At 45.4% G+C, this 70,327-nt stretch overlaps 5 protein-coding genes across 7 annotated transcripts in view; 3 read left to right on the top strand and 2 right to left on the bottom strand.

Moving 5' to 3' along the window:
* gse1b (Gse1 coiled-coil protein b) overlaps nt 1-10,837 on the top strand; it is a 46,425-nt gene extending 35,588 nt beyond the window's left edge. For both annotated transcript variants that reach the window (XM_083691105.1, XM_083691104.1), the window contains exons 7-16: nt 233-597; nt 974-1,304; nt 3,082-3,674; nt 4,014-4,126; nt 4,325-4,592; nt 5,838-5,951; nt 6,258-6,638; nt 6,879-7,256; nt 7,947-8,050; nt 8,368-10,837. In XM_083691105.1, coding sequence (XP_083547231.1) covers nt 233-597; nt 974-1,304; nt 3,082-3,674; nt 4,014-4,126; nt 4,325-4,592; nt 5,838-5,951; nt 6,258-6,638; nt 6,879-7,256; nt 7,947-8,050; nt 8,368-8,508 — 2,788 coding nt within the window. In that variant the 3' untranslated portion in view covers nt 8,509-10,837. The remainder of the gene's footprint in view (nt 1-232; nt 598-973; nt 1,305-3,081; nt 3,675-4,013; nt 4,127-4,324; nt 4,593-5,837; nt 5,952-6,257; nt 6,639-6,878; nt 7,257-7,946; nt 8,051-8,367) is intronic.
* A 6,469-nt stretch (nt 10,838-17,306) lies between these two features.
* gins2 (GINS complex subunit 2) lies at nt 17,307-19,742 on the bottom strand. Its single transcript, XM_083690969.1, has 5 exons — nt 19,605-19,742; nt 19,346-19,460; nt 18,948-19,047; nt 18,629-18,755; nt 17,307-18,291 (listed from the first exon to the last, which is right to left on the bottom strand). Exons 1-5 carry the CDS (start codon nt 19,692-19,694, stop codon nt 18,163-18,165), a joined length of 561 nt encoding a protein of 186 aa, XP_083547095.1. The 5' UTR covers nt 19,695-19,742; the 3' UTR covers nt 17,307-18,162.
* Nucleotides 19,743-20,161: 419 nt separating this feature from the next.
* Nucleotides 20,162-22,572, bottom strand: emc8 (ER membrane protein complex subunit 8). The gene is made up of 5 exons (XM_083691578.1): nt 22,134-22,572; nt 21,939-22,015; nt 21,763-21,832; nt 21,547-21,641; nt 20,162-21,166 (listed from the first exon to the last, which is right to left on the bottom strand). Exons 1-5 carry the CDS (start codon nt 22,344-22,346, stop codon nt 21,007-21,009), a joined length of 615 nt encoding a protein of 204 aa, XP_083547704.1. The 5' UTR covers nt 22,347-22,572; the 3' UTR covers nt 20,162-21,006.
* A 361-nt stretch (nt 22,573-22,933) lies between these two features.
* Nucleotides 22,934-25,132, top strand: cox4i1 (cytochrome c oxidase subunit 4I1). Of its 2 annotated transcripts, none has more exons than XM_083691040.1 (5): nt 22,934-22,974; nt 23,621-23,697; nt 23,916-24,080; nt 24,419-24,550; nt 24,835-25,132. In XM_083691040.1, exons 2-5 carry the CDS (start codon nt 23,622-23,624, stop codon nt 24,969-24,971), a joined length of 510 nt encoding a protein of 169 aa, XP_083547166.1. In that variant the 5' UTR covers nt 22,934-22,974; nt 23,621; the 3' UTR covers nt 24,972-25,132. The 2 variants fall into 2 exon arrangements, with proteins under 2 accessions (XP_083547166.1, XP_083547167.1); XM_083691041.1 differs by lacking the exon at nt 22,934-22,974 and adding an exon at nt 23,112-23,133.
* Nucleotides 25,133-30,047: 4,915 nt separating this feature from the next.
* Nucleotides 30,048-48,841, top strand: irf8 (interferon regulatory factor 8). The gene is made up of 14 exons (XM_083691123.1): nt 30,048-30,364; nt 31,294-31,327; nt 32,661-32,743; nt 33,357-33,406; nt 37,089-37,163; nt 37,444-37,615; nt 44,933-45,109; nt 45,646-45,829; nt 46,085-46,179; nt 46,438-46,546; nt 47,119-47,166; nt 47,410-47,805; nt 48,056-48,171; nt 48,337-48,841. Exons 1-14 carry the CDS (start codon nt 30,344-30,346, stop codon nt 48,526-48,528), a joined length of 1,752 nt encoding a protein of 583 aa, XP_083547249.1. The 5' UTR covers nt 30,048-30,343; the 3' UTR covers nt 48,529-48,841.
* Nucleotides 48,842-70,327: the final 21,486 nt, after the last annotated feature.

Raw genomic sequence — 70,327 nt, 5'->3', positions numbered from 1 at the left:
TCTCCCTACCTCTCTTGCTCTCTCTCACACACACACACACACACACAGACAAGCACACTTTCATACAAACTAGTACAACTTATATACCTTTGTCTTTCAAACTGTTTACAACTGTCCTTCTCGGAGTGTGTGTTGATGATTATTCCACGCTGTGCCTGTGTCTGTCCTTCTCTCTTCCTTTCCTTTTTCCTCCCTCTCTCTTTCCCTCCTTCCCGGCCCTCCTCCCCTGCAGGCTCCAGATGGAGGACGAGCTGCGCCAGCGGGAGCGGGAGCGCGAACGGGAGCGGGAGCGCGAGAAAGAGAGGGAGCGCGAGGTGGAGAGAGAGAAAGAGAGGGAGAGAGAGAGGGAGCGCGAGAGGGAGAGGGAGAAGGAGCTGGAGCGGGAGAGGGAGAGGGAGAGAGAGAGGGAGAGGGAGAGAGAGAAGGAGCGAGAGAGGGAGAGGGAGTTGGAGAGGCAGAAGGAGAGAGCCCAGAGGGAGAAGGAGCTCCAGGTGTCCAAGGCGATGGAGAGTCACTACCTGGCAGAGCTCCACGCCATGAGGGGGCAGGAGAGGGAGGAGAGGGCCAAGCCTGAGAGACTCACCCCCAACCGGCCTGGTACGACCTCAACACACACTCCCTCTGGAGCCTCTACTAGTACACACGCACACACACACACACACACACACACACACACACACTGTAGCCTCTACTAGTACACACATCCCACATACATACATACACACGCACACACACACACCCACACACACTGTAGCCTCTACTAGTACACACGTCACACACACACAGACTGTCGTCTCTACTAGTACACAAACACATTCACACACACACACACCTCTACACACCTCACCACCACTCCCACTCCCTCTACACACACATCACACTATCACTGTTGTCCAATAATCAAACAGACTCCTTTAGTGCTATAATCCAAGTGTGAATCAGAGCACTAACCCAGGTCCTCTTCCCTCCTCAGACAAAACCAAAGAGCCCATCCTTCAAGCACCTAAACCAATCCCACCAGGCCTCCACTCCTCCCTGGGCCAATCACATCACTCCGTTCCCGGCCTTGTCTCCGCCCACGGCCTCTACCTAGGGCCCGGCGGAATGGGTCCGGGACTGACGGCTGCCATGATGCTCCAGCGGACCAATGAGGAGGAGCGCTGGTTGGCGCGGCAACGTAAGATGCGTCAGGAGAAAGAGGACCGTCAGTACCAGGTGTCAGAGTTCCGCCAGCAGGTGCTGGAGCAACACCTGGACCTGGGACGGCCCGGAGAGGGAGCAGAGCTACGGACAGACACACACAGGTGAGACACACACACACACACATACACACAGTTGAGACACACACACACACACATACACACAGGTGAGACACACACACATACACACAGGTGAGACACACACACATACACACACATATAGGTGAGACACACACACACACACACACACATACATACACACACTCACACACACACACACACACACACACACACATACACACACTCACACACATACACACACACACACACACTGATTTAGGAGTGCAGACAGATTTTCTAAACATAGACTCCCTCATCTCCCTAGTGAAGTTTGTGGGCTCTGTGAGATCTGTTGGATTGGAGTAGCATGTCTATGTACACACACACACACACACACAGTCTCTCTCTCTCTCTCTCTCCCTGTGATGTGTGTGCTGGCTGTGATTGTGTCACTTTGCTCCTAACGGGGACAGTTGTACTTGTGCCCGTCACTGAGGCTGGCAGGCTTTAGAAGTGTCTTTAGGCAGGATGGGGAGGGAGATAAACGCAGTCAGAATGATCACTTCCTTTCTATTTCAGTCGCTTAAGACCTGACAGGCCTGTCACACTGTCACACACACACAGAGGTGTGCTGATCAAAGGGTGATGGGACAGGGGGGCGATGATGATGCCATTGATTTAGGCAGCAAATGAGGGTCCTAGTAGTCACTGATGGTGATCGTCTCATCTGTTGGGGATGTGCACTTTAGATCAGGCAGCGAGGGGGGCAGCTAAGATACGGCAAAGCTAATTCTGAGTTTATCCTCTCCACCTTGCACAGCATAAGCCCTCTGGTCCTCCTTTGGTGTGTGTGTGTGTGTGTGTGGGGGGGGGGGGGGGGGGGTGCGTGTGTGCGCACGGTTCTCGTGTGTGTGTGTGTGTGTGTGTGTGTGTGTGTGTGTGTGTGTGTGTGTGTGTGTGTGTGTGTGTGCGAGCTTCTGGCTAGCGTTTCAGTAGTGGGGTCAGGCTTAATGAGTGGGGTTAATACAGGTCTGGTAGTGCAGGGGGAGATACACACAGGACTGCTATCAGTAATCCTGCTGTATAATCACGCTGCTACTGTGGGCTGGGTCCTCGGAGCCTGCAGGCTGCAGATTGCCGATAACACACACACACACACACACACACACACACACACACCACAGGGTGCATAGATAATCTGATTGGGAAGGGGGAGTGTGCCAGGTTTGGTTTGAAAGAGAGCCTGGGCAATGTTGTCTGTACGTCTGTCTGTCCATCTGTCTGTCTCTGTTTGTTTGTGTCTATCTTCTTCCCATCTGTCTACCTATCCACCTTCCCCTCTCTCCCTGTCAGTTAGCGCTCTCTCTCTCTCTCCCCCTCTCTCTGCTCTCTCTCTCTCTGCCTCTCCCTCCATCTGCCTGACGCTTTTCTTTCTACCTGCCTAACTGTCTGTCATTCCTCTGTCTGTATGTCTCTATGTCTGTCTGTCTGTCTGTGTGTCTGTCTGTCAGGTGAATCTGTGTCATTTCATCCTCTCTCTCTCTCTCTCTCTCTCTCTCAGTCCTGTGTGTTTGAAGGGACTGCTAGATCAAAGCAGTAGCAGGCTGACAGTAGGAGTGGAGGAGCCTGTGTTCTGTGACCACGTCCTCTTCGATGCTCTGGGCTACTCTGCCTGGGCCTGATAAGACTGCTACAGAGACACAGCTAGACAGGCGTGTGTGTGTGTGTGTGTGTGTGTGTGTGTGTGTGTGTGTGTGTGTGTGTGTGTGTGTGTCTCGCTCTCTCAACTCAGTCCTGTCTTCCTCTCCCTCCCTCCGCACAGATCCATACCAAATCACCACGAGCCAGGGAGCCGAGACCTCCACCCTCACCTGGGCGCCCCACCCCCCCTCATCTCCCCCAAGCCCCCCCAGCCGCCCCGTGACCACCCCCCTCCCCCTCCCACCACCCTCTGGAACCCCGCCTCCCTCATCGACACCACCTCCGACTCCCGCCGGAACCACGACCCCCCGCTCATGGGCCACTACGATCTCAGCCGCCTCCCCCCGGTTCTCCCCAAACTAGAGGACATAGGTCGGAGGAGGGACGGGGGGCTGGAGAAGTTCCCCCCTCACAGAGGGCCCCCGGGCCAGCCCGAGCCCAGCACCTTCCTGGCCGAGCTGGAGAAATCCACCCAGACCTTCTTCAGTCAGCAGAGGGCGTCGCTGTCCCTGCCCAGTCAGTACGGGGAGCTGGGGGGAGGTCTGAAGAGCAGCGGGGGTCTGAGGAGCCTGCAGGGGCCTGGGAGGCAGAGCCAGGGGTCCGGGATGGGGCCAGACACAGCCCTGGTGTTTGATGAGTTCCTCCAGCAGCACCGCAGGCCCGTCAGTAAGCTGGACCTGGAGGAGAGGAGGAGGAGAGAGGCCAGGGAGAAAGGTGTGGACTGACACTACGCGTAAACCTCATCAGAGTTCTCATCGATATGCCAGTTATTGAACTGTTTTTAGATGTCATGGGTTTTAGGTAAACATGGTAGTTGTGGTATTTTGTGAAACTGTTTGCAACCTTACAAATGTAAACATGTTATGGTTAGTGAAACTAAATCGCCCTGGCTGAACATGAAGTGAAACTTGAGACGTGTGTGTGTGTGTGTGTGTGTGTGTGTGTGTGTGTGTGTGTGTGTGTGTGTGTGTGTGTGTGTGTGTGTGTGTGTGTGTGTGTAGTAGTGGTGGTGGTGTGTATATCAGTACTCACTCCTCTCTCTGGCCGTTCCAGGTTACTACTATGAGCTGGACGACTCCTATGATGAGAGTGATGAAGAGGAGGTGAGAGCTCACCTGAGGAGGGTCGCTGAGCAGCCCCCTCTAAAACTGGACGACTCCACTGAGGTACGAGACCACACACACACGCGCATATGCATGCACACACACACATGCACGCGCAAACAAACACACACACACACACACACATGCATGCATGCACAGAAACACACACACACACACACACACACAGACACACACACACACACACACACACACATCCTGTTTCCTGATGGTGTGACTCCTCTTCCTGTTCTTCCTGTGTAGAAAGTGGACTTCCTGTGTATGTTTGGGCTGACTACGGTGGCCCGGCGGGAGGACCTGCTGCAGCAGAAGAGGAGGAAGAGGAGGAGGATGCTGAGGGAGCGCAGCCCGTCGCCCCCGGCCGTCCTGGCCAAGCGCAGCCCCCCTCCCCCGCCCCCCCTCAGCACCCGCTTCACCCCTGAGGACATGGACAGAGCCCCGGAACTGGAGGACAAGAAACGCTTCCTCACCATGTTCAGCCTGTCCCACGTCACCATACAGCAGAGGAGAGGTAACGCACCCTACACCCTACATCCTAATCCCTACACCGTACATCCTAATCCCTACACCCTACATCCTACACCCTACATCCTAATCCCTACACCCTACATCCTAATCCCTACACCCTATATCCTAATCCCTACACCCTACACCCTACATACTAATCCCTACACCCTACATCCTTATCCCTACACCCTACATCCTAATCCCTACACCCTACACACTAATCCCTTCACCCTACATCCTTATCCCTACACCCTACATCCTAATCCCTACACCCTACATCCTAACCCCTAACCCCTACTCACCATGTTCAGCCTGTCCCACATCACTGTTCAGCAGAGGAGAGGTAACATAACCAATAACAACACCCTACACCCTGTACCCTATACCCTACACCCTGTACCCTACACCCTTAGTCCTACACCCTACACCCTGTACCCTATACCCTACACCCTTAGTCCTACACCCTGTACCCTCCACCCATAGTCCTACACCCTACACTCTACACCCTACACCCTACACCCTTAGTCCTACACCCTAGCCTCAGAGAGTTACATTCAGTTCCAAATTCAGCATGCAGTTGAGCAGGTCTGTCAGAGCTCGTCAGAGCCCCTTACCCTGAACCTTCACCCCTGAACCCTTAACCCTTGAACCCTTAACCCCTGACTCTGCTCCCTATGTCCTCCTGCCTCCCAGTACATCCTCATTACCATGTTCAGTCTACCTCAGAGACATCTGTTCAGGAGTCTCCAGCCACTGTACATGAATATATGCCATATATTACACAGGTGTTAACATCCATTATATATGACTGAGAGGGATGGCAGCTGGAGCGATTCTAAACACATATGCACGCGTGGGCGCGCGGGCGCGCGGACAGACACACACACACACACACACACACACACACACTCCTCTGGTGAGGCGGAGAGTGGCAGCGGCAGGCTTACTGTGATCCTTTTCTAATCCTCTGGATTGACCGCATGTTGCCTGCAGATGGCAGCGTGCTGCCTCCTACACTCACAGGAGAAGCTCAGCCTCTCTCTCTCTCTCTCACATACACACACACACACACACACATTCTCCGTTAGGAGACACAGTGCTGTGCTGTTGGCGTTTAGGCTTAGCAGGGAGGAACTACAGATGTGGGTGTGATGTTAATGTACTCTCTCTTTCTGTCCCTCTCTCTCTCTCTCTCTCTCTCTCTCTCTCTCTCTCTCTTCCTCTCTCTCTCTCTCTCTCTCTCTCTCAGATAATGAGAGAGTGGTAGAACTGCTTCAGGCCATTAAACAGAAGAGCGTAACCTTGGATACTATCAGACACGCCCCCCACCCCCTGTGTAAGAGCCCTCCAGCACATAACTCGGGTAAGAGGACACACACACACACACACACACACACACACACACACAGGTGATGCACATTTGCCTTTCTCTCCCTGCTGTTGGTAATTAGTGTAACAGAAACAGATGTGTGGGTAACATTGATGTTTGTGTGATTAACTAAATAGTTATGGGGGATTTCCTAATAAGTTATGGTGATTTGTATTGCTGTGTAGATGGTTGTTTTATGGTGGTTGTGGTGATACTCTACTAGGACTATGTTTCTGTGTTCATGGGGATCTGTGCGCTGGCTTGTTTTTTTTATTGATCGTAACGTGTCTATCATTACAGATCCCGCCTCAGCCCAGCCCTCCAGCGAATCAGACGACCAGCTCAGTGCCAGGGCACCCAGCCCCCCCCACCCTCGCCCAGCCTCCCCCATCGCCCCCTCAGGCCAGCCCAAAGTCCCCGCCGAAGCACTGAGACCAAAGGACCCTCCTCCTCCCCCGGCCCCCTACCCAGACATGGGCCGTGGGCTCAGTGAGGGTCCCCTCTCCAAGAGGAGCTCCAGCCTGCTGAACAGCCTGCGGCCCCCCCTGCAGCCTAAAGACGGCCACCACAGCCAGAACGGCCGGACCAAGCCCTGGGAGAGCTTCACAGCGGAGGAGTTCGCCCAGCAGTTCCACGAGTCTGTGTTGCAGTCTACCCAGAAGGCCCTGCAAAAGCACAAAGGTAGCTTGGACAGAAGGATACACTGTTACCTGTGTCCTAGTAGTCATACATAGTTGATGAGTGACGGTGGGGATATGATTAAGGAGGTGTTATAATGATGTATAGAGGTGTTATAATATTTTCTCTCTCTCTCTCTCTCTCTCACTCCCCCCCCCTCCCTCTCTCTCTCTCTCTCCCTCTCTCCCTCTCTCTCTCTCTCTCTCTCTCTCTCTCCCTCTCTCCCTCTCTCCCTCTCTCTAGGTGGAGCCACGGTGATCTCAGAGCCCTCTCACCTACAGGACTCCTCAGTTCACTACAACATTCCGGAGCTGCAGAGCACTCCTAGCCGGCCGCCCCTGCCTCACACACACCCTCATGCGCACACACACCCTCACACACACACACACTCCATCCCTCACCCACATACACACCCGCACCCACACCCGCACCCGCACCCCCAGCCCAACGGACAACACTTCCCTCTGCCCCCCCACCGGGAGCCCCCTGGAGCAAGGGAAGAGCTGTCTGGCCCAGAGGACTCGGAGGAGGAAGAGGAGGATGAGGAAGAGGAGGAGGCACCTGCACCCAGGTGGCAGGGGATCGAAGCTATTTTTGAAGCCTATCAGGAATACATTGAAGGTAAGCAGAGAGAGAGAAAATCGTGGCTTTGTTTGTGGTTTCAAAGGGTCTCAGGCTACGAGAACTAGCATGTTCTCAACACCCAACATCCCTTTTCTCTTCATTCAGTGTTCCAAACTAAGGTGTTGTGAGTCGTAGCCATGTCCATCGATGTGTTTCCATTTCAATTTTAATCAAAGGAGGGAATGGACTTGAAACACAGTCGGGCCTGACCTTGGTGATTGCATGTTATTGCATATTCCCTCCCTCTGTCCCCCAAGAAGTCATTATTTTGTCACACACTCACACTGGCATACAAATGTTATTTTTCCCTTCATTCTCTCTCTCTCTCTCTCTCTCTCTCTCTCACACACACACACACATGCGCACACGCTCACACACATACACACATGTACACCCTTGCACACACACACACGCTCACACACACACACACACACACACACACTGTCTCTCTGTAATGAGGCTGTGTGTGCTGCTTGCCTATGGCGGTGTGAGCTGCTGTAGCTGTGCCTGTAACTCAGCTGTCTGCGCTGCTCTCTGGTGATTAGCACATGGGGGAGACGACAATTGTTAGCTTGGATGCTAATGAGAACCCAGGTCATCCCCCTCAGGCTCACACTCTGTTCTTTCTCTTCCCTCCCTCCCTCGTCTTTACCCCCCCCCCCCCCCCCCCCCTCCGTGGTTCCCCAGAGCAAGGTGTGGAGAGGCAGGTGTTGCAGAGCCAGTGTCGAAAGCTGGAGGCTCAGCATTACAACCTCAGTCTGACCGCCGAGCAGCTTTCTCATAACATGGGGGTGAGACTCAACACTCTGGTCTTTTCTACTCTCATCTATATCTAGATGTTAATCGGCGGAGGGGGGAAATCGGAAGACGGGCTCATTGGAATGCATAGAACGGAACCAGGAACGGGATCAAACACACAGTGGAGGCCGGTGGAGGGAGACATCCATTCCATGCGTTGCGATGAGCCCGTCCTCCAATTTCTACCCACAACAGCCTCCCATGAGGTCCATGTATACTGGTGGTATGAGGTGTATGCCTTGGTATGTGTGTACACTGTTTAGCTCTCTTCCTGACTCCCCCCCCCCCCTCCTCCTCCTCCTCTCTGTAGGAGCTCATGTCTCAGAGGCAGAAGCTGGCGGTGGAGAGGGAGAAGCTGCAGGCGGAGCTGGAGCACTTCAGGAAGTGCCTGACGCTGCCTCAGACACACTGGTCCAGGGGGGGGCACTACAAGGGCTACCCCCCCAGGTGACACCCCTACTGACCCCGCCCACAGGCCCTGGCCACCGGCCCCAAGGCCCCCAGGCCCCTGGCCCCCCCCTGCTCACACACACAGACACACAGAGTTTATTTTTTAATGACCCGGCCCGGACCCGGGTGGCTCCGCAGGAGAGAGGGGTGGGTGGATGGGTCAGCAGGGCCACTCAGTGAAGGGCAGGCTGGGGAAGCTGCCAGCCAGCCAGGGACAAACGCCAGGAGCCAGCGGCTTCTGCCAACCTCGGGGTCACAGGGAGCGATGAGCAGGGGCACGCAAGGGGCGGAACTCCAGGACGGCATGGTCAAAACACATTCACAGACTGACATACACATGCACACACACACACACACACACACACACACAGACACACACACACACACACACACACCCAACATGCCCTTCTGCAGCTACCAATTACCCTCTGACGTGGCTGCCCCAGCATCATCCGCTGTGCTCCTCACAGCCACACCCACACAGACAATCCTGCAAATGAGGGAGCAGCTCCTCCCTGGAGAGGTGTGGTCAAGTGACAGCACACCATCAACTACCAATCAAATGCCCCCACCTCTGGCCAATTGGACTGACTCTCCCAGTATCTCTCCTGGCGGCCACACCAGCTTTCAAACTGGAAATGCACTTAAAGAAGAAATCCTGAAGAACTACCTGGTGGTACTGTGTTACAACAAAGAACTGTGTTCAAATTAGGGAAGAACTTACAAAATGCACATTTTGGAAAGAATAAAGGAAACGTTTTATTTCGAAATAGAAAATTTGAGAATAAGAATTTTAAAAAAGGTGCTTCTGCCTTGTATTGTACATAATATGAAGACTAAAAAAGAATTTTGTATGTTTTTATTACTTTAATCATTGTTCTTTTAAAAGAAAAAAAAAAGCCTGCCATTTTTTTTTTTACATGTTAATGCTTTTTTGGGCGGGAAAAGAAAGCCTTGCTTTTAGTGTTTGTACTGCTGCTGGCCAGGACAGCCCTCTTCTGAGGTGTGGAACCAAGGTGAACAGAGAGAGAGAACAGGCTACACTCCTCTCCTCTCCCCCGGCCCTCTGTGCAGCCGTAGCAGCAGCCTGAGACCCAGCCACAGCCCCCCCTCCTCTGGCCTCCAAGCCCAGCTAGGCTCACTGAGAGGGGGGGAAGACCCAACTCCAGACCCCAGGCCCCTAAAAGCCCACAGTTAGAACACCAACCACAGACCCCCCTCCCGTCAGGCCTAGAAGAGCCCCTCACTCTCTCTCTCTCTCTCTCTCTCTCTCTCTCTTTTTGTTGTCCATGTTGGTCAAGAACGGCATGTTTCACCTCACCCTGTGTGAGTAGTTACCCCAGCTATGGCAGGGGGGGGTGGGGGGGGGGGCAGTGAGTGACAGCTACAGGTTGATATCAAATTAGTTTCTCTCTCTCTCTCTCTCTCTCTCTCTCTCTCTCTCACACACACTCACACACACACACACACACTCTCTCTCTCTCTCACTCTCACTCTCACTCTCTCACTCACAGTCCAAGTGGGATGGGAGTTCAGTAGAACTGTTATTTGCTTGCTTTGCTGTCACAGCTGAATGCAGGGAACATGAGTGGTGTGACATGAGCAGCCAGCTGTACACACTGATAACCAGGCCTAGAGCATGAGGGACGCAACCCCACACATATGACATTTGCTGTGCACACATCATACATGCAGACTCATGGCGATGTGACAATGCACTTGGAATGATATCTGGCGAGAGTCCTCTCCTTTGTGGTTGCCATAAAAGGAAACAGTGCCAAAATGACACTTCCCTCATTTTTTTTTTTTTTTTTTACAGATAATCATGTAGCGAATTGAAATGGCCAACCCTCCTCCAAACTCAATGTATTTGTACGTTGACCAAGTTCACTTTCGTGTCAAATCCATGGAGGTTCTTTCCTCTGAATTTTTCCACTTGAAGGACCTCAGATCCAAAGTCATTGAGAGGTTCTCAGTTGCCAAGTTTGAATCACATTTGTGTCACTCAAAACACACTCGGTCAAGAAAACTCGAGCAGCCCGCCCTGCACTGTGCATCTCTTATTTATACTGTGTGTGTCTGTGTGCACGCCTGCATCCGCCTCCACCTCACTGCTGGCCATAGCCCTGTCCCCCAGTATCTCTGTCCCCTGTCCTGTCCCCCTGCCAGTCTCCCTGTCCCCCAGTCTTTTTGCCCTGTCTCCCTGTCCCCCTGCCAGTCTCCCTGTCCCCCTGTCCTGTCTCCCTGTCCCCCTGCCAGTCTCCCTGTCCCCCAGTCTCTTTGCCTTGTCTCCCTGTCCCCCGGTCTTCCTGTCCCCCTGTCCTGTCTCCCTGTCCCCCTGCCAGTCTCCCTGTCCCCCAGTCTCTTTGCCTTGTCTCCCTGTCCCCCAGTCTCTTTGCCCTCTCCCTGTCCCCCTGTCCTGTCTCCCTGTCCCCCTGCCAGTCTCCCTGTCCCCCAGTCTCTTTGCCCTGTCTCCCTGTCCCCCAGTCTCCCTGTCCCCCAGTCTCTTTGCCTTGTCTCCCTGTCCCCCGGTCTCCCTGTCCCCCTGTCCTGTCTCCCTGCCAGTCTCCCTGTCCCCCAGTCTCTTTGCCCTGTCTCCCTGTCCCCCAGTCTCCCTGTCCCCCTGTCCTGTCTCCCTGCCAGTCTCCCTGTCCCCCAGTCTCTTTGCCCTGTCTCCCTGTCCCCCAGTCTCCCTGTCCCCCTGTCCTGTCTCCCTGCCAGTCTCCCTGTCCCCCAGTCTCTTTGTCCTGTCTCCCTGTCCCCCAGTCTCCCTGTCCCCCAGTCTCTTTGCCCTGTCTCCCTGTCCTGTCTCCCTGTCCCTCTGCCTGTTCTCTGAGAGTGTCTCAGCATTTAGTCTCAGGCTGTAGCTCTGCGCTGAGCTCTACCTTTAGCCTTATGCTTGCATCTCTGGTAGCATAGATCGCAATGCAGTGTGGGTATTGTAGTGCTGTCACTCCAATTTTATAGGTCTTTGATTTTGTGTTTGAAAGAGAGCATGTTTGAACTCCACTGAAGATGTAGTCAAATGTGGGATGGGGGAGTGGGTTTGGGGGAGGGGTGGGGTGGCTGCAGGTCTGGCCTCTACACCCCCCTTCACTCCACACCAACTGGTGTCAGAGGAAGACGAACACCTAGTTGAGGAGGGAGTCATGTTTACAGACCAGAGCAGAGCTAGGAGCACAGCCTGTCAGTCAGATACAGGAAGCACTACCACTGAGTTTAGCGGCCAATGAGCTAGTGGGAGGATAAATAAGCCCCTCCCCCAGCCTCCCTACCACCAACTCACGCACGCACACGCAATAGCCCCCTTACTCAATGGAGGATGTCTAGATGCTGTGAAATCCTGTTTTTAATGTACTTGTTTGAATTCATTGTAATGTAATATATTCTTTGTTGAATGTAGTAATTAGGTATTTATGAATATATTGCTGTAATTTCAGACAAAAAATAAAATAAAATATTTCAAAAATGCACTTGCAAATGTTAATTTGTAATTGTTGGTAGCATTGTTTTTCCACTGGAAAACAAGATTCATTGCATCAGTTTTCCACAATATGCTAACTGAGAGGGAGAGGGTTTTCCACATGTACAATCAAATACCAGTACTGTGTCAGCCTACTGTCTGCTCTCGGTAAAACGTTACTGATTACTCTTGCCATGGCCCGGCCCCACCAGCAGATGGCACTGTTGCGAGAATTAAGCATCACCCTGTCATATACTTTTATCTTCATATCCTACTGTTAGCAAATCGAATACATTTATTTTTAATCTTTGGTTAATTAAACATTCAGGCTGTGATTTAGTTTATTTTCCTTTAGTATGGAAGCTCAGAAATGTGTGAAATTTGCAGTTTTTCACAGCTGGCTAGCTCAGTGCTACTGTTCAACTCCAGGCACTTTGTCTTTCTCTGGTTGCAGCACATTTTTGAACCACTAGGGACCGTGGGGCCGGTGGAGCTCGGCCCCTTGAGCGGAGAGGCATACTTTGAGCATGCGCATAACCTTTTTTCCCCCACTCCCCTGTTCTGGTCCCACCACCATATATGGTAATGAGGCCATGCTCAAAGTCTGCCTCTCTGTTGAGTCAAAGACAAGTTCAAGGGGTAGAGCTCCACCAGCCCCACGGTACCTAGTGGTTCAAAAAGGTACTGCATCCAGAGAAAGATCAAATCTGACATCACAACCACAAATATCACCGGTCATCATGAATGAATCATGAATTTACTCATCATTCGCTTTAGCACTTTGACTTTGGAGGAATTATTATTTTATTTTTTTAAATAAGTAATTGAGGAAAAATTAAGCGTCCAGAGGCACACAAGCATATGGATTTAAGAAGAAAACATTGCAGAGGAAAGCATGGCTAATAGCTAGTGTATCCGAGACGGCAAGAACAAACTTTTTTGCTATCCGTGCCTTCTTTTTGGTGGCGAGAGCATTTGGTCCAAATCGGGATTCAAGCACTAAAGCATTTATCGGAAAGGCTTTCCAAACATGAGTGTTGTGGATCACATGTGGACAGTTAAATGAAACTGGGTTTAATGGGGAACGCCATGATCAGCTCGACAGCGTATACCGATTTAACATTGATGAGCGCCATAACCAAGAAACCGAGGAGAAGAGGTACGTGTTGGGTAAAATAATTGCTAGCATTAAGTTGTGTCGTAAAACCGAATCGGCCCAACGTGGACACGATTATCTGAACCGTGGCATATTCAGGTGCATCTTTGAGACAATGTGTGATGTATTTAAGGTATTTATTTATATATTTAATGTATGTATTTATGCCCGTATTTAAGGGAACATCCGCAATTATACAAAACGAACTACGCTGTTACATAGCCAGCTTATTGATGAGCTACACTGACTTCTTTATTGTTTGGGTGTCTGTCGCATCTTTACTATTGTTTTTTCCGTGGGGTCTGCTGCGTGCAAATTGGACTGGCAAAAGTAGTTACATAGAAAGTGGTCGTAGCTAAATAGAAGGCTAACATGTTGGAAATAGAAGCTGCATGATTGCGCCCACGAGAAAGAGTTCAACATAATTTCTTAATCTTACAATATATTTCGCTAATAGGCTATGTATTGATGTGTGCTATATCCAACTGCGTTCGTGACAGGTGATGTGTTTTGTTTGACTGTGGTTCCAGTGGCATGCATCTGAGCGTTTTTGACAGTGGCCCCACCAAAATGTGTTGGGGTTAAAAACGCCACTGATGGCATGACTTGACAGGGTGTTGAACACAATGCTATCTCCAAGCCATCAGTGCGACCTCTATGCATATTTTGCATGCCATAACCAAATATTGTATGTGACCTTTTGATTCAACAAGACAGATAGCTCATGAGTGCTCCAGCTACACAGCACTGATGCTTAGCTCTGTTCTGAGAGTTATAGTGCGTTTTGCTAAAAGAAATGTGGTGTTTTGACGTGTTGAGTGAACGTGTTAACTGTTTTGAAAAATTTAGCTGATTCAAGAAATGTGCTCAAGCTGTTTTTATTATGGACCTAGAATAGGCTATGTAGTGTGTGAACGTGTTCTTTATTTGAAGGAGAAGACAAACTACTTCTTACTTTTAGCTATTTATTTATATGTCAGAATTCTAGACTTGTACAAGGACCACAAGAAAATCAGTCAGCAAGCTGTTAATCTGTAACCAACCTTCCAAAAATGGATGCATTCAAACAGTCAAACAAAGCATTTACAGTATACAAAATGATTGTGATTGGCTATTTGGTTGGGGAGGAACCATGGTTTAGACTTGGCATCCCTTGTTGTTCACGGGCTGGTCACACCATTTATCCCATCTGCGGAGTCAGCACCCTGTAAGAGATAAGATACCTACTCTGGTATGTCCTCCCTAGCCTGGTATTATTCCACTATAGCTCTATACTATACTATAACTCTTGTGTAAGCGTGTGTTGCAACATCTTTCTTGATGACCTGGTTTAACCTCTCCATGTATTAATCCAACGTACTATGGGACTAATGCTTGATTCATATCATTTATCAACAGGCCATCACATTAGCAAATTTAGCACACTGCAGTAATGTATTTTTATTATAGCAAAAATAAACTGTTTTTATAAAAATAATTTCTAACACTTCTCAATCAAGAGTTAATGATTACCAAACAAATGTTCCCTGCATCAGATGATTAAAAAAACATATTAATTCAATTGATTTGCATATAGAATATCAAATACAATTATTTTAATCACCCTAAATAATGAACTGAATAGCTTTATTTACTCGTCTGCTATTGAGCATTATAATGCAACTGTTTTTATAAAAATAATTTCTAACAGTAGACCCAAGCATCACCTTATATGTCGAAACAATGTAATTACATAATCAATAATTATACAATAATATTTTCAAATATCATAGTATTGTGTGTATCAAAATAAAGTGGTTTATATTCTATTATCTCTCTCTAAACCATACATTTACATGTTTTATGCTAATATGCACTTTCACTGACCCCTAGTGTAAAGTGAGGTGACTTTTGCAGTACATTGAGATTGAGGTTAAATTTACAAGTACTCCAAACCACAGACCTGAGAACACAGCAATCACCTTTAAGCAGCTGTGAGTTTAAATTCTGTACACATGTCTCTGTTGGGTTTAGATGGCATGAGTATGCTAAGCTAGCTGTCAGAACAATAGCTCCAAAATATCACATTGTGCTTTTGCATGTATTTGGAAATATACATGCAGCTAAATCTGTCAAAGCAGGATGTTATTCTGTTACTAGATAGGCCTAACTGACTGTTTTTCTGGATCTAGTCTAGATTTGCTGAAACCCAGTCTCAAAGTCCTATCTACGTCCAATTTGAGTGGCCTGATTTGTGTAACAAGTTTGAATGTGTCCCTCTCACTCTTTATCAGGGAGGTACAGTCAGTTTGGGTTTCAAAGTCAAATAAAATGTAACTATCTTTATAAGCAGCAAATTTCGTTCAAACTTTGCACTGTACAATAACATCTATAGTATAAAAACGGTAATAAAGGACAACAAAATTGTTAAATACAAAATAAAGTGCTGCAGGGACTAATGCATGCAATAAAAAATAAGTTTATAATATAGTAAATTAATAAAATAATAGTAAAGAGATGAAGAAAAGGAATAAAATAGAATAAGGCCATTCAGAGGTTTATAAACCAATAAAATAAGGCCTGCTCAATGTCCTGTGAAGGCTTTTGCATTACATCTCAGGGTTTCTTGCTCTCTTCCTCTGTTCCCCTCCTTTCACTTCCCTTCTATAATGCCTGACAGCTCGAGCTGCATTAACCAGATCAGGAATAACCTGATCATTAGTACCTTTAAAGGGAAACCTTTCTTTACTTTTAACCAGGTCCTCAAATTCATCATCTGTCAACTTTTCATTGAACAACTTAATCAAAATTCCTCTTGCGACTTGATACCATCCTTGTTTTTTCTCTCCTGTGTACTCCACTTCACCGTGCGTGTATGCACTTGTTGCCCAAACGTAAGGATTAAAATGTGATTGGGAAGACATCAGTTTAGGTTTGCTCCTTAGTGGAACAGTGGTTATAATGGGGTTGTCTTTAGCAAAGACTGCTTTAAAGTTTTCCCTACCCTTAAGCTTTCTAACTTTTTTTTTCTAAGTTTTGTGGACTCTAACCCTAACCCATTTTTTGCCCTTTCCCTTTTTCCTTGAAACTCTCTGGTATTGTGTTTTTCCCCTCTGGGAGTAAAACACAGAAGTTGGGCTCTGGATAGTATGTGCCCAGAGGAAAGTGTTTTGCTGTCAGTATTCTCACTTCTCTGTCAACCTGGCTTGTATACTTGTAGTCGCCCTCTGGAAACTCATAGCCTGTTGACATCAAGGTTGGTGGGATGCCAGAGTGACTGTTTGCATGCTGTCTGACTATCTCAAAATAAGAGCTGTAGACTTGGTTAAAATCTTTAGTATTTGTTTGTCTTCCCGAATGGCAGAGTGGGTGGATCTCTGAAGCTCTGTGTCTAGTTCCTCTCTGGGTCAATGAAGGTTCTTAGCTAAATTAAACTAGGATCCTGCTCCTTATATAGCATGTGAGGAGGGAGGTTACATGAATTCTAGAGAATTCTAGATGTGGGAGGGGCGTTAAAAGTATTTACATAAATAACAAGTTCCATTTCCAAATGGCTGTAGGTTGGAGCGCAGCTCGTACATGCAGTTGAGAGACTCCAGCAGGAACGCACACTTAGGGCTCTAATCAAAAATCAATTGTAAAGCTAACAGGCATTGGTCTGTGGAAGAGGAGAACAGGGCAAGAGAATTACAGATGTAATGCAAAGGAGGTTGGGGTTGTAGGAATCAACTTTTTCTCTTGAAATAAAGAACCTGAGACAGACACCAATGTTACAATGATTTTGATCAATCAAATGAATAATTTCTTATCATTCATAGAAGATTCAAGTAAGAATCAAATAGAACATTAATAACCAAGAAAAACTTGCAAGGAGAGAGCAACAACGTACCCTAGGTGAAAAGAATAGTTGATTACCGGAAGCCTCGGCTACACGTTTCGGTGTCAAGCCTTTCTTAGCAGCAGAGTGTCTCAATAACATCAGATAATAAATAGAGAAGCAACACACAAAGCCATGTTGTGACTTGTTGCTAGGCGAACTACAGTAGTTATACTCGACAGCTGTCTCAACCTCTTCTGGGCAAACAATGCAACATACGCTGGTTCACTAACCTCCAGTCTATCTTTGTTGCAAGTGATACAATGTTACCAGTACAATGAAGTGATCTTCTGTCCAAATCATCCCAACAAAATCTTTCGAAAAAAATTTTTTTATTGAGAAAAGCATATTGTAAAATGTGACAATGTTACAACCCTCCAACTTCATTGAGTGGGTTAGGGTTAGTACATTGTACAAAGTACATTGTTGAATCCATGACATGTAGTTGTTCATCTTCCTTGAACCATACTATCAAAAGCAGGTTGTGGATGACATCATCATACATGACAGCCAGTTTTTTTTTTAACAAAACAAGACAGATCAGTGCTACATGTATATTCTTTTTTGCATATTGAGTATGACAAGCCAAGTGTAGCTTGCCTTAACCCAATACTAATCCAATACATAGATATGAGAAAAAACAAGCCATGGAATCATATTTACATGAGCCAGCCAGTCCAAAGTCAGCATCAAACAAGAACAAGTTTACATGACCTGCCTGCTCATAATGAGTGCCCCAGCTACATGACTTTGCTATGGGCCAGGTTTAGTAAGCATTTTTCCCAGTATGGTCATAGGGGGATTAAACATAACACACAGCATAAACATGAAACAATCTTCATTTACATGTCCATATGCCTATATTCTAAGGGGCTTTACACACGACAGGGCCGACCCAAACCATACTGGCTGATAAATATTCCTTTCACACTATACTTTCCAGCACTTAAAGCAACTACGGTGGATATGTAACCAGGCCTGCCCAGTATATCTTAGCTCAGTTCGGCTCTGTAGTGTGACTTGGAGATAACTGCTCTGTTGTTTAACAGGACAAAACATTATGTGCTAACATTTGCTCAGTATATCTGGTCCTAATCCTGCTCCAGCTCGGTTCATCAGGACAGCAGGGGAAGGGGTAAAGCTTGGGCCCAGATGTGGGCCACATAGATGGAGGGGGTGGTCAGTAATCTTGGGCCTTGCCCCTGCTGGAGCCCGGCTGTAGGTTGGAGCGCAGCTTGTACATGCAGTTGAGAGAGTCCAGCAGGAACGCACGCGTCGTGTTTATCTCCATCAGAGTCAGGTTGTCCAGCTAGAGGGGGGGAAAAGGAGAGGACAGAGAGAGCCAATGGACAAAGATAAATATGTTATCCTGTGAGCACGCAAAAGAGCTCTCTTACACAGAGCATCCATATAAACAAGTCCAAACTGTGATCAGTCATCTATCAAGAAATAATTGTCTTCAGTCACAATGTCACTTCAACCATCTTATTCTATAATGGTATTATATCAGAATAATGTATATTGACAATGATATAGACTCTCTTGACATACTCATTGGGAGGCAGGACCATTATTGCTTTAGGACCACACCCTTAGTAAAATCTATTGTGCAGCCCCAGCCCCCCCGTGATCTGATGTATAGTAACCTTAGCATGAGCCTCCTGCTGGCTGATGAAGCTGTCTGCGGAGAGGCGCAGCTTGGCAATGCGCGTGTCCCAGATGTCCTTCACCAGTGTCCGGATCTCATCTGCCTTAGGAATGTTATCAGACGCGCTGCAGAGGCACAGGCACGACATCTAAACATCTCCCCACATGTCTGGTGTTTTAGATCTACATCTAAAATAGTCTGAAGTGGCTAATCTAACCCTGGTCTAGACACTCAGTTGGTCACGTAATACACACCCTCTAACTCCACAGGCGGTGCTACTGTACAAAGTAGAGTAAGTGTAAGGTGTTGATACTCACTGGTTTAGCAGCAGTTTGGTCAACTCCATGTAGTAAGGACTGGGGGCGGGAGTGAAGGTATCTTCCTTACGCTCCAGCTCTCTGATCTCCTCCAGTTTATCTGTACACAATTGAAAAGTGAGACAAGTTAATCTCCCACTGTAATATTTAGAGATCAGGTTTGTGCTGTTCAATTAGTCTCGTCCCCTAAATAGCATTGCTTGTTGCCGCTGTAGCTAAATCTGATCAAGCCAGACCAGACTACTCCTCAAAAAGGTAGCTAGGGGAGCCGTATGGAGCAACACTCTTCCATATAAAAAGGTATTTTTTGATGAGACTGTAGAAAACATTACGCTAAATATTACAGCGCATAGATAAATCCTCATAGAGACAGAGATGGCTAGATTCCCTTTACTCACCCACATCCATCCACTCCGGAGGTACGATTCTGCATTTCTGTCGCTGTTTCAGATTGAGAGCCAACCATACAGGCACGTCAACTGGTAACCCAGGGTTAAACGGACCAAGGTCGCCCTGATGATGAGAACAAATCTTAGAAAAAGTCTTAATTCGACTTCTCTGTCTAGATATCTCGTAAACTATGGCGTGTTGTATTCCTGCTTGCTAACGCTGGTTGGAAAGTTGGTGACAGACACACACGTGAGCAAGCCAACTCACCCCGATCAAGTAGATTTTGTCGAGACTAAAATTCGGGATAATCTTCACCTTCTCCTTCTCTGCAAGGAATTCGACTTCAGCAGGATCCATTGTATCCTTATTTTTTAAATGATGTCTGCAGAGCTAGGACAAACAGTTCCCGCGTAATATTCATCAGCGATGTAGTGTCACTGGAACGCGGAAGTCCCTCCTCCTCTCTACTAAAGAAGGATACAGTGCAGTCGCCACTAGGGGGCGTCATTTACCTACAGAACACATTCCTCAGAGAAGCCTAGCTCGCCCCATCCCCTCAGATCAGACAGGACAGGTGGTCTGCTGGTAGGAAAGATGGGGGGAGGGTTGCAGGTTACTGAGAACTGCCCCATGAATGTTCTTCTCGTGATAATCAGCTTAACCCAAGGTGATGGAACTGTTTTAAATGTAACATAATTACACCCAGTACAGTTCATTCAGGCTAGGTCTGCATGAAGATGTTTGGTGTCCTACAAGGGGCCATCAAGTCTAGAGGTGGTGGGGATGCATGTCCAGGAAAAAAGAAACAGAGTTTATGTCAAAAGTTATGTTTTATTTGTACATTCAGTTCAAACAATTTTGTACAAAATGTTTAATATCAAGATCTCAAAAATGGTTCTACTGGTATTTTAACTCCTATTTATTTAAAACCTCATATTTAGTTATCATTAATCATACGGTCATTGTGGAGATATTTATATCCAAAGTTTATTACCTGTGCCATAGCAAGATATAATTCAACAATTAAATAAAGGAATAATCCAATTATCTTCTAACAAATAAATACTAAAGTTAACTTGAAAGAAAAACAGAGGAGAAAAGACGTTTTTCTTTGAGAAGAAACATTAAGACTTAGTATGTGAAATAAAGGACATAATGAATCTCTTGTTAATTATTATTTAGTAGCACAATATTTAAACAAGTCCAATCTCTGAACAATAATTTAGCATTAACTCATCTCTGTAAGGCTAGCAATTCAGAAAATCTAAAGTATTAAACCAAAAGAAATAATATTTTTTTATTCTATCATTTAAAATTACACATACAGTACAGCTTCAATATCTATGAGCATACATAAACCGTTGCCTGAATTAAAAAGAAGAAAAATAGTCAGAAGTAGTCAGAAGTTGCATTTTATGACACAGAGGTCTTGATAACCTCAGTTCCCTCTACAGTGGGTAGGACGATCCCAATGGTACCGGTTTCCTGTTTGCCCTTAAATGTACTACTGTAGTCAGTGCTCCACGCTCTCTCTTCACTTTGAGAGCATTTCACTGGGAACAAAGACTAAGCATTCAGCACTTAGCATTCTGGTGCTACAGTAGTAATAGCACTATGCATGCCGTATTGGCAGCAATGTCTTTGTTGAGTGCAGTCACTCCTGGGGGTCTTAGCACAGATGCAACACAGACTTGTTGATCTCAGGGTTGGTCCAGTCATTCCTGAGGTCGTCCAGGTGATTGTCGAAGTCGATCAAGCTCTCATAGTTCCTGCCCTCCAGCAGAGCAGATGTGATCTTCTGGGCCTCATACCAGTCCTCAAAGCAGTCCCTAGAACACAAACCAGCATTTCACCACTTCAGCTCAAGGACTCAAATCACAGTCCTACCCACAGAATGAGACTTCATGTGCCCTTTCACATTGAGTTCTTTTTCACTCACATTGATATTTAGCAGCATATCTTTAATGTGAATCAACATGTGAGGACAGGACACCAATGGAGAAATGATGATTGCACAAGTATAAGACCGCTGAAGTGTTGCAATACACTAGACTACTTGTGCAGTGTTGCAGAGTATTAACGTCAATATATGCAGTTTAGATGTTGATCAGCGCAAATGTTTTATTCTCTTGTGCTGGACCTGATATGACTAGCAAGTGTGTAACATGGAGACCTGCCATAACATGGTTAGCTGCGCAGGAACACTTACGCATTTACGTCCCTGCATCTCCACTTGTTTTCATGGTGGTCATAGATGGCTACGATGGGTTCATAGCAGCTCATGGTCAACCTGCTGTTGTCCACCTGAGGAACACACACACAGACCTGAGGCACAGTAGTCACAGGGGCTCGTCTCGCGAGTGACATTCACCATGTGTCAGTTTTGGCTTCGTTAAACACAAGTTCTAAGGTGAGAGAGGAGTACCATTATCATTGCCGCTTCACTGAAGTTCTCTGAAATCCTAGCCGCAACTTTTTCAGCAACCTGGTTGGGTCTGTGGGAGTCAACACAAAACACAATGTGTATTAAGTCATCACAGAGCCCAGTGACCAGAAAACAGATGGCATGCTGCATCAACATTCTGAAGTCCCGAGGTTTACCTGAAGTCCTTTGTACGCTCGTTGGCTTGGTAATACCCAGCTATTACGTATTTGTTCTCTTTGCACCATGTATCAATCTGAGTGGGGAAAGATGAACACAGTTGAGTCTCACACGGATGGCTTGACAGGTAGAGAGAGAATGAGAGAGAAAATCCATTGAATTTGAATAAAGATAAATGTGGTCAATCCCCTCACCAGTGTAAGTGCCACTTCCAGCATTGGTGCTAAAGCAAGTGTACCATGGAAGAGTGGTACACAATCCACGCAGAGAATTGGAGCAGAGTGGCCCTCTTTCTTCTTTTCTTTCTGCTTCTCAGCAACTAGTAATCCATTCACGGCGCTATGAGGATATTTAGCTGCATGCAAAAGCATCTTGCAATAAGCCTGAGTTGTCAATTTAATAGGCATGTTTATTGCCAAATTGGTAAACTAGCTAGCGAACTAAATTGGGGTGATCTAGATGTATCTGGTAGCTAGCTATCATACCCGATACAAGACTAGTAGTACAGCAACAGCTGGCAGACTTGTAAATCTATTAAGCTAAGGTCTCTGATCTGATTATTAACGAGCACGAATTCTGTATCGTATCCACGACACTATTCTAGAAATTCACGCTGCCTCTCTTCTGCTGATGACAGTTTGCACCGGTACCGTAAAGCGCACATACGGATGGGATAGGATTTGTGACATTGGATGCATCTAACACCATTTTGGCTCATTTCAGGATTTAAGTCTGTGATTGCAAATAATGACAGTGCTGCGCCAAAATGGTAGCACATGAACAGTAGTTTCGTCGCAACAACACTGTCGTAAAAGTCGATATTCTATTTTGAGTCAAAATGTCTTATTGGTACTACTATTGTTATCCAATAACATTATAATCTGAATATAATACTGCGGCAAAAAAAAAGACTTTAGATACATTTTAGGTGTATGACCGATTGACCTTCCATGTGGTTCCCTCATCCCCGCTTACGTGTTTCCGCTCGGTCGTACTTCCTTTATGCGTTTTGGAGCGTCGGCAAAAGCAGATCAGGTAAGAAACGGCGGCGAAACTTCTCTATTATAAGGCGTTTGATATTGGGTTGTCCTAGGATATATCGCTGGATGGGTTTAGTGCTATTCATGTTCTACATGCCCTCGTGTCAGTCTACATGGAGTAGTCAAACGGTTAGATAGAACCGAATAAAGAGAGGTGACATTGAGTGTGGGGAGGGAGACAACGCAGGGGCGAGCAAGCCGCTTCATGGACTGATGCTATGCTAGCGAGCTTTCTAGCTAAACTAGTTAGCAGGCTACTGAGATCCTTTACTATGTGAAATTTGATGTTTTAGGATTTTTGCTAGTAATCATTTCGATTTTCAATTTGGAATTAAGATCAAAACAGTACAGATGCGCAAAATAACACTGGGTGTTTATTACAGCTAGCTATTTGTCCCGGAATGACCTTGTCCAGCAGGTAGCGATGGATTAGCATCATGGCTAGCTTGACAGGTGACCTGCTAGCATGTCAACAAGGAAACATTGTTATTTGGTTAACTAAGTAATTATTAATGGTGTTCAGCTACTTGACAGACATGCAGACCATGAAGAACAATCAAAACTGTTAGAGATTAGGTTGATGTTGAAATAGATGTTCTGTCCTGTGTTTTAGAATTTATTTTTCAAATATTTTCCACCAGAATGCTGGCTACCAGAGCGCTTAGCCTTGTTGGCAAACGTGCCATCTCCACATCTGTGTGTCTACGTGGGGGACATGGTAAGTGATTTATAGGCAATGTTACCATTAGCAAGGAGGAGATTGACTAGTAAAACCACCAGTGGTCTCAAAGCCCTACATAAATGTATACACTACGTATTTATACATTATATACATTTGCACCCAATGATTTGATAGATTGATTTATTAGTTTCCCCCTTGTAAACAATGTTTACTCTGTAGGACTGTCAGATGTATTCATGCTTTGTTCCATGCAGGTGTTGCCAAGGTGGAGGACTACGCTCTTCCGGCCTACTTTGACAGGCGGGAGAACCCACTCCCTGATATCCAGTACGTGCAAGAACTGAGTCCAGAGCAGGTGTCCCTCAAGGAGAAGGAGAAGGGATCCTGGGCCACACTCTCCAATGACGAGAAGGTTGCATGTATGTAATTTAACCCTTTCTCATTTACTAGTGCTGTCAGAGGTTTTGCAGAAAAAAAAACTAAATTGCTGAGATTTTATTCATTTATTGCACTGTTTGGTGTGTGTGATGCTGCATGTAAAGGAAGTAACACATTAGGGGAGGATACCATTCCATGCATTACAATGAGCCTGTCCAACACATATCAAAAGCATGTTAATAAAAACCGATGTCTTAAATTATTTAATATGGTAAGAGCAAACTAGCCTGTTTCTAAATGCTGAGTTGTATGATATCATCCATGATAAAAATGTATATAGATATCTAATGCCATGTCCTGTGTTTTTTATTTTTTTCAGTGTACCGCATCAGCTTCAAGCAGAGCTTTGCTGAGATGAACTATGGAACACAGGAGTGGAAATCTGTTGTTGCAGGGATGTTCTTCTTCTTTGGAATGACTGGCTTGGTTGTCTTATGGCAGAGGAAGTTCGGTAAGTTCTAAGATGAACATATGAGAAATGAACAAGGGTATTAGAAAAGATAGGGCCTGAATATAAGTGAAATCAGTCGTCCATTACACACAGTACATGTCTGCCATCTGTCCTGTCTGTCAGTGGTGAAATACTCAATTTACATAAGACACATTGCAATTACTAGGCCTACTGTATTGCCCTTACCGACAATTGATAGCTAATTAATCAGTCTATGCTTTGATAGACACTCATTGGTAACATTTCTGAGTCAGAGGCTTACCCCCGTCTCGGTCCTCTTGCAGTGTACGGTCCCGTTCCCCACACTTTTGAAGCGGAGTGGAAAGAGAAGGAGCTGCAGAGGATGCTGGACATGAGGGTCAACCCTGTGGAGGGCTTCTCATCCAACTGGGACTACGAAAACAAGAAGTGGAAGAAGTAAACCATCCAGAGGACCACATGACTCAATCACAAACAAACATACCAATACGTCTGTATTTATCAATTGTCCACATTACCTCAGTTGTTGCGTTTTGGAAGACCACTTCCTCTTAAGGTTATCGTGTATTATAGACAAGAATAAAAGTTCCTATGTTTACCCAATACCGTGTGTCCTTGCTGTTGCCACCACAGACAAGATGTGAACCCTTACAAAGAACCATGTTTGCATCTTATCAGTATGCTGTTATGATTATCATAAACTCAAATGTATAGTATGTTGTACATCTAGTGTTCCTAAGCAACCAGACCAGTGGTGAGTATATGTTGTTTGAAGTACAGTAAACCAACATACAGCTTTGATACCTGCTCTAGTGTTGTGTGCTAGAAAACCTTCTTAGTGCATAGTTGAAGTTATGGGTGGTGGTGCTCCTTTTGAATTTCCCGTATTTTGCGGCTTTTGGCAAGCCATAACTCCTCACTTAAGATACAGTTTTTGGTCATTCATTTGCATGGTTTTTGCACCTGAAGGTAATCGGCTATTAAATTTAAAAAAAATGTGATGCCATCACTATCCTTCAAGACAATGAACAATCCTATTGGAAAAGCAATAACATTTAAGAACTAAGCTTATTCAACAGTTTGAGAGGTCCAACCCAAGGCCCTCCACCATCAAAGTCTCACAGTCTGCTAAACTTTTACCAGTGTGGCTCTCAGTTGGCTCAAAGCCCAGGAATCACTCTACCACATTCCCGCTGCTGTTAACAAACCAGAATATGAACGTCAATTGGTCCACGTGACAGGTCTGGGGTGGAGTCAACAATTATTGAAAAATATTTGGCATCCCGAATCTCACTTGCTATTGTTTGGCGAGTTTTCTGATCCAATGAGTTTCTCACATATTGTCTGACAAATAAGCCTCTTCCTTTTCCGCCAAACTTTTTAATATGTTCAGCTAAGAATGGGTCAAATTGTGATAGCAATTCTAGGATGCCAAGGAAATTACCATTATGGGTTGACCCAAACCGTTCACCATCTCCCCTAAACGCAACTCCTCTTTCACCCAAGAACTTGATCACTGCTACAACTCTTTTCAAAATGTCCCTCCAGTATTTATTCACACCGGGACCCCCCTCCCCTCCACTAACCATCTCATCAGGCCAGGTAAACAAAGCCCTGAGGAAGATCAACCCCCGCAAGGCAGCAGGACCAGACAACATCCCTGGGCGGGCTCTCAGAGCATGTGCCAACGAGCTGATGTTCTCACCTCCATCTTCAACCTTTCCCTCACTCACAGCACTGTTCCCTCCTGCTTCAAGACTACAAGCATCATCCCCCTTCCCAAGAAGAGCCAACCTGCCTGCCTGAATGATTACAGGCCAGTAGCACTCACTCCAATCATCATGAAGTGTTTTGAGAGAGTGGTACTGGCACACATTAAGAGCAGCATACCGGACCCCCCGCAGTATGCCTGCCGGCCCAACAGGTCCACCTCAGACGCTATTGCTGCTGTCCTCCAGTATTCCCTCTCCCACCTAGAAAACAAAGACTCCTACATCAGGACGCTCTTTGTAGACTACAGCTCCGCTTTTAATACGGTCATCCCCCACAGACTCATCCACAAAATGTCCACACTTGGCCTGCACCCCACCCTCTGTGACTGGCTCCTAGACTTTCTGACTGGCAGGCCCCAGTCTGTCAGGATTGGTAATAGGACTTCAGCCAGCATTATTACAAATGTTGGCACTCCACAGGGATGCGTCCTCAGCCCCATCCTCTACACCCCTGTTCACCCACGACTGTATCGCCTCCCACAAGGACAACATCATCCTAAAGTTTGCGGACGACACCGCAGTGATAGGATGCATCACTGGCGGGGACGAAGCGGCTTACAGGAGGGAGGTGGCCAGTCTGGTAGCATGGTGTGAGGACAACAACCTCACCCTCAATACGGACAAGACAAAGGAGATGATAGTGGACATGAGGAAGAAGAGGGGACCTCATCGGCCACTGTACATCCGGGAACTCGAAGTAGAGAGAGTGAGCAGCTTCAAATACCTGGGCGTCCACATCAGCGAGGACCTCACCTGGACACTGAACACCACACAGCTGGTTAAGAAGGCCCAACAGCGGCTGTACTTTCTGAGGAGGCTGAGGAAGTTTGGCATGTCGCCCAAGATCCTCAGCAACTTCCACAGCTGCATTGTTGAGAGCATCCTAACCAGCTGTATCACTGTGTGGTACGGCAGCACTACTGCTATGTACCGCAGACGCCTGCAGAGAGTGGTGAAGACCGCTGAGAAAATCACCAGGACTCCACTGCCCTCTCTGCAGAGCATCTACCACCGCAGAGTCCACAGGAGAGCCGCCTCCATCCTCAAGGACCCCACCCACCCCCAGCACGGACTGTTCACACTTCTACCCTCAGGCCGGAGGTACAGAAGTGTTAAATGCAGGACCACCAGACTAAAGAACTCCTTCTTTCCCACTGCCATCAGGCTCCTAAACAACGCATAGGAGATTATAATCATGGACTACCTCATATAACTGTACTACCTTATATAACTGAACCCGACTGTCAAATTTTCAGTTTGCACATGCATAATTGCACTGTTTACATTTGCACTGTTTTATTATTATTGCTTTTTTTATTATCACATGCTGCCTTAAATTTTGTTATCTTGTACATTTTGTTTAGTATATATTGTATATTTTTTAGTATTGTACATTTTACATTGGTTGGCATTCTGCGGACAGCAAAGCAAGAATTTCATTGTACAGGGAAACATGTTTTCTACTGTGCATATGATAATAAACACTTTGAATCTTGAATGTTCCCCATCAAGTTGCTGCATGAGATCTGCATCTATAGCACTGCCCTTTGTCCGCTGGTGCAAGGCAAGCATGCATGATCTGTGTTCTGCACTCTTTTCATGTTACCCTATTCTTTCACAGTGCTTCCAGTCACTGAGCTTGCTGGAGAACAGTTTGCATGCAAAACAGCACACAGAACCTGTTGAGGGTGAGTACAGTAGCCACTGTCTAGAAACCTTTCCACCAAGCACTCTCTCGGACTGAAGCTGGGTATTTTTCACTGTGGTTTTGGAAGGGGACTGCTCCTCTTCACAACACTACTGGAAACTGAACTAGTGCTAGTTCCTTCCTCACAGCTGACAATAGTGCTGCTGTCATTATTATTACTACCAGAGGGTTTTTGAAAGAAGTTGGCAATGAGTGGAACACTTTGAAGCAAAACTGCCTCTCTTGCCTCCTTTTCTTTTTTGGCTTTTCTTTTGGAAGCACCACTATTCCAATGTTTGTGATCCATATTAAGGTGGATGTAGCTAGTTAAGGAAATGGGCAGCTAGCTAAAATAAAGGGAAAGCTACTTACTGTAAGTCAATTAACGAGCGGCTTGCCATAATATGACGCCCTTCAAACTGTCCTGTTATGCAGAATGAACTGACTTGTTGGTGAATATTGTCATATCACAGCATATTGTAGCGTGCCGACCGGTGGCTCAGATGTACAGAAGCACTGTACTCTCTGAGAGGCTCTCGTTTTAAGCATGTACTGTATGTACCAAGGGGCCCAGGTGTTACGTTCAATGTAAGCACCCATGGGCCCGGGGGCCCTAGTGGTCAGCTCACGTTTTAAGCACCGAGAGGCCTCACAGTGTAAGCGCTGCAGGGCCCGGGGACCCTAGTGGTCAGCTCATGCTTTAAGCACGGAGGGGCCCAGGGACCCTCACACTGTAGGTGCCGAGGGGCTCAGGGGCCCTAGTGGTCAGCTCACTCTTTAAACACCAAGGGGCCTGGGGGCCCTCACATTGTAAGTGCTGAGGGGTCTGGGAGGCCCTAGTGGTTAGCTCACGCTATAAGCTTGTGCTGTGCGCACTGAGGGCCCTGGCGTTCAACTTCCTTCAGAAGTCTTGGGCCGCGAGGCTTGGAGGTCTGACTAGAGTAATTTCTTAATTTTTATGCAAATTTTTTAAGGTACCTGGTAAACTAAAACGGCTGAACTAATTGTTAGAATATTTAGGAGATGTGTAGATATTGGCACGGTGAGCAGACATACGAAATGGCACAAAAATCGGTGGTCAAACGGCATTTTCAATGGTAGACATAACAAAGCCATGACTAGGCTAACGCTGATCGCCCAATGTACTAGATAGGCCTACCTTGCCTCATAAAACTGGTGCATATATAATGCAGTGTAATTAGCTTAATAAGAAATTGGCGATTTTTATATTTAACTGCGATAAAAATTTAAAATAAAATTGTTCCACACTTTTCAGTGTAGATGTTTTAGATGATTTGCTTGTATTCACTGCTGATTGTTGGAATGGAAGTCTCTTATGAAAGATTTTTGGTAACACTTTACATTAAAGGTGCCCTTTATAAAAAGTTTATAAATGATGTATAACTAGTGCATGAACTATTGATTTTGTTTTTATATCCTTTATAAACCATTAACAAGCAGTTTTAAAGTATTAATAACTGTGTGCAACAAAGGTCACTACAGTATTTGGCAAGCACCAACCGGCTATCGGAACAATCTGAACTAATGAGTTCTAACTGCTTGTTAATGGTTTATAAATATTTCATAAACAAATAAATCAACCATTTATAAACTACTTGTACAATATGTATGAAGCCTTTATAATGTGCACCTTAATGTAAGTGTTTTATCCAAATGACAATGAGACCTGGATTAATAAATGTTGAAAAATTGAGTCCTTGATGGATTGAATTTATGATTATTTTTTTAATGATTTCTCCATATTAAAATGTATTTTTCCACATTTTGCCGACAGATGCATCATTCGGTCTTTACTATTTTCACACGAAATGACCCACTGACTACATTTAACTAGCTTGGATTACGGTTGGTTAACTGTCGGATTACAAAAATTCTAAAATGTTATTCTTTTGAAGCGATAAGTGAAATGTGAATCACATTTCGACTGTTCAGAGTCTGTTGTACTCTACGAGTTAATCTTTACATTCTGATGTCATGAAAACCCGCGTTGACGAGCTCTGCGTCCCAGACTGCTGTTGGACTGCAATCATTTTTCAGGCAGAAAAAAAATCCGGAAGAGAATAATTGTAGAGCGAGAACAAGGATCGAGCATTATGGCGTTCGATTTTTAAAGCGATGTAGGAATAACAATAAAAGTCCACTCTATTGTTCTCATTGATTGAACCAAGTGCTCTCCTGACCAACCGACTATTTCGCAACCAGTCGCACCTTTGATCGTCTGTTTAAAACTCCGTCCGTGTAGTCCTATTCTTTGTTACACATAATACTGAACTATATGGCATAACACATTGTACAACGTAGCATTCAAATCGTAATCTTGTCGTCTTCAAAATCATGGGAAATGGAATGAACAAGGTATGTTTTGATGTTCCTAATGTATCTGTTGAGATGCCTTTCAGTGTTATTTTGTAGCGAAAGTGAGCAAGCTTCCAATGGGGCGGATTGTTTCATAGACATTACTGTAAATAAATACACACAGAAAGATTCTGCCCAATGACCTTCCTATTTCACATCGCGCTATTCGCTCCAATATTTACATGAATATGGAAAACAATCTTTTGCTATTAAATATGATAATCGGTTTATATTGTAGCACCAAATTCCTACATATCGTATGACTTAAGTGACATTTAAGTATTCTATTTCCGTGGGTTAATGTTTTTTTATGCTCATTTTTCTTGTCGAATTTAAAGGTGTCCTGTTTGCATTGTTATTGAACTCTTGCACGGTGCACCAGTGGTATGAGATGAGCTTTAGGTTTATCTGAATCTTATGTCCTACAGTGATGGCACACAGTGCGTGAAGTGGAATGGAAAAGGTGCTGCTACTCAATTAGATTTGTACTGTAGCCTGATAAAGTATAGCCGGTATTCAAGAGGTGCACTGTACTCAAGCAATAGAAAATCAGCGCTGAGTCAGCACCAGCCCACTTGAACCACTAATGGTGTTTAAGTTTAGATGGAAAACAATGCAGAGTAAAGTTTGTCATGGCCAGACAAGCTCCTATTTGGAGGATTTGGCTGTAATGCCACAGTGTTAGGCATCAGGCATCCTAGTTGGGTCAGTGCTCCTCACTGCAGGTCCTGGGGGGCCTGGCTGCTGATGGGCCTTATATGGCTTGAGTTTGCAGCGGTTCCTGCCCTATCTGTCCCCAAATGACACCAGACCGGCATGCTTCCCAGGGCCGTAGAAGAGGAGCAGGACTGAGGCTGTACAATACAGTAGGCTGTGGTGCTCTGTGTGATGATTGTCTATCCCTCTAAAACATGTCTACCTCCTCACAGGTTGTGGATGGGCTCTACCTGGGGAATATACGAGGTGAGAACCAGATTTACTTTAAACTCATCATCTCGTGTAGGTTTGTTTGTAGCAGAGTCAGGCATTACAGCGAAGGAGCAATAACACTAACTCTAATACAGTAAAACATTAGCTAGACCACAGCTGGATTGAATCCAACGCAGATGCTTTGCTTAGACTACAACCTGACTGAGTCACTCTCTCTAGTTATGGATGACGTCAGATGAAGTGGCACCATTGTGTGTGTGTGTGTGTTGTCAGTGAAGAGACAAACCATGTCAAATGATGCATGCAACCACATGTTGGGTCACCTGTGGTCACCTGTCAAAGGGAGGTAGCAGAGGGCTATATAGCTCAATCAAGTAATCCATGTCATAGGATGACATATGACACCATGCAATGCTACAACAATTTTGTAATTACACTGTGCAGTACTCATATTTAACATTTGCCCCTTCTCTCTCTCTCTCTCTCTCTCTCTCGTAGTCACAGTTGTTGATGATTTATCTTGAACATAACGGGACTTCTGACACAAGCATGCCATGCATTATTCACAATATTGTGCAATATGTCGGCTCCTCAGCCCAGCTCTTCTCTACCAGCTTAATGTGACATCTGCCCTGCTCTAATTTTAGCTACTCTGATGATGGCATCACATGATGGTCCAAGCACTGGTCAAAGACTGAAAATAGCTCCAAGTGACACAGCCAAATAATTGCATGCGCACACGCGCGCACGCACACACACACACACACACACACACACACACACACACAGGGATAGTGATTCCGGTTGATTATTAAGTTACATGATGCATTAGTATTACAGTTGTCAGATCAGTTCAGCTGCTCGATCAGGGCCTCTTGTCTCTGTCCTCAGAAGGATTTGCTTTGGCTTAGGCTGATGTTATTCCCATAACTCATAACGCATGGTAAACACTTTCACCTCGGGAGGCCACTGGCTGCCCATAGAATAAGACAGAGAGCAAGAGGGGGGCTGAGCGAGTTCATTAGATTGGCTATCTCTAGTACTTTTCCACTGCTGGTAGTTCAGCTTAAAACTGAGGACCGGGCTTCAGTTCCTCAGCGATCCTTCCTATTTTGCGGTATGCTGTATCTCTTTTCTGCGCACAATGTGTTCCTGTAAATTCTCATCTTTTGAGTCATCATAGCTGAACCCAATAACTACTAACACACACAGGCCAAACTCCAAACACCATTCGATTGATGGCATGTTTGTCACCACTGTGGGTGTCATTGAAATTCATTGAGAAGAATCTTTGACAGGAAAGATTGTCTCTCTCTCTCTCTTTCCCTCCCTCTCTCTCTACCTCCATCTCTTCCTCCCTCTCCAGACTCAGAGAACAGAGAGAGTCTGTCTCAGAATGGCATCACCCACATCCTGTCTGTGTACAACAATGCCAAGCCCGTGCTGGAGGTGAGTGGAGCAGCCATAGAGGACGCAGGACCTGTTTAGAAGAAATCTTTTTTTTTTTTTTTCTTCAGTGCATTTCCCTGATTTTGTTCACTGCTATTTTAGCCTTGCTCCCAGGCTAATTGCTGTGCAAGTCTGGTGGGAAAGATAATTGGTATTGTGATAGAACATTGATTTTGTAATGCACTCATGTAACCACCTGGGGGTAGCAATGTCAAACAGTTCAATAAGACAACTGTGAAAATCAGTGGCTGTTAACTATGGTTGGCTACTTGACAATATTATTAAACAGCTTTAGCCTCACAGAATGGCACTCTAGTTCAACTGAGACATATTATATATTAGTTATGGTCAGGTGTACAATACTGACATGGAATCTACATTTTATTTTATTGTAACGTGTATGTGGTAACTTGTGGTTTACATGTACCCCTTCAAACAGTGGTAAAATGTACAATAAATCTCTGGGTATCATGTGAAGGACATACATGGTCTGTACTCTGACAGCCTGGCTGAAGAGAAGGGATGTGCTGTGTTTACAGACTCTAGGCCTGAACCCTGTTCTGGGTTTCTGCAACATCTCAGACCTGTGCATTTCTCTGTTTACCTCTCACAGGACATGACCTACCTGTGTATTCATGCAGCTGACGCATCCAGTCAAAACCTGTGAGTTGTATTTACGTATTGTAAACACACACACACACACACACACTGACAAACACATCCATAAAACACCAAAGCCATGGTACCCCACTGGGCACTCCTCAGGACGACACTTTTCTTTCCCTGCAAACAAGACATGACTCATGTAATGTTTCAGCAACACCGGTCTAACGTTATTCTCCAGTTTGTGGCTCCAGGGTGTGACACACAAGCAGGAAAAGAAGATTAGTCACCTTATGTTGTCGATTATCTTTTCCATTTGAAGGCACAATAACTGAGAGTCTTCTAAGGGTTCTATTGTATCTGTTCTATTGAGTGTTAAATAAGTTCAGCTCAAAGATTGAGACAGAGACCCAAAACAGTCTACAACACCAAAGTCTGACACAAAATATAATCTAAGGCCAGTGAAGTAAAGGAGAAATGCACACAATGTTTGGCTTGTCTGGCTCTCGTATCAGGAAATGGTGAGCAGAGGGTTCAGTATTTTTAAATGGCTCTTTTTAATATAGCCCCACCACCACCACCAACGCTATAGTCAGATGATCTCACAAACAGAGGCTGCCTCAAAAGAGAGATACCAAACTCTTGTGTGTCATTACAGCAGACCAAAACATTTATCCCTCTCTAAATAGCGTCAGTCAACAATGGTTACCATGGTCAAACAGGCAGCAAACATACATGGGCTAAATGTATAAAGCCTCTAACTTGTTGTTGAATCCACAGGAGACAAAAAAAGAGTGTAAAGGCAAGAATCATGTCACTAGCTCTCAGACTGTATTGCTATTGTAATTGAAAGCAGTCTCTTTGTACACTTGACTGTACAGTGGTCATTTGTGAAGGAAAGTAGTTCCCCCTAGTATCACATGCTAACCCTGTGATGTCTCTCCAAGTTAATTTTACAGCAGAGGGTAGAGTCCCTGAAACACTCAAGTGGGTTTCCCTCAGCGTGTGTGTGTGTGATAGGCAGTAGCTTATGTCCTCAGCTGGAAACAAACCAAATGAGTGTCATAACAAGAGTGAGTTTACCACTTCAACTCGGTTATTTGTGTGTGTGTGTGTGTGTGTGTGTGTGTGTGTGTCTGTCTGTTATCATGTCTGTTGATAAGAGGGCAGATCAAAGATCTTTTTTCTCCCTCTGAAAGTAGCTGTCGGATCTGAACAATCTGCCTGACTGTATTTGGTTAGTGTGAGTGTGTTTGCATCTACAACTTGCATGTGCGTGCGTGTGTGTGTGTGTGTGTGTTGAGTTGGAGAACATTATGAGAGATGACTATCAACTAAAGGCATTAGTTATAACATGTGTCATGAGTCTTTATTAGAAAGCCAGCTATATCCCTGTTGTGGCTGTAGCCGTATGGTCCATTGAGTTATTGTTCAGTTTCCACCTTATTTACTGGTAATAATGTTGGTATCACATTGTGGAGCCATATGTGGTTACATACAGTAGCAGTGAGGGTGGTCAGTTTGACCCTGTCCTGTCCTTCTCATGCCTGGACAGAAACACCCTGCCCGTCTCTCATCAGATCAGGGAGTGGAGTGGACACTTAGATTTCTGAGTTCTGAGAATGACGTTTGTGTGTAATTGAATCATTGTATGTGGATCCCTGTGACCATCCATGAGGACAGGCTCACTGGCTGGAGAGGGGAGGGGAGGGGAGAAGAGAGGGTTGGGGTAGGAAAGAGGGTGGGGGGTTTGGTTGGAGGTTACTGATGGTGGGGGGGTGAGGAGGGCTGTTGTTGGCTTTGGAGGCTCTGGACCCCCCCACTGTCGCAATCAACTGGCCTACAGGCAGGCAGCAGAGGAAGGAAGCTGAGCTGTGACATCCGCCCGGGCCTCGGTCACCCAGGCCTATAATAAACCCTCTGTCACAATCCCTGGGCTGGGGGGGCAACGGTCTCAGGGCCAACGGTCTCCACGCTGGTTTCATCACGTCTCCATCCCCGTCTCCCCCGCTGTCAGGCCAGATCAGCATGTCATGGATGGGGGGGGCCTGGAGCCTCTCTATCTCTCTCTCGGTCTCTTATCTCTGAATATGTCTAGGTGCTTTGGTAGGAAACTGACCCTCAACTCTAGTGAGGTTTCTTAAAATATAGTCAAATCGCTACCTAAGTAGCTACCTTGATGAAGCACTCATAGAATTAGCCCCGATCTAGCCGTTCCCTAATGTGGTCTCCATCCTCAGCTGAGTGCTTTAAAGCTATAAACTTTCATTTGAAAGTACTAAACATACACGTTGCCACGACGCCTGCTCTGCGAATAAGATTCCGATTCTTGAGATCAGCCGGTTAAAACCGCAAATAATCACCACATGATGAATTTCTGCATAGGCGGAAACCAGTGGACCAGAGACAGAGAAATGTGCTGAGGTGCTCTTTCTCTAAGAGTTTGGATCCCAGTGAGGAGGGGGAAAAAAAAAGAAAGAAAGAAAAAAAGTGGTGATCCATCTATTTTTGCCCCAGTCTGTTGAGGCGTTGGGTAACCAGCCTTTGCTCTCAAGAGGACAATGCTATCCAACCATATGGTTCTCCTATTGTGCAATTCACCAGCAGTGTTTCCTCATAGCCCTTGGATCGGGGGTGATAGATTCATACTGCAACATCCAAACATAGGGATCCAGTGGTTAGGGTATACTTAGCGTTACGGTACTAGTGTACACCATGGGGGCTGTATAAACCCTGTCATTAGAATTAGGCACTAATCACATGATTCATTCAGCACATTAAGTGTTTTGTTGCTGTTGTTATAGAGTTTTTTTTCCCACTAGATCCTAGAATGGGATCAAGGCAGCATTGTCGTCGTAAAACCAAACCAGACAAAACCTAAACAAATAGGATGAGAGAACCGTGGCTCTCTCTCAGACGAGCTTTCCCTGCCGCCATCGTCCACTTCTACCAGATCTACCATGTAGATTGTACTCTATATCAGAATGTCATCAGAAGGAAAGCAGCTGATGAACCATCTGAAAGGAAGGACATCCAGTGCAGTACAGTACCCATGACTTCTCATAAAACCCCCTCTCAGGCCTGTAGACCAGGAGAAACAGACCTGTTACTGTATCCACCACCACCACCACGTTCTCCCTGAGAACAAGCTACTCTCCTTTCCTTTCCTTTCCTGTCCTCCTCCTTCCTCCCCCTCCTCCTCCTCCTCCTCCTCCTGGACTTCCCGCTGTTGTGTTTGGGTGTAGATAGCAGATACCTGTGGAGTTTTGATTGGTATCTCTGTAGCATCAGACTTGTACCCAGCCGTGACAGAGATGAAACCGATAGGAGACAAACACACCGTGCCGGGGGCGAGGTGTAGTGATAGAATCCAGAGGGCTTTACACCATTTTAAAGTTTCAGTTCTCTCTGAGCGTTTTCACATCCCATAGAACCTCATTTGAAGTCTATTTATGGCTCTTGTCTCACCTTTAACGAGAAAATCCACCTCCTAACATGAACCATCAAGAACACGCTCTACCGTTACACCTCATGTTCAATTCACTCTGCCCCTGCATTCATTTACCATAAACACAGTTACAGTACTCTGCAACATCTCTCTTCTCCAATATTGAACACTACAGTTTATAAAATGACACACTAAATCGCCGTGCAGCAGTAAAAAGTAGTGCATAATAAAAACAACGTGACAGATTCTTTCCTACGGTCACTCGTGTCTCAGTGTGCTGTTTTGTCTCGCCAGGTCACAGCATTTCAAAGAATGCATCAGCTTTATCCACGAGAGTCGTCTGAACGGGGGAGCCTGTCTGGTGCACTGGTACGTACAACGTCCCCCAGGAGCCCTCAACACAATACTGTCTTACTGGTGGACGGTAACATTAACCGTAGGGAATGACTTATGTCAACTATGACCTGTCAACCACACCAGCGACCATATTTGGAACATTACTAATGCCTGGCTGTGTAACACACCTGGCCACTGACCACACCTGGTAGCTCCCTGTGCCTGACTACATCTGTCCAATGGCCACACCTGACCATGCTGTGCATGCACTCCCCCAGCACACCCCTCACCCACTCCCCCCTCCTTTCTGCAGCCTGGCAGGTGTGTCCCGTAGCACAACCATGGTGGTGGCCTACCTGATGACCGTCACCACCTACAGCTGGGAGGAGTGTCTGTCTGCAGTCAAGGCAGTGCGCTCCTTCGTAGGCCCAAACTACGGCTTCCAGCAGCAACTGCAGGAGTACCAGATGACCCAAGTCTCAGAGGTAAACACTTGTTATAGTTATGAGATGCCTCCACAACCTCACTCACTTATATTCATCTTCATTAGTTAAACTCCTCTTCCCTCAACTCACCTGGTCTCGAACAACACCTTCCTATAGAAACACCCATGTTTCATGCACCCAGTGTACACATTTTATACTTGAATGGTTTGTCAACTACGCTCAACAATGACATCAGTCTTCTAACACTTACTCGGAAGGCAAACTGCTGAACTCCCACTCACACACACAGTCAGCCTGTGTCATACAGTTGGTATGTGTCTGTTATCCAGCCCTGCAGCCCCTTCTCCTGTCAGGTTACAGGAGGTTACTTTCACTTTAGCGAAGGAGGTGTTTCTCCATGACTGTCACTGATAGCAAATTGGGAGCACATACTTCTTGGTTTATAGTAAATGGACCTTTCAAGACTTCACACCACCTTGGTGTAAATATTCTTATCAATGTCTGATGTTTGATCTTATGCCCTGGTGGGTTATCAGCTCCTAACATCTCTACTCCTTCAAGCCAGTGTAATGAATCTAACTGTTGACACCAGTTTGGGTTACTGTCGACCTGTGTGTTAACAACATGGGTGTATTCAACCAAATGTATGTGTTGTTATTGTGTCTATGTTAAGGCAGTTAACTCATATCAACACTCATATCAACACTTCTACAACTCTCTTTTGAGCCACCAGTTAGTTCATTGGTACTATCCTTACCCTGTAGTTTACACTAGTTTCAAAGTAAGTGTGTGTGTATGTGTGCTACAGTAGATATCACTTTATTTTTATGTCCTTGTGCATATTCACACATTCAACACGCAGGGTGACAAAATTGCTTTCCTGTTGTGGCAACTACTTCAACATACATCACTGTACCTGTGACGAGATGTGTGATACACACACACACACACACTTGTGGACCTGCAGAGCTGTTGTGTGTGGAGGGGATGGACTCTAGCTAGTGACAGAAGGGGAACTGAAGGGGCTTGCTGAAGTTGCATTAGCCTGGTACTGCTCATCACGTGACTATCTTTACTGTCAGTGGCTTGCAACATGAACTTACAGAAAAAAATATTGTTATGCTTTCATTGTTTGGTTGATCTGGCACTGATTTTGTGGAGGGGAAGGGGAAAAGTGCTTATTTCTTCATGATTTTCCCACGTCTAGAGGAATTAGATTTTTTATTTTATTTACTTAAGTATTAAGTAAGCAAGATTAATGACAATTATAGACCCATTTGAAACTTCAATTTATATATAGTGTTTTATATGCAGACACAAGTGTTACCATACTATATAGCCTGTATAACAATAGTGGCTACACACAGACATGTAGCCTGTTTGCCTGACCAGTGGAACGACCTGGAATGTGGCGTCCTCTTCTATTGTTCTAAATGTCACTCCATGTCTTCCCAGTCTGCTGGTAGCATGACAAATACACACATCAGTCACCATGCCTTGTGTGTAAATCAGAGCCAAAATAACTAAAACTGCACATCTAGATCTATATGTGGTGGACTTCAGAGGGGATCCATGTCTCATGTGTGCTGTTATGGGTAGTGTAATGCTCATCAGGACAATAAGGAGTTGCACTGTGGTTGCTTTGATCACAAACTGCAATTCTACAATATTTGACTACAGGAAAACAATGTCAGGTTTCACAACTGAGAACGATTAGGCTCAGAAACTGTGACATGAAAAGAGTGACATGAAAGAGATGATAAGAAACTACTAGATTTGGGTTCAGAGGTATATTTGAGAGTCTTGTTTTCACAAACCAGTGATTTTTCTATGAGTTGTAGTGTTTCTTATTGGATCCAGTCCTATGTGTCACTCTCCTCTGCCATGTATCATCTCATTATCCATGTTCCTCTTCATATTCATGTAGCTTTACTAAAATCCATAAAGATGCTGATATGTAGGGGCATCATTTTGAGTATTACTGAGACACTTTCAGTTCTTCCTATTTCGCAAAGTATATGGTATATTGCATAATTTTTTTTATTAGATTTACTTCCTGGATTCTTTCTAGAAACCTCAAATCTGTATTTCAGTGGCCTGTTCTTGTTTACCTTCGTGGTTACAGATTTACTGGAAAGGCAAGACACAGCAAGTCACACAGGCAAGTCACACAAGTTTTAGATGCCTTAAAAAAAATTAAAAAAAAAAAATATATATATATATATATATATATATATATCATATATTTTATATAATATATATATATATAAATCTGAGGCTTAGTGCAAATATGTTAACTATATTTCAATTGGCACTGGTTCATTTCACTCACAGTGGGCCAAGTTAGTTCCATCAGGTGTAAGGGGAATCCCAGAGAGCCCCTGTGACTATTGAGTTAGCTGGAATATCAGTCGGATGCCGGAAGTGGAGGCAGATTCCTGGTAGAGCTCTTATTCCCACCCAGCTCTCCCCACCTTTTCCTCAGCTCCCTCTTGTCCCCATAGGGCCCCACTGACATCAGAGCTAGGCCCCTGCCAGGGGTTTCCCAGTCCCTGCCTCCAGCCAGGAGAAGGCCTTGTTCCATATAAAACTGCTAGCTCCTTACCCCTGCAAGGCAATTCAAGTAGATAGACAATCAATGATATGAAAATATATACACCTTTTCCTCTGGTGAGTTAGGTGGAATGTAGCCATCTTGTTTAGACCAATGCAATCCTTTCAGATCTATATATAGATACCTAGGGGGTAGAAGCTAGTTCACTATTTGGAATTAGGCATGTATCCCCACTAAAAAGCATGGAAAATGGGCCAATGAAAGCCCATAAGTAAACAAGTATTACAGCTTTTGCTCAGAAAGTAGTTTTTTGTGTTGTCTTAAGTGCTGTCTATACTCATACATGTGTTTCCTCTCTTTATGCTTGGATGTGATACTTGGAGCGTAATCCAGATAGGTCACATCTCATACAGCCGTCTGTTTAGAACCACACGGTCTGATAGATTGATTCTGTAAACCTTTCACCTTCTACTGGGAATAATAGAGGACAGGATAAAGCCTTCTTGACAAACAACTGCCCTCTCATCTGGCCCTGGAATGACCATTGAACATCATACTGAAATGAACTGAATTGACATATCCCTAATCAAAGCTATCGAGACTGACTCTCTCTATCTGTCTTGTCCTCTCCCCAGTACCGGGCGTGGTTGCGGGCCAGTTTCCGTCCCAGCCCCTTTAAGGACCAAGAGCAGGTGGGAGCCCTGCTGAGCCAGTTCACAGAGCAGCAGCAGCAAGAGCAGCAGCGGAGGGGGGGGGACCAGGGCTGGATGAACCAGGCCTCCAGCGTCTACCCTCTGCCATACAATGCCTACGGCTCTGGGGGCAGCAGATGAGCCGCGGGTCCCTGGTCCCACCAACCTCCAGCTCTGGCCTGCCAGGGGACATCAAAACCCAGTCTCATATCCACCTGTAGCCCGTACCCCCTACCCGCAAAGCACCTGAATAGATCTGACAGGATTGGATAGACAAAAGTGATTTGTTTATGTCTATGCAATAGGTATAAGCTCCACCTTGCCCTCTAAAAAAAGGCTAGGTGGAATTCCTGCCATATCACTTACACCTGTCCGAGCCTGTCAGAGCACAGAAGTACATAGGGGGTAAGGGCTAGTGGTGGTTTTGGATTTGGGCAATAGACTCTCTCACTACTGCACTACCTCCCCTGTTCCCCAAACACCACCACTAAACTGATCTGAGTACAGCCACATCAGGAGCACTGATGCTCGCTGAAGCCTTAGTCTGAACACCTGAACACCTTACAGCCCACCTGTACGATGACACCTCACCACTTACCCCTCTTCAATACTGAATACCCAAATACATTAACATTAAAGGGATGGTTCAGCCTGTTTTCACATTTAGGTGAATATCATCTTACCCTGAGCTGTCATGCTTGCTACCGCAGCACAGGCTAACAGTTAGTAGCACCTTCTCAAATAGACAAGATTCCTACCCTAAGTAAGCATCGGTTACATTTGTTTGAAGTTTCTCTGAGGAGATTTTGGCATGTAATTGAAATTATGCTGACTTCGGGTCTGTTGGAATCCTGTCTATTGGAGAGGGGGCTGCTAAGTGCTGTAGTAGCAACTGGAGAAGCTTTCACTACTGGCCTATGAGGACAACTCAGGGTAAGATCATATTTCAGCTAAATATGAAAAAAATTTGAACCATCCATTTAAGACTTAACAGAACATGGAGAGATATAGTGCATAAGGATGTTGGTTATTATTATTAATAGTTATAACATGGTAACATGTTAGGCTTGAGCACAGGTACATGTAGCTGGTTAGATGCAGGACTTGAATGATGTTGAGTGGATAAGAGGACAGAATGAACATGATGGCCTAATGTGATGCCCTCTCTCCACATTTAAGCTGATCCAAATGTATCTGCATGTGCTAAAGCTTTCAAATAACAGCCATAAGATGACTGCCTCACCCCGATTAGTCAAATGAACGATCACTACAGTCCAAAGCCATATGGGGTCTTCCTAAATGTACCGTAATTATTCTATGAGAACTTTAGTTTTGATCATATCTTGGCTGTTTACTAGTAATTATGAGCTTTGTAATATTATGCCAATGGATAAGGGAGAACTTATTTTTAGTAATGTTTTTCAGATATCTGTTCAAATGTTTAGCGGTACAAATTCACTTGTATCATAGTGTATTTATCTGCCCATTTTTTAAATAAAGATTTTCACTTTCATTGTTTGCCAAAAGTATAACTGCTAATAAATCCTATTTATGAATCCAATGCAGTATTCTGTTGTTAAAATGGCAAGCAATAGATGTACTGTACGTCTAGCATCAAATGAAATGACAATTATAACCAAACTTGTGAAACATTGTGTGTGTGCGTGCAAAATACATGGAGCGACAGTCAGAGATGTATTGCTGTGTCATTCTAGGGTTAGGTTATAGGTAAGCCTTCTGTCTCTGCAGTGAGAACTCACTCTGAACCAGAGACCATGCCACACCCAGGGCCGGGTCATGGTCCTGGCACATGTCTTTTCTATATTGGTGTCTTTCTTGCTTATCCAGCTGTCTGACAAGGTCTATTGACATGTGTTTGGCACATACTACTCCGCAGCTCATTTTATATTCTGCCTTCACTGCAGATCGTGCTTATATGACTGAGAGACACCTGTCACATTTAAGGTTGCCCTTTCAAAAGCCTCAAACTGGTCTCGCTGTCCCGCCACAAAATCACTCAACGAAGACAAAAGCTGTGCTGCTACAGAGATGTCAATGTCACTTTTCTGTAGGTGTATGCTTGTAGCGTGGAACCGGTCAAGTATGACGTCCCAGAAATGTGCCATGAACACCCATCACTAAGGTGTCCAATTTAGCACAGTCCAGCGGCCTCAATTCGGCCCTCCTCCATCAAAGTCACACAGTCTGCTAAACTTTTACCAGTGTGGCTCTCAATTGGCTTAAAGCCCAGGAATCGCTCCACCACATTCCTGCTGCTGTTAACAAACCGGAATATGAACGTCAATTGGTCCACGTGACAGGTCTGGGGTGGAGCCAACAATTATTTAAAAATATTTGCAATCCCGAATCTCACCTGCTATTGTTTTTTGCGAGTTTCTCACATATTGTCGATGACAAATAAGACAAGGGCCCTGGTGTTCAACTTCCTTCAGAAGTCTTGGGCCACGCGCGGCCTGAGGCTTGGAGGCCCTGGGGCACTAGCCCCACTGGCCCAGTCCATAATCCAGCCTTGGCCACACCCAACCCCAGTTTACCCTAAACAGACCCCTGTTCTAACTCCACCTACATCCAGCAGGTGAGTTAAACCACAGCACCATCTCAAATCCTCTAAACAGACCCCTGTTCTAACTCCACCTACATCCAGCAGGTGAGTTAAACCACAGCACCATCTCAAATCCTCTAAACAGAGCAGGATATGTGACCTGACCTTCACCACATGATCCGCTTATTTCAGTTTCTATATGAAAGGTTTGAGTTCCTGACACGAAAAGTCTGAGGACCAACTGGAGCAGTGTTTTCAGCTCCCTCCTCTCGAGATTGAGATCAGTTGCATTAACCATTAATCAATGGCATAAACTATCTACAGGGACCTTGACCATAAAGCGCTCAGTACAGTTATGAAAGTGAACTTGGGACAGGTTGTGGGGATTTTAAAAAGAAATGCAGTGTTACTAGGTTCCACTGAAAGTTATGTATTACTTTTGTATCAAATGTTCTTTTTGGGGGGTCTTTCATCATACTCAATCAACTAAGAGTAGTATTAGGTATAAGGCCTCCGAACAGTTGGGGAGCTCTGGTTATAGCCTCTGTGACGTCCAAAGTTTCAGTCAGAGGGTTCAGTCAGAAAAGAGGAATGGAGAAAAAAGTGAGAACCTGGAAGAATGGACCTGGACCTTACGGATCATAACAGAGTAGAATAAAATGGAATAGCATGTAATACATATTAAAGAAATTAGAATAGAGAATAGAATTAGAATAGAGTATTTAAAAATGATATTATGGTAATTTGTCCCGGCAGGGCAGAGCCTGCGTCGGCCTCTATGTAGTCTTAAGTAGCCTATGATAACATAATTATTGCTCGCTGTTAGGCGGACCTTTCATTTTATGACGTTGTTAAAAAAATCCCCTTCATTGTCCTCGCTCCGCGATTATATAATACTCTGTCATTTACTTCGTTCAAAGTATACTATGGCATTGGCAAAAGCTTTTTTTTTTCTTAATTTTTTTTTTTAACCACGATTTCTTGTAAATGCCAATGAATTCGAAGAACAAGACTTCCGGATTGGGCGGCGTAATAAAAATTCCCCAAGCTGATTGGATCAGAGTGAATCGTCCAATCGGATTGCAGTCAATGGTTCATTCATGTAAAGACAGATAATAAACTGTTAAACGGGTAGAGTAGAGTTTATTGACGCTGATGCATCTTATCGAGGAACAGTTATACGATATCGGAGGGACAATATTGGACATAGCAATTAAATCATAAAAGGTAAGCTTTCGTAAAATGCAACATACAGTAGGCTAGTCATATTACTCTCTCTATATATATTTTTTAATCTAACAGTTTTTATTAGCGTTGGCAAAATGATAGGGAAAGTTGAGTTATGTTGAAATTCATAACAATAAGCAATTGTTATATTCATGTTAACTGAAACTGAACGATGTCAATATGAAATCTAATCTGAATGTCTGAGAATACAGCTAGATGCCCTAATGATTAAAAAAATAACAAATTCAAGAAACATATCTGTCTAGTGCACTGCAGCTGTAACCTGTAGCTTACATTTTCAATGACCATTCTCTCTCCAGATGTCGGTCAACCCGGGCGGTCGGAGGCTGAAGCAGTGGCTGATCGAGCAGATCAACAGTGCGGGGTACCCCGGGCTCCTGTGGGAGGATGAGATCACCCGCACCATGTTCCGCATCCCCTGGAAACACGCTGGAAAGCAGGATTACAACCAGGAGGTAGACGCGTCTATTTTCAAGGTAGGTCTACTGTAGGTCATATGGCACACACAGAGACGCAGGCAGGTGCCAAAAACGACTTCTACAATTTTACGCTACACCGCGTTGCGCTACAGTTACAGAGTATAGGCCTGCGGTCTGTGTTGATATCATCAGTAGATCTCTCCACCTTCTTCAACGCGATCAAAGATATATATTTTTGAATATAATGAATAACATGAATAAAGTCATAGGCTATTTATATTTGCCCAAGTGGGTAGGCCTAGGCTACCAAATGTATTGGTGCAACAATAACATGTAACTAAGTTGTGAAATTGCCTCACTACAACTTTTATATTAGACTGTAATTGAGCATCTGTGTATGTGCATGAGGTCAAATTAATGTAATGACAGTGTCAGGTTTTGACCATAAATCAGTTTTAAAATCTCCTCCAAAGCAGAGCAATACATGTTCCTGAATGTAGTTGTTTCTAATCGCTTTTAGAAATTCTACTCAACCACACTACCAGACATACACAGCAGGTCTGATGGCCTTTGTGTTTGCTCTCTCCTGGCAGGCGTGGGCTGTGTTTAAGGGCAAGTTTAAGGAGGGGGAAAAGGCAGAGCCTGCCACATGGAAGACCAGACTGCGCTGTGCCCTCAATAAGAGCCCTGACTTTGAGGAGGTAACAGACAGGTCTCAGCTGGACATCTCGGAGCCCTACAAGGTGTACCGCATCGTCCCCGAGGAGGAACAGAAGAGTGAGTCCCACCCTACCTGACAGATCAAGTTTCTAGAATGACGTGCAGGCTGGCAGAACATTCTAAAGCGTAGGAAAGGACATTGCTGGACGCGCACTCTTGCGCTGATGCAAATGTCGTCTCACACTTCAACGTTTTGGCTGCAAGCCGCTCTTCAGCAGTGTTCCTTGACATGGCATCCCAATGTATAACGACCAGTGTTTAGCTATGCAAATGACGTTCATCTAACAGCCATGTCCTCCTTCTCCTGGCCAGTCTGTAAGGGGAGCTCAGCAGTCATGACAGGGACCTCCGGGGACATGGTTGATATGGACTGCAGCTCCGCAGACCTGGAGGAGCTCATCAAGGAGGTGAGGCACTGTCCCTCTCTCACCTTTTATCTCCTTTTTGTATTTGTCTTCTTTTTCCCCCCCTTTTCTACCCTCCCCTGTTTTTGTTTCCTTGCTGACTTTTTTCCCCCCTCTCTTTGCCTTTTTTTTTTCTCCTCAATCTTTTTCCTTTTTCTGTCCGTCAAGTTCTCTCTCTCTCTCTCTTCTCTGTCAGTGTTTTCTAAAGCATGGACAGTGTGTGGTTGTTGGGAGACTGATGCAGTGTGTCCCTGTGTGCAGTCCTCCAGTGACGACTACCTGGCCATCATAAAGAGAAGCCACTCGCCCCAGGAGGACGGTTGCAGGATGCAGCCCAGTCCAGAGTACTGGCCCCAGGGCAGCATTAGTGGTACGAGAGCCTGTCTATCTGTCTGTCTGTCTGTCTGCATGTTTTTTCAGAGGTCATAATGCCTTCAGTGTGTATTGTTTATGGCTTCTGTATCGGGTCAGCATTATTCTGTCCTCTTTTGAGTGACTGTAAGTCCCTCCTTGGTGAGAGCTGAGCATTATTGTTTTAAATTAACTGCGTAATTACGCCAATGCAAAACACTGTGACATGACCCTGTCGTTATGGATGCGAAAAGGAGGTTGTTTACTTGATTCATTATTTGGGGGAGGGAGGAGGATTGACTAATTTCCTTTAGCACTTTGCTGACTAAAGAGATTCTTTCTTGGTCAGGCAGCTGTGGTAAAAAAGAAGTTTTTTTTTTCTGATGACAAATGACAAATAATGACATTGTAGCACGGTCAGAGACTTTTTCTCGGTCATTTAAGTTCTTGGAGTCTTTCTGAGAGCCCATGATGAGATTTGTCAGCATTCTAATTCCTCTGTAAAAAATATGTGTCACGTAACACCAGTGAGATCAAAACATTGTCACTGTATCTTTTTGTTTGCTAATCTATTTCAACACTCATCTACAGCCTTTCCGGTGCATCAAGACCCCTCACCAATGGGTTCTTTTGGTGCAGGTATGTTTTGTTTGTTTGTTTTAATTCATGTTCATAAAGGAGGAACTATTGTATATTTGCTAGCCTTTCTAAAGTTATAGGCTTGAATAGGAGACAATCCAGTATGATAATTGGACTGATGTAGCACTTTTCCAATGTCACATTCCAATGTCTGAATTCCAATGTCTGTTTACATAATACAGGGAAGTCACCTAATCCACTACCAGTAGCTAACTCAGTGCCTTCTCTCCCCTTTGCCCCCAGCCTTCTCTCAGATGATCATCAGCTTCTACTATGGTGGGAAGCTGATGAATACCATAGTGACCTCTCACCCCGAAGGCTGCCGTATCTCCCCAGGTCAGCCGCCCCAGGCTCACAGCGCCCTCTACGGCGCTGACAGCCTGCAGACCGTCCGCTTCCCCCCCTCCGAGCACATTGAGCTCGACCGCCAGCGCCATGTCACACGGAAGCTCCTGGGCCACCTGGAGAGGGGCGTGCTGGTCCGCGCCAACCGAGAGGGCATCTTCATCAAGAGGCTGTGCCAGAGCCGTGTGTTCTGGAGCGGGCTGGGGGGAATAGGCCCCCAGTACAGCCCCGGGCCCTGCAAACTGGAGAGGGACGCGGTGGTCAAGATCTTTGACACAGCCAGGTTCCTCCAAGGTTAGCTTTTTCAGGAGAGAAGTCAAATAAAGCTCTCATAGATTGTCCAAAGGCCAATGTTTTATCAAAGCCAGCGCTCTTACTTTAATATCTATATTGGCAGACTAACTAACTAACTAAGTCCTAAAACCAACCAACAAATGGAGTACAGACCTGTTGTGTTAAAATAGTACTAATCTTCATCAAATTGATAATGAAGCATCCTAGGTCTGCAAAGTAAACCCCTGTGTGTTTGCTCTGTTTGTCCCAGCTCTCCAGCTGTACCAGGAGGGCCAGTTCGCTGCCCCTGACCCCACTGTCACCCTGTGTTTCGGAGAGGAGCTCACTGACCTCAGTACCGCCAAGAGCAAACTCATCATTGTCCAGGTGAGAAAAGTGTTTTTTGTTTTGTTAGTTTTTTTAAATCCCTGGACCACTGGCAATTGTGTTTTTCCACACCACAATCCAGTTCATTCAACCATTACATTTACCATAAATAATGGGCATAAAAGAAAACAGCATAAAAACAATGTAACCCTCTCTCCCTCTCAGATCACTGCCATGAAATGTCAGCAGCTGCTGGAGACGGTGAACGTTCGCCGCTCCCAGTACGCCAGTCCCAACCTGGAGATGTCAGACGAGCTGGCCAGCGACCAGATGGCCCGTATCTACCAGGACCTGTGTGGCTACAGCGCCCCCCAGAGGACAGCCTGCTACAGGGACAACATGCCCATCACCGCTTGAGCACTGGCCACATAAGAGCATAACAGGGTACAAATTGACCGTAGTAAACTGATATAGGGTCAGATCATGTTTTAAGGTTAAAGTTACAGTAGAGAGAAACTGATCCCAGATCTGTGTCTAGGGGCAACTTCTACTTGAGCATTTGAAAGTGTGAAACAGATCGGAACCAAAGCTCTGCAGCAGAGCTGTCTTCAGCATGCCTGTTTACAGATGCACCATGTGCCAAGAGAGGAACAGATTTTATAACGGTGCTGTAAAGGTTTCAAAGGGGGTATTCATTAAATGTATCATCTCAGTAAATGCACCACCTCTTCTCTCAAACAAAAAAATAGTTTATGTTTTATTATCTATATCTATATCTATATCTATATATATATATATATATATATATATATATATATATATATATATATATATATTAGAGTATAAAGCACATACCAATTTTATGACTATAGATATTTTAATCAGTTCTCAAACAGATGGTGAATTTGCTACAGCAGTAATGTTTAATGAATACCACCCAAAGTTTGAATGTTATGTTAAAAGTAGCATGTCTATTGATGATTGTTTTTTTGTGTTATATCAAACATTTTTTCTTGGTGAGATTTACTGTACCGTTTTTATAATACATTTTTCAATGTTAAACAATGGATTGATATTCAATCCAATATTCCATACACGATATGCTAAAAAAAAAACATATTAAGGTATAAAGAGATGTTAATTGGGATGTATTCTTTACTTTTTTACTTAAGACTATGTGAATTGGTATATGTAATAGGAATAAGAATATTTGTGAATTATAGATACATTTACTTCAAAGGGAAATCACAGAATAATTACAACATGTAGCCTACATTAGATAACCATCATATTTTGATGCATAGAACATGCTGTAAACAGTTTTATTTTTCTATGCTGGACTGTAAATACTGTGCTTATAGTATCCTTATAAGTAATGTAAAAGCCAAAATGATTGCTTGGATTATTTTCGATAGATAGGTTTTACTATCTGGGATTGCTTCTGGCTGTTTTACTCTGTGAATTTTTCTCACTGTCATTGTAAGAACTTACATAATAAATATCTAGCATTCCAATAACTTGTCATTCTCATTTTCCATTGAATCATACACTCACTGAGCACTTTATTAGGAACACTATACTAATACTGGGTAGGGCCTCTCTTTGCTCTCAAAACAGCCTCAATTCGTCGTGGCATTGATTCCACAAGATGTTGGAAACATTCCTTTGAGATTCTGGTCCATGATGACATGATTGCATCATGCAATTCCTGCAGATCTTTCAAGTGCATTTTTCAAGCTGTGAATCTCTGTGAATTCTACCACATCCCAAAGGTGTTCTATTGAACTCAGATCCGGTGACTGGGAAGGCCACTGAAGAACACTGAATTCATGAAACCAGTTTGAGACAACTTTTGCCATGTGACATGGTGCATTATCATGCTGGTAGTAGCCATTAGAAGATGGGTAGATTGTGGCCATGAAGGGATGCACATGGTTAGCAACAATACTCAAATAGGCTGTGGCATTCAAGCGATGATTGATTGGTATTAATGGGCCTAAAGTGTGCCAAGAAAACATTCCCCACACCATTACACCACCTCCACCATGAGAAGGTGTACAGGTGTTCCTAATAAAGTGTTCAGTGAGTGTATTTGTGACCTTGGGTCACAGAGGGTGTAGTGTACTTTTGTAGTGTCTACAAAAATATCACATTGCTCACTGAAAAACAGACATTTGGAAAAACACACTACTAAGTTTCACGCAAATCACAATGTGAAGAATGTTTGACACCATAGCTGAAACTCGTCAGAACACCACAACCAGAAAAAACTAAAATCGAGAAGATGAGGTGACGCCTTTATTCGATTTCTAGATTACACATTTTGGAAAGTTAGTTTCTTTAATTACTCCGAGGGCAGAGGCCACAAAGCCCGGAGACATGTTTTCCAGAGAACTCCAACCTCCGTTACCCCTCTATTCCAAGGCAGTATCACTCATCATGACAATCGAGTATGAGGAACTTATAGGTGAAGAGATCAGAATGACTGTGAGTGGCTTAGTGAGAATAAACCCTTTGTTATGATCGTCAAAAAGAAACAATAATTCAAGAGGGGTGTGCGTATGTGTGTGTGTGTGGGGGACACACACACACTCTAGGATATCCCCTATGAGTAAGACGAGACCGGTGGAGAAAGAAGAGAAAGGAGAAAGAGAGTAGGGGCCTCAAGAGGAAGAGGAGAGAGAGAGAGAGGTCTTTGTCAACTCTGACTGGTCCCTGTGTGGCAGCTCACAAAGGGTTACCCCTCTTCTTCCCACTCAGTGGTGACATCGTCTCACACACTGTACAAGAGCATTCACAACTTCTCCTAAAGGGAAGAGGCTTTTCTCACTAACACTCAATATGTTTCCTCTCTAATAGCTGTTGGATCTGCCCTGAAGTGATGTGGTACCGTCTGAAGTGATGTGGTACCGTCTGAAGTGATGTGGTACCGTCTGACATGCTGCAATGACTACGACAAGTGATGAATGCACATCCACACACGCATGCACACAGACATACATATACACAAACATTACTCTCAGTTCCCCTTACTATGCCTGCGGGTATTTGAGTTATCAGGCCATTGTGTGGTTATTTCTTTGTGATTCAGCAACAAAACATTGCTAACAGCTAACACACACACACACACACTACACAAACAGCATTCGCAGCATATTTCTCTAGACATGCATGACCTTAAGGTGGCTGAATTGGCAGGGGGCTGGGGGGATTCTATGGCAACCAACCAAAACAAGATGAATTTCACTTACAATCACAAGATGACTTACATCTAACTTCAATCCCAGAGATGAGTCACATTTCTACGAGTACAGTGACCTTGTATTAAAAATATTGTAATGTGTGATCAATTGTACTCTGATATTATACACTCACCGGCCACTTTATTAGGTACACCTGTTCAATTGCTCGTTAACGCAAATATCTAATCAGCCAATCACATGGCAGCAACTCAATACATTTAGGCATGTAGACATGGTCAAGACGACCTGCTGAAGTTCAAACCGAGCATCAGAATGGGGAAGAAAGGTGATTTAAGTAACTTTGAACGTGGCATGGTTGTTGGTGCCAGACAGGCTGGTCTGAGTATTTCAGAAACTGCTGATCTACTGGGATTTTCACGCACAACCGTCTCTAGGGTTTACAGAGAATGGTCCGAAAAAGAGAAAATATCCAGTGAGCGGCAGTTCTCTGGGCGAAAATGCCTTGTTGATGCCAGAGGTCAGAGGAGAATGGTTCGAGATGATAGAAAGGCAACAGTAACTCAAATAACCACTCGTTACAACCAAGGTATGCAGAAGACCATCTCTGAACACACAACACGTCGAACCTTGAAGCAGATGGGCTACAGCAGCAGAAGACCACACCAGGTGCCACTCCTGTCAGCTAAGAACAGGAAACTGAGGCTACAATTCACACGGGCTCACCAAAATTGGACAATAGAAGATTGGAAAAATGTTGCCTGGTTTGATGAGTCTCGATTTCTGCTGTGACATTCAGATGGTAGGGTCAGAATTTGGCGTAAACAACATGAAAGCATGGATCCATCCTGCCTTGTATCAATGGTTCAGGCTGGTGGTGGTGGTGTAATGGTGTGGGGGATATGTTCTTGGCACATTTTGGGCCCCTGAGTACCAAGTGAGCATCGTTTAAACGCCACAGCCTACCTGAGTATTGTTGCTGACCATGTCCATCCCTTTATGACCACAGTGTACCCATCTTCTGATGGCTACTTCCAGCAGGATAACGCGCCATGTCACAAAGCTCACATCATCTCAAACTGGTTTCTTGAACATGACAATGAGTTCACTGTACTTCAATGGCCTCCACAGTCACCAGATCTCAATCCAAGAGAGCACCTTTGGGATGTGATGGAACGGGAGATTCGCATCATGGATGTGCAGCTGACAAATTTGCAGCAACTGCGTAATGCTATCGTGTCAATATGGACCAAAATCTCTGAGGAATGTTTCCAGCACCTTGTTGAATCTATGCCACAAAGAATTAAGGCAGTTCTGAAGGCAAAAGGGGGTCCAACCCGGTACTAGCAAGGTGTACCTAATAAAGTGGCCGGTGAATGTATATAGGTCTTGCAGGACACAGCTCGGCGGTGTGTGTGTGTGTGTGTGTGTGTGTGTGTGTGTGTGTGTGTATCTCAGGACCCTTCAACATGATTTCTCAGAACAGGAACTTATTGCAAGCTTTCAGAAACTGTCACAGGAAACCAAGTCTACCCCCCCCCACCCCCCCCAAATAAGATCTGTCTAGGACATGTCTAATAGCCCTCCTCTGCATCTCAAGCCCTCTGATGAACAGATGATCATAGTATGACATGGTCATTTAGCAGATATTTGAACCTTAGGTGACTGATAGCTTACACATATAAGCAATATGTTTGTTATTGTATAGGGATGGGTTGGTTAAGATGAGGAACGTTGGGGTGGGGCGGCGGGGGGGGTTGTGCACGTGAACCCTGTTTTTTCTGCTAACAGTCACAGCGTCTGCTGTGGTCGCGTTCATGTCGCAACACTGCCCTGCGGCGTCTGAGGCTACCCACAACAAGCAATCCTAAAAAACACACACACACACGTGTTCAGCACCAGACGTGGTGGTCACAGACACCGATCCATTCAGCAGACACTAGCATCTCATCTATACACAGGTACAGAACACACCAGGCTTTTGACTGCACCCCCCTCCCCCCCATTCACCAGAATCACAGTCGCTCCTGAAAAAGAAAAGAAAAGAAAAAAAGAGGAATAACTTTTCGAAAAAGGTTTTCCTTATAAATTCATAGGTTTTTTTCCCCTTTCGGTTTTAGTGGTCGGATGCGTTTGTGTTGCGTCAGGGTTTCTCTGAAAATGTCAAGATGTCTCTGGCCTAGGCTGCAGACTCAGCAGCGACAACGACGCCGACGCCGGCCACCCCCCCCCCCCCCCCTCCTCTCCTCCGCCGCCCCACCGTGTTGTTGCTCTCTGTGAATCCCCTCATCTTTCTTTGCATCAGTTCACCCTTTCCACAGAAATACAATAAATACAAAGCCACTCTTTAAGGTTCCATGCTTGCTGGTCACATGACCGGTGACGGCTAAAAACAAAGGTCATCAACCTGCCACACACGTCATCACTGTGTCAGTATTGTCACAGAAATGTGTGACATTACTGTCCTGAAGAGAATACAGTATTGTGCAGCAGATGCATTCACAACATGATTCATAGGTGAAGCCGGTAAAATCTCAGGACATTTCTTGACTCACTTTGACTCAGTTCTTTTAGCTCATCATTCTGTATTACATACAGTGCCTTCAGAAAGTATTAAGACGGACTCAATTCAACTTAGAGTGATTTGTTGATGACATTTTTGCATTTAGCTTCTTTTAACAGTGTCATCGCAGAGGCTCTGAATACTTATGTACATGAGGTATTTCTGTATTTCATTTTGAATAAATTGACTGAAATTTCTAAAAACCTGTTTTCGCTTTGTCATTCTGGGGTATTGTGTGTGGATTGATGGCAAAATCTTTTAATTTAATCCATTTTAAATTGAGTCTATAACACAACAAAATGTGGTAAAGGTGAAGGGGTCTGAATACTTCCTAAAGGCACTGTGACCTTTTATCATCTACCATGTCTTCACAGTCCTACAATCCTTCTCTGCTTGTCCTGTTTCAACTCCCATGTCTGTTAATATCTTTATCCTCGTATGTTTTGTCTTGTTGTCTTTTTATATTCTCTTTCTCTTTTTATAAAACATTTTCCTGTGAAGGTCATTGTATTTCCTCCGTGTAGGAAATGTGGTACACAAATAAAGTTGCGATTTTTCTAATCTAACTTTTGAGACAGTATGCCAGTGATCACAAGTGAATGTGGTTCAAAGCAAAAGCAATACAGAAGCACATTCTGTCGCAGGTAGTTATAGTACAAGTCTGTGTATAATCCCTCTCTACCTGACCTATTAAAACCTTTATTCCTGGTTTCATGGTTCAGTAAGGAAGCTCCCCCACCTGAATGTTTGTCCCACATTCTCCAGTGTCCTCAGAAAACCACGGGGAAAGGTGGAGCCACGTGTAACGGAGAGCTAGGATGGGAAGGGTGCAAACAGTTCATGAATGACCGAAGTGAGAGTTGAGGCGTAGAGCAAACGCACAGTTGTGATTTACCAAGCAGTGGGGCCTTGTTATGCAATCAGAGTGTGTGTGTGTGTGGAGGGATTGAGTGTCTCTGGGGAGGTGCGGGCTTTGACATCGGTGTGTGTGTGAGATGAGAATAGGCGACCAGAGAGGAACTGGGAGAGCAGTGAGAATACATAGACAGACAGGTGGACAGGGAACCCACATCCTGACACCTTACCACACACACATGCACACACACACACATACACACATACACACACACACACACACAGTCCAGGGTCATTTCCTCTATCGAGTATCAGTTCAGTTCTGACCCAAACCCCACCACTGTTTCCCTCTGGGAGGCTTCATCACTAAACACCCTGTTAGTGGGATTAACAACCAAAGCAGGCTCAAGGATGTGCTCAAAAGAGCCACAAGTGTAGACCTTGCAAGGCGCATAGAGGTCACAGTGAGTAAAGTGCACACAGCCAACGCTGGGTTATGTATGAAGTGTGTAGATGCAACACAGAGGGTAACGTAAGATGTAAGGGTTGCATCAGTCTTGGGGAAGCTGCTGTCGCTGGCCGGAGTGATCCCTGACCTCCTAATCTGGCCCTGGACAGGAAGAGCGTGTGGAAGGAGATGATCCAACATGAGCATGCGACTTCTCTAAAAGCAAAGAGGAACAGACATCATACCCGTGGGCAAAAGATGCATCAACACACTCATGTTCTGTTATCCAAGTTGCATCAACGTGGATGGTTGGTTGAATTTAAAAACAGGGAATATAGTATTTGGGAACACTTTACATTAAGTTGCCCTTAAATGTATGTAACAACCTAGTAATAACTGTGGTATCAACATTGTACTTACATAGTAACTACTGTGTAATTCCAGTCTAGCGGTATCAGTTATTACGCAGGTGGTTATAGGATTGGCCAGAGTCTGTTCGATCAATGTCAAAACTCTCTCTCTCTTTGGCAATAAATAACAGTATAACTTCAACATGTGAAAAATGGTCAAGAGTGCCAAAATATCCCAGTGCATTCCCCTTGTGCAATAACTGTTACCACTAGACTGTAATTACATGGCAGTTACACAGTAGTTACCACAGCTACTGCTGGTTACATACATTTAAGGGTAGCTTAATGTAAAGTGTAAGGTTTTCCTCATAAATTCAAAGTTTCTCTAAGGTATTCTATCATATTACATCTTTTGTTAATTTGACATAAATAAGTATGATTGGGATTTAATTGTAATGATTGCTGTAATGATAAAACGAAATGTTGAATTTGTGAGTAGTAGAACAATTCACAAACTACACAATAAATAGCTGTACACAACACCAAAAGAAATCATCAACTGAGTGAAGACAATAGAAAAGATGTGTTGTGTTGCCCCTGTAATAGAGGCAGGAATAACCTTCAAATGTATGTACACTATGTATCATGATGAGTGGTGTTGAACCTGAGATGGCCTGTGGGTCTTCTGTTTCATGTTCAGTGAAACAAAACTTACACCTACAGGGCGCGCGCGTGTGAGTGTGTGTGTGTGTGTGCGTGTGTGCGTGCGTGCGTGCGTGCGTGCGTGCGTGCATGCATGCATGTGTGTGTGTACGTGCGTGTGTGGTAGGGTAGGGTGGGGTGCTAGTCCCCAGGGGAGAGGGCAGTATTAAAAGGGACACAAAAAGGGGGTTTTCTGCTCCAACCTGGCGCTCCGATGCAACCCCCGCACAGTGCTCACTGGAGTGTGTGTGTGTGTGTGTGTGTAGGTGGGGGAGCAGGATGTGGTGGGCTGGCACTCAGACAGGTGACAGTCACAGGGTCACATGAACAGTCATGAGGGGAGAGAAAAGCACCTGGGATGAGAAGAGGCTGCTGATGACATGCATAGACTAGGGTGGAAAGTACTGTAGATGTAGTATGTTGTCCTGTAAGGTCCTTGACTCACTGATGGTAACATCAAGGCCAACATCTATGAAAGCACAACAATACTCAGCGTAACATTCATGAAGATATCTCCTCTATCACAGTGATGAAACTAACACATGGCAGAGGATTTACCTTGTAGTGCATGTACTGGTAAAAGGGGCAATCTGGGATTCAAACTAAAAAAGCGGTCTCCCCGCCACTTTTTTTGGCAAACAGCTGAGGGATGGGGCTGGAAAAATGTCACCACTCTCAAATTCATAGATGGAGCTATGGATGCAGGGACTGACCATCCATGACATCAAAATGATGGTTAAAACTATGTTTTGAAGCTCTGCAATGTTTGTTTACAATAACATTGTTTACAAATGACGGAGTAAAATAAGTTTACGTTTTGGGTTCTAATGGGGGTAAGACTCAAAGGCAATATTCTTCAAGACACAATGGCTATATCATTAATTTAAAAGTCCAAAAATATATGCACCAATCCCAGATTTAATACCCTTTAAATATGTTGATTATTCATCATATTTACAATACGTTATGAACCTCTTCAACTGTCACCTCTATTGTTAACATGACCGTTTAATGGAATCGTTCAACATCTCAGAGGTGAAACCACCACATTTCCAACAGCTTAGCCAAACCCCAGACATGTTACCCTGATTACACAACCTCTTACTGAGGAAAAACCACCCAGGCCACAGGTGCTGGGATGGATATTAAAAGACAGTCTAAAACAGTTTGAGGACATGCAGCTGAAGGAGCGTACAGTCCAACCTCTCCAAGGCTGTCTGTGGACCACACGACCGTACAGAGAACACACTTCCCTTTCTGGGTACAATCTGGACCAGAACATGACCTGCTCATGGCATGACACGTTGCTCAGATGTTATACATTTGCATTTCTCATTGTCTGAATATGTTAGAAATAATTAAGCTCTTGTTTGTAACATATTATTGGGATAAAAAGGCATATACAGTAAGATTTTTTGAATTACAAAAGGAGCTCAAATCTCATCTGTACTAAATTACTCGTTTTGGTGCATGTAAATGAAAATTCTGAGAGACCGTTTTCAGTGACTATATCTAATTCCTGACGTAAAACAGTTCTACAAAATTAAGGTATGTTTTACGATAAGAATGAGTTTCTATTGGAGTCTCAAATCAAACCTATTTAAAAAACAAAATGGAGGGGTTTTAAACAAAAACAATGACACAGCCACAAGCATGACAATTATCAATGTTGTATCCAAAATTAAACACCACAAAGTAAGCCACAAGTAAACATGCCGTCTCAGTCAGCCCAACAATTTGTTGATTTGCATGTCTAAAAACAGTAGCCAGGTGAAGGGACCCGGTGTATTTCTGACAGCTCATTTGCATGTAGGCTAGTCTAATATGAATCGCAACTCTACAGGATCATTGAAGCTCATCCCCTGCGGTCAGCTAACCATGAGAGTGAGCAGAGTCTAAACAAAACCTGAGCATGGAAAATGCCTGATTATGTAACCATTGGGAAACCAAGGTTCATGTTATGGGGCATTTTTTTTTTTAAAGATATGAAACTAACAAACTGTGAGGTAAACTGGTGAAAGAGAAAATCAAGTGAATGAGACAAAGATGCTATTTCTTTACCCAGGTATTAGGCCAATGACACCTAGGCTAATGGCTGCCAACCTCATCTACCTCACTCTTGCGAGAACAGTGAGACTGTCCTGTGAGTTAACCATGAAGGTTCATGACGCCATATTGCCCTCTAGTGTCTCTAATGTGAAATGCCTCATTACTCCAAATATTGAAATACAGTTCTAAAAATTATATTAATACATTTGAGACAAATCTTTTGACAAACAATGCATTTTATGATTGAACTGTCAAACTACCCATGGTAAACTACCTATGATGAAATACTGAGGGATTTTCTTAATATGTAACTGTTTTTTACTTCCATGTTTCAAGTTTCATAGTGAATTGTTCTTGTTTTTAAGTCTGGAAGATTACTATACTGTGACTGCCTACATAACCTATGAATAATGGATCAAATCAAGGGACTTTCTAAACTTAATTTGAATTTCAATGATGTATTATGACTGTACGTAATTATGTATTATGATGAGTAATTGTTTAAATTCTAACAAAAAACAAAACAATGATTTGCAAGATTGTTCGCTGAAACAGGATTGTGTAAAAAAAATGGTATAAATGTTTCGTAGGTAGGTCAAGACATCATCTTCGGCTATATTATCTTTGCTCCTCAGGCAAACTACACAATCCATTCCATTCCCCCATTTTCCAAAGTGATTCCTTCAGAACAAACAGATGGTATCTGTTAACCAAAATTGTTTATTTGCTATTTCTCTGCTACATTACAGACAGACTTAAGAGTCGTAGAGTGCATGGACAGCCTCCTCTCAATAGTAAACACTTGTGACTAATGCAACAGCAACAGACTCATTTGTTGAAGAATTCATCACATGGCACAGTGTAGTAATAAATGAATAATAAAGACTAATGAAAAAAACGCCACCAACTCAGTTTACTCCATTGCATTGCTGTCTTAGTAACCACCAGCCACAGGCTTTATTTTAAATTAGGCAAGAAGAGACACTGGTCTATCAAAACTGTACCAAAACTGTCACAACTCTACCAAAACCATCAAAACTTTACCAAAACTCAGTGTTTCAGTCTTGCCCTACAAGGGAACAGAGTAAAGCTCAGTAATGTGGTGTGTGGCCGGGCATTCCCTACTGTACTGTCCACTCCCCTGTCAATCACACTGTTATTCCTACAATTACACTTATCACACAGGAAACACAAACAGGACAAATTAGGGCGATAAGGCGAGAGTGAGTAGGGGCTACGGGTGTGTGTGTGTGTGTGTGTGTGTGTGTGATGGGGGGGGGGGTATATGGAGTGGGGGGGGGGGTTGGGTTGTGTTTAGAAACCATGTCCCAGACGAGGTCACCCTGGACACGACAGGGGAAACACAGCACCACATTCCCCAGAGTTTCCACATTCAGACCAACGTTGCTCTCTCACTCATCAACAACACTTAATTACTCACTGGGCCTAATTGAAGACTTGGCAGAGAGAGAGAGAGAGAGGGGGAGAGGCAGAGAGAGAAGGAGAGAGGGAGAGAGAGAAATGGATATAAAGGAATGCCTGCCTCTTCCCTGGGCATCATTTGTCTTGGTCATCGGTCCCATTAGCCAGCAGCAGTGACCTATGATGTCATTATCTAATGGGGTATAAGAGGGTTAGAGTGTATATGGACTCCACAAACCTCATAAAAACATCATTGCTTGTTTGCACTTTTTCATGCCAATGTCAAAGCAGGGCACTGCGGTCAGCCTTGCTGTGTGTTGTGTGTGTAGTCAGCAAAGCAGAAAAAAGCCTGTGACCAGCAATAGAATCATATCTACTCTAAACTGTAGTGTGAAGTTTAACCATAAGTGGGCACTAGATAGGTGTTTTGCAATGGAGCCTCAGGTTCTGGTCTTCACCATAGGATTATAGAAATGGTCAGAAAAGACAAATCATTGTAGAGTTTAGCGAACACACAATCTCAGTAGAAGCTCAATAGTCTCGCATCGGGGGGACGGGGGACGAGGGGGCCACCCTGTTTTGTTTTTTTGTTCTTTTGGTCTTCAACAGGGCTTATGCCTTATTCCTCTTTCTGCTGCTTCTGGTGAGAGTGAAGTAGTGAAAGTTATTGTTCTGGTTGTATTTTTAGGTTCGGAGTGTGAGAGTTCCCTCCAATTTTCAGGTTGTGAAAGGATGGTCTTCAGGTTTTGTGGTTGTGGACAAGCTAAACCAGATTCTCCTGGGGGGGTTTGTGTGTGACTCTCACGTGTCGAGGGGTTTTCTGTTATGTTGAGGTTACAAGATTGAAGAATTTTGACTTGAAAAAACATGTGGAAATCTCTGAAAGCAAGTCAATATGCATTTCTAACAGTGTACATGTAAGCCTAAAGATAATATGCATGTGGACATGGCCGACGTCTGTGGTTACATACAGTACATCCTGTGGTTTCTCCTGGTCAGTTGAGGACAGTAGCATAATTAGCGCACACACACGCACGCACGCACGCACACACACACACACACACACACACACACACACACACGTGTGTGTGTGACAGAGAGAGAGAGAGAGACAGTGAGAAGAAGAGTGAGAGACAGCAGAGTGCCTTGTTCCAAACAGGAACAAACACAGCAGACTTCTGTAAGCCAGGCCTCAGAGGTCACGCTTGCTAACGTAAACACGCGTGATACCATGACATTTACCTCACACACACCCACACACATACACACACATACACGCAGGATATTGCTCATCTGCACTATCTAACAACTTCCTGTGAAAGAGAGAGACCCTCCTGAAGGTATGGGGATTACATAAACACTGGGGTGAATCCTACAGAGGACATTTCCCTCCATTCTACCTGCTGTAAAGAGAGAGGGACACACAGAGTGAGGTGTCAACACAGTGTGTGTGTGTGTGTGTGTGTGTGTGAGTGAGTGAGTGATGGGGCGGTGGGGGGTGCCTGTATATTTGCGCCTGATGAGTTGAGTGTAGACGCGTTGTGACATTCATGAGTGTGTGTGATTGGATGTTTACGAGTGTACTGTACTACGTTGCATCACCCCCATCACAACACCTGACCTCGGTATGAAGCCTACAGGGAGAGAGATGATCGATCTCTCTCTCTCTCTCTCCCCCCCCCCCCCCCCCCCCCTCTCTCTCTGAGTGGCGAGCAGCGGCGAGGGCCTGGTCCGTGTTCAGCCCTCCACAGGGTGAATTACGATTTCCCGTCTCGAGCTGAACCCATGGAAAGAGTCTGAACGGCCATCCATCAGCCTGGGTGTCTGCATCCTCCTGAACAATGTGTGACCCAGGCCTTCCCTGGGCACAGAGAGAGGTCAGGAGAAGGGTGACTTCCACCCCCCACCCCCACCGCCATACCGCCCCACCCTCCGCCACCGGAACACAGTTACATAGCACGGTAAATCACACTTACATCAAACTGAAATATTTCCATTGAGGTGGTTTCATTTTGTCTGCAGTGTGCAGTTAGATTTGATTCCACCGTAAATGTGGAATTTTTTTACGATAAAACGTACAATACATGCCTTAAAAGTGCCTGAGATCATGCTGCTAGTTCATTGTGGATAGTAGTCTGGATGGTCGAGTGGTTGGCTAGGTAGTTGTCTGGACAGTCAGTTGTCTGTCTGGTTGGTTAGTCAGTCAGTTGTCTGGCTGGTCGGTTAGTCAGTTGTCTGGCTGGTTAGTAGACTAGCTAGTGTGCTATGAACTGTAGCTGGTGTATAGGCTGGGTGATGGAGGGGACTGATGGACTTTATCACCAACTCTGTGGACTGAAGCCAGACCTGTCCAGGACTCTAGACAACCTGCCCCCACATACTGTTTACCGCCTCCCATCTCTCTCTCTCTGTATGTATAAATCAACTGCACAAGACCACACACACACACACACACACTATACAAAGAGTATACAACATATACTCTGTACAATATAAACTCACTTTGCACATTTAGGAATAGCTCTTGGTGAACAATACAGTAGTGAGTATGTGAGGGAGAGAGAGGGAGAGAGGGAGAGAGAAAGGAAGAGGGAGAGAGAGACAGGGAGAGAGAGGGAGAGGGAGAGAGAAAGGAAGACGGAGAGAGAGACAGGGAGAGAGAGGGAGAGGGAGAGAGGGAGAGGGAGAGAGAAAGGAAGAGGGAGAGAGAGACAGGGAGAGAGAGGGAGAGGCTGCAGAGGCGGAGGAGGTAGAGGCTGGCAGGATGTTATCAACATCCTGTCTGCGTGACCTGGTGGTAATAGTATGTAAAGAGGGTGACCCCCCTGGCGATGGCAACCCCTTACAGATGACCCCTTGATGCAACACCCCACCGCTCAACCGTGGGAGAGCTGGGTGAAAGGGTGTGTGTGTGTGTGTGTGTGCACGCGTGCGCATGCGCATATATCATTATAATCCAGCAATAATCACACCAAGCTAAAGCCAAAATCACCCCCGTCAATCCCAATGTTTCTCTCAACAACCAATATCAAAACAACAGGCTATAGCTATAATCTATGGCTTACAGAACGGAACATACTCTGACCGCGGGGACCAGTCTGTCCCAGCTGTGTTTGGAACAGGGGACTTAAATATTTGCATTAAGAATTCTCATAAAACATGAACAAACTGCTCTGTACTCAGTATGCAGCGCTTTCTCAGAGGTCTACTTGACAATACCCACACACAGAGTATAACAAAGATTATATCACCGATCTAGGGGCACATTCACTTCGACAGTAACAGTGTTGGGTGTTTGGAGGACATGGGGTTTTATTGCCATCCCAAAGAAATCTGTGTGTGTGTGTGCTTTTCAGCAGATATCACTCAGTCAGGCGTCGGTGGAGCCGAGGTCTGTGTTTCAGAGCCAAACAGCCGTCCTCACTCCGAGAGCGCCCTCCCTGGAGGCCATCTTAAAAACACACACACACACACACACACGAAACCGAGACAGTAAATTATGCCTGACATGCTACACTGCCAGAAGATGTTTTGGATTTTTAGTAGTTTTGAAATATTGTACACTAGCCCATGGTGTTGACTTGACTCACGGTCCCCTGGAGTCCAGTGTTATTTTACCCTCAACACCAGTGATGTTCAAACGTACTGAGTAGTCTTAAAACAGTGATATATTTTCTCTCACTACTGAACTTATGACTTTGATTCATGACTCTGATGTTAAGACTGTGTGTATACGTCTGTGTGTGTGTGCGTGCATAAGACCATGCAAAGACACACACATACAAACAAACAAAGCAAACAAACAAAACACACACACACACACACTTTGAGTGGTGCAAATAGCCAGAAGGCCTCCCTCTCTTTCTGCCCATGTGAACAGATGGACACTCTCTCAGTGTAGCGGGCCTGGGAGCGCTTGACAGGGTGATATAGGGAGCAGGAAAAAAACACCCAGGCCTGTTTGCGTGCAGCCAGAGGCAGGAGCCGCTTCCTCCCCTCGGAGAGAGAGAGAGAGAGAGAGAAAGACCAGGGGAGCGCCAGGGGAGAGAGCCTGAATTAGCTCAGAGCCACAGCAGCCCTGCACCACAGCCCTACTAATGCTCTTAACCCCACACAGGGTGCTGGTTCACATGGGAAAGGTGAGGGGCCGGGGCAGACCGGGGGTTATGGGAGGGCTGAGGTGGGGGAGGAGGGGGCCAGTCTGACTCATGATGGATGGACAGGACAGAGGAGAAAATAGAGGGCAGGGGGTATCTTCCTGCTCTTTAACTGGGCTCGAACAATCCCTCCTTATTCTCCCAAGACTGGGGAATGGCTCAAAGAGCCCGCCTTACACTGGCCACACACACACACACACGATAAGAAAATAAGTTACCTTACACACACTGAGTTAGGTAACTTTTTATAGTCTCAACTCTAAGGATGAATCCTACTTGAATAGTTGAAAGAACAAATAAATATCAAATAACACCATTAAATGTAACGCTCCTATTTCATCTAAATGTTGTAAAAGGGTTGGCGAGAGGGAGGAATCCTCCAGCGTCCAGGTATCACAGACTGGCATCAGAGAGTCATCAGAGACTCATCCCCACAAAACTGCTCTTTTTTCGACAGGAAACTGCATTCGAAACGAGCGTCAGTCTGTCTCTGACAGGACGGGGGGGGGGGGGTGACGGGGAGTGAGAGGTCAGCACTATGTGGGATGGGATTTTACAGACCTGGAACCCTGAGAATGTGTGTATCTAAGTGTGTATGCACGCATGTGTGTGGGTGGTGTGTGTGTGTCTGTCTGTCTGTCTGTCTCCCCAGGAGAGAGCGTCTTTATAAATTAGGTGCACTTTATTGTTTCTTAAATCACTCTGGACCCGTCACAGGCACAAGGTTCTAGCTGTAATTACCAGTAACCAAGGAAGTTACTGTTCAAACAGTTCAAACATGACAACCCTCCTGCTATGACCTCGGTCCCAGTATCTCTTGATCTCAGTGACGCTAACCTGGAGAGGTCAAACTTTCCATCAAACCTTGCCAAAGAAATGCCAGGATGAGTCTTGTGGTTTTGATTTGTGATTGTGACACAGCCCCATGCCTGTCCTCTTGTGTCTGCAGCCTGATTTACACACTATCTCATCCCACTCATTCACTGGGTGCATCAGAGCCTTAAGAGCTGGAAGAAAACCCCACTATTGGCTCACCGTGAATCTCCAGCCTGGGTAAACACTGTGTTTCATTATCAGACGACAGTTTAGCAACGACCCCATAGTAAGTGGGAGCTAGACAATGTCCGACGTTGGGAGTTACTCATACAATTTGAAGCACTTTAAGATGAACCGCACTAGGCCTAAATGCAACCTGTTACTAGTATTAGTATCATGACTAACATCCACAAGCTAAGAATGCTGAATCATTGTGAGATAGTGAGTTGTGGAGTATAGGAGTCCAGTATGATGCAACGGCAGACCAGAATACATCACAGAATGATAATGAAAGTTAGAATTCATTGTGTGGTTGCATTGTGATACAAATTACTCAACAGCGCTCTATATAAGTTTATACACGAGTGGTCTCTGATCTGGCATTAGATACTGTGAGGAAAAGTAGACTCCAAAAATGTTTACTCACAGTCCCCCCCACGACTGGCAGCTGTCCAGTGGATTGAGGCCGATGCGAGCCCCTGGTCTGGTCCGGCCTAGCCAGGATCCTCCAGGCCTGATTACAATGCTGTCACGGCATGACAGATGAAGGCACTGAGGAGGTCTATCTTTAGCCATGGCTGAGGGCTGGCCACTAGCCTCTCAGAGGCTGTTAGGGGAAGGATGGAGGGATGGAGAGGAAGAGGAAGAGAAAGAGAGGGAGAGGGGAGAGAGAGAGAGAAGTAATGAGGATAGTACATAAACACGTGGAGAAAGTCACGTAAAGTTGTAGCACTGAGAAGGCAAACCTAAACAACAGGAACAGTGAGAATCAAATACAGCGTACTCTCACTCAACTATTCTGCACAAATAAAGCCCACACGCACGTACGAAAGCACCCCCCCGACACATACACACACACACACACACACAGCGACACCAGTGAGTAATGATTGCAGGCCTGTGTAGTGAGAGTCTCTCACGCGTCTTCACCTCCTGTCACAGACCCTGTCATGTGTCACTAGAGAAGACAAAGCAACATTTACCCTGGCCTCCCTCCATCATCCTCTCCTCCTCCTCCACTCATCCCTCTCTCTCTGCTCTGTTGGTTTAACCCCAGTGGGCAGCAGGCAGGGCGGACAGCACACAGACGCTATCATGTGATTTATGAGCAGGTCTCAGCGTGGGGAGGAGATGGCCACTCTGATCACCTGACCTTCCATGTTATCAACACTACAGCCCTGACTCGCTGCCCTGTCAGGAAGTAGACTAAGACTCACAGCACTAAGACTCAGACTCATATAAGACTCATACAACTATAGGCTCATTGAGACTCAGCAGAACTCTATGGATGACATCTATGGATGACATCCACTGTTTGCAAAAACAACAGTGTGTGTGTGTGTGTGTGTGTGTGTGTGTGAGAGACTGTTTTAACTTGGTGTGGGATTTATCGGACCGTAAAAAACGTTCTTTTTCACAAAGTCTGACAGAAGGCAATGATGACTCATGTGGATGAAAACAGCATTGCAACATGCATTGCACAAACACAATTCACACAGAGTTTGGGGAGATGCAAAGCATGTTGTGTCTATGGAGCAACACAGCGTAACTCCAGAAGGGGGAGTCCTTCCCAATGGAATAAGGCATGAGGATGTACTGGACTGTGCAGGATCATACACTGGGACAAACCTGTTATGGCAACACCGGTCATCACATTGTCTGTCTACAGGTACAAACCACCTTTAACATAGGATCCTATATCTTCACCGAATCTCTGAGAAATAATTACAGAGCTCTGATGGCGGTAATCACCTTAAAAGTGAACAGAATACAGAAACAAAATGGTGGAAGTCATTTCTGCGATTCCATCCTGGCTGAAGGCTAGGGCTGGTCCGTTTTGAAATATTGTTCTAGATGACTTGATGTCTCAGATGAACTCTATAATTGATTGGGAACGGCAAAAAATAAAGGAACGACCGCATCGGACATGTCTATTCTTACACATCAATAGCTGCAAAGTGCGTCTGTAAAACCGCTGGTAATAAAAGCTTCAGTGAGCAGACATGTATACCTGGTGTTTTCAGCTCAGACCGAAAGAAAGGAAAACATTTTTCCACAGAGTTCACCACTGAACATCTTTCAAAACAAACATCCAGTGGGGATTGGGCTGATATAAACAGGGTCTATTTCTGTGGCTATGACACATGATGGTTTCTCTGGAAAAGGAACACCAGCATGTAGATCACAACAAAGGAGGCCACACAAGCACTGGCGGTTAGAGAGCAGGGAATGTCATCCTTCTGAACCGCTACACACGGGGAGGGAGAGATGGAGAGATGGAGGGACAGACGGAAGAAAGAGGACAGGACGGAGGGACTGAGAGATGAAGAGAAAGAGAGGGAAGGGGAGATGGGGATTTGGGGAGGTAGGGACTTAGAGGGGCGAGAGGAGGCTGGAGAGAGGGAGAGGAGGGGGGGAGTGTACCAGATCATCCCAGTAAAGTCACCCTGACATGGAGAGAGACCAGAGAGAGCTCTCCCCCTCATAAAACCAGCAGTGAGAGCTCGGTTTAACGTAGCAAAGAACACGCACACGCACATACGCGCACACACACACACGCGCACACACACACGCATGCACATAATCTGGTTGAGACTAGGCTTTCCTAGTTCGGAAAGCCTGGTGAAATCATTAGCAGAAATTAGCTCCAAAGGGGTGGAAACTGCTTTGAAATGGGTGACGCATCGCCACACGTCAAACCAATCAAATACCTAAAAGCCTTCATCGACTAGATTTTGTGTATAGAGCACACTTCTGGCAAAACAGAATTCAGTTTTTCCTTCAGATCTTCTTCCATTTTTCTTCAATGTTGCAAACTAGCATATATAGACAATAACTCTGCAAAATAGTCCTATGCGGTTGGAAAAGACGACGCACATAACAATAACCAATCATCTACAGGCCTGTGGGGGAGGGTTCTTGGGATGTAACATCCAATGAAATTGCGAGCTCGTTCTCGCAGGTCCAGGTTCAATCCAAGCCAGATCGGAGAATCTAAAATTCTCCAGACCTCCAAAAGACGTGTGAGAACAACATGATTTGGAGGTATGGCTACGCCAGACTAACATGCATGCAACTAGTGACGGGTCACTGATTGGGGGAGGTGTGTGTGTGTGGGTGTGTGTGTGGGTGTGTGTGTACACAGGAGGTTGCAGGGCCACCAAGTAGTCTGGCTCAGACAGGAGACAGAGGGAGGCCAGACACTGCCCACCCTCCCCTATCCCCCAGACAACCCCTGGCCCACCCAATTTACCCCATCAATCAAAGGATTAGGCAGCGAACAACCCCTGGCCCTCCCTTAATCCAACAACAACCCCCCCCCCCCACCCCCTACCTACTACATATTATAGACCCTACCTGACAACAATCATGCCCCCCCCCCCCCCCCCATGCTACCATGCTCTCTCTGCCCTCTCTAAGGTTTATCTGGAGCAACTGAGGTGAGGGGGGAGGAGGGGTCATATATCAACCAGGGTCATGGCCCCCCCCCACCTTTTCTGCCCTCTAACTCTAAACCTCCAGCTCCCTCCATTCTCCTCACCAGACGAGCCTCGTCGAGGGTGATGGTATCATGTCTCTATCAGGGGTGGCATCCACAAGATGAAGACACACAACCAAAACACGACTTGACCGCAAATAGAGATTTGGGAGCATTAAGAGTATTACAGTTAATGTCTTTCTCTATCATGATTTATCACCAGAGCTGATAACATCAACAGAGCTCTATGGCCACAGCTCTGTCTGCTAGACGGGCGTTCATCACCAGTGTTCTCTATTTGTATTGATGGATCTCATCTGTTTGGTGACGTTCCTACTCACGTTGCTCAACAACACAGTGACACACACCATGACACGGTGCCAACACATATGGAGGTGCGTGGGAGTCATCGTCATCCTCCTAGCTACCTACGTGGTTGTGTGGGAGCCGGAAGATAAACGATCGATGACGCCTGTGACGTGTGTGTGTGTATATGTGTATGTGTGTGTGTGTGTGTGTGTATATGTGTTGTCCTGAGTGTGTGTGTGTGTTGTCCTGTGTGTGTGTGTGTGTGTGTGTGTGTGTGTGTGGGTATCTAGTTTCAGTTGAGTCAAGCCCTGGAGGGAGGGCTGGTGTCTGTCTGGGCCAGGCTGGGGAGAGGACCCTCTCCTGGGGGGAGAGGGGGGGTAAATGCCAAGGAGCAGCCCCCCTAGAGTGGGTCTCAGCTTTAGGGGGGGATTATGAAGAGATCCGTTACCAAGCGGCCAATAACCGCTGAAGGCTGTGACTGTCTACAAGCTGATTAGAGCGATTGGAAGCCTTTATACATGCTATTAAAGCTACGTCATGTGTTATCATTGGAGGCGTTGTTGGCCGTTGGGAATGCCAATCAGCGAATTTCACTGCTCAGTTCCGCCTGTCTCTAGTCGGTCCTGTCTTCTATGTATGGTGATGGCAACGTGAGCAACCTCTTTATTAATAACACGTCCCATAACTGTAAGCCACATCCAAATGCTGCCTCCGAGGTATCCAGACCCTCTAGGGGTGTCGCCGCGGGACAAGAGGGACGATGACGAACGATCATCCGTGGCGTCACTCCAGTTACAAACCCCCCCCCCCCCCCCCCCCCCGAGCGCGGGCGGCCATTATTTAGGACCGTTAACAATGACAGCGTCCCTAAACACTGATGTCATCTCTCAGCGCCGCGGCGTGCCGTCATTTCACCCCGTGACAACGCTTAACAACAACACCATCCATCAACGGCCTATCGGGAGAGAGGAGGGAGGGAGGGAGGGGAGGAACGCCACCGACGGAGCGGTGTTACCGTCCTTCTGGCCCCCCCCCGATACAGAGGGTGATAAACTCCTGATCCCAGGCGTCTGACACAGAGCCCTGTCCTGTCCGTGAGGTATTGGGCCGGGGTAAAACGAGGTAAAGCGTCTCTCCTCCTCCTCCTCCTCCTCTTCTCTTCTCTCTTCCTCTCCCCTCCCGGTCTCAGCCTCAAGGCTTCTGGTTTGTTTCCACGGTGCTCGGGGGTCGAGCGTGACGCACATTCGAAATAGCAGGGAATATAATCACCGCTTTTATTGTGCCGGTGTCATCAGAGGCCTGAGGAAGCCAGAGTAAGCAAGTCAGTGTTTGGTGTGTGTGTGTGTGTGTGTGTGTGTCTGTCACTACTGCTGCTGGCCTCTCTGTATTTTGGCTCGAGATAAGCCACATCTCCATTTACAATCACAGCTCCTGAGATTGGAGCTTTTTTCTCTAAATAAGTTAATGACCTCTAATACCCTCAGTGCTGCTCTCTGCTGCTCTCAGCCTGCCCAGACCCTTATGGAAACCAGATGGTCCTCCTGCTCCCCATGCACACAGCTAATGTATGCTGATGCGCATACTCTACACACACACACACACACACACACACACACACACACACACACACACACGTGAACACACAAAC

The sequence above is a fragment of the Argentina silus genome (genome assembly GCF_951799395.1).
Source record: "Argentina silus genome assembly, chromosome: 19".
In the NCBI taxonomy this organism is placed as follows: Eukaryota; Metazoa; Chordata; class Actinopteri; order Argentiniformes; family Argentinidae; genus Argentina; species Argentina silus.
The sequence above is the reverse complement of the archived record's forward strand: the minus strand, read 5'-3'. Positions and strand labels throughout refer to the sequence as shown.

What these genes read in the sequence shown, in the direction of transcription:
- gins2 (XM_083690969.1), bottom strand. Translation starts at nt 19,694, where the DNA reads ATGGATCCTGCTGAAGTCGAATTCCTTGCAGAGAAGGAGAAGGTGAAG. An exon ending in ACCAAACTGCTGCTAAACCA is followed by an intron (nt 18,756 to 18,947) that starts GTGAGTATCAAC and finishes GTGCCTCTGCAG; the next exon opens with CGCGTCTGATAACATTCCTA. An exon ending in AGCAGGAGGCTCATGCTAAG is followed by an intron (nt 18,292 to 18,628) that starts GTTACTATACAT and finishes CCCCCCCTCTAG; the next exon opens with CTGGACAACCTGACTCTGAT.
- emc8 (XM_083691578.1), bottom strand. Translation starts at nt 22,346, where the DNA reads ATGCCTATTAAATTGACAACTCAGGCTTATTGCAAGATGCTTTTGCAT. An exon ending in GAGCGTACAAAGGACTTCAG is followed by an intron (nt 21,833 to 21,938) that starts GTAAACCTCGGG and finishes TGACTCCCACAG; the next exon opens with ACCCAACCAGGTTGCTGAAA. An exon ending in AGATGCAGGGACGTAAATGC is followed by an intron (nt 21,167 to 21,546) that starts GTAAGTGTTCCT and finishes TTTGTGTTCTAG; the next exon opens with GGACTGCTTTGAGGACTGGT.
- cox4i1 (XM_083691040.1), top strand. Translation starts at nt 23,622, where the DNA reads ATGCTGGCTACCAGAGCGCTTAGCCTTGTTGGCAAACGTGCCATCTCC. An exon ending in CAATGACGAGAAGGTTGCAT is followed by an intron (nt 24,081 to 24,418) that starts GTATGTAATTTA and finishes TATTTTTTTCAG; the next exon opens with TGTACCGCATCAGCTTCAAG. An exon ending in CTTATGGCAGAGGAAGTTCG is followed by an intron (nt 24,551 to 24,834) that starts GTAAGTTCTAAG and finishes GTCCTCTTGCAG; the next exon opens with TGTACGGTCCCGTTCCCCAC.
- irf8 (XM_083691123.1), top strand. Translation starts at nt 30,344, where the DNA reads ATGGGAAATGGAATGAACAAG. An exon ending in CTACCTGGGGAATATACGAG is followed by an intron (nt 31,328 to 32,660) that starts GTGAGAACCAGA and finishes CTCCCTCTCCAG; the next exon opens with ACTCAGAGAACAGAGAGAGT. An exon ending in GACGCATCCAGTCAAAACCT is followed by an intron (nt 33,407 to 37,088) that starts GTGAGTTGTATT and finishes TTGTCTCGCCAG; the next exon opens with GTCACAGCATTTCAAAGAAT.